Source organism: Paramisgurnus dabryanus, chromosome 9 (genome assembly GCF_030506205.2).
Source record: "Paramisgurnus dabryanus chromosome 9, PD_genome_1.1, whole genome shotgun sequence".
Lineage (NCBI taxonomy): Eukaryota > Metazoa > Chordata > Actinopteri > Cypriniformes > Cobitidae > Paramisgurnus > Paramisgurnus dabryanus.
This window is the reverse complement of record NC_133345.1, coordinates 3,349,827-3,413,577: the sequence shown is the minus strand read 5'-3', so window position 1 is coordinate 3,413,577 and position 63,751 is coordinate 3,349,827. Positions and strand designations below refer to the sequence as shown.

Below are 63,751 nucleotides of genomic sequence, written 5' to 3'. Positions count from 1 at the left end.
CTCCCGCGACCCGCGCTCACGCGTCAAGAGACGGACGCGGAGGGTCAAGCGTGCCCGCAGTTTCGGAGCCCTCGACTCACATGACGGAGCGATTACCGGTCCGCCTCCCGCTTAGAGCGACTTTAAGCTGTTAAGTAATTTCATAATGAATGTAGGCTATCACGGAGGAAGTTACATGTTTGCTAATATTATCACTAATACTTATTTGTGTTGTATGACATATTACTGAGTAAGCTATTAAACTTCATGATAAGAGTGTTGAATTCCTCTTTAAACTAATCTATGTGAAGTAAACTGATAAAATTGCCATTTCAGACTACAAAATACAACATGTCACATTTAAAACAATCACATTAACTTATAAAACATCTTACATTTTGAGATTTGAGACTACTGTAAGGTTATCCTAACTTTAAGATGTTATTTAAGACAGTTTATTTTTCGAGAATTGGAATTCTTCTTAAGTTTTTTCTTAAAAACATACTTAAGGAAAAAAATAAGAACTTTCTTAAGAAGCTTTTTTGAGAATACAAAATATTCTTAACTTTTTTCTTAAGCTTGAATTTAAGATAAAAATGGCAGTTAAGAAGATTTTTCTTCTTAAGAATGTTTTGTGAATCCGGCCCCTGGTGAGGAAGTGATTATTGATTACACAGACATGGGGGAGAGAGTGGAAGGTAAACGTTATCTTTTGGTTTTCGTGGATGCGTTTTCAGGCTGACCAGAGGCGTGGCCAACGGGGAAGGAAGATTTGGTTTCGGTGATTAAGTGTTTGATTAACCAATACATTCCGCATCACGGTTTTCCGAGAATCATTTGCTCAGACAACGGTACACATTTTAAGAATGCGGATTTGCAGAAGGTTGAGAGTGCACTGGGATTGCGTTTCCGTTTCGGTACCGTATACCATCCTCAGTCACAGGGTAAGGTCGAACGCATGAATCTCACGCTAAAAACAAAAATTGCAAAAATCTGTACACAAATGAAAGTGAACTGGGTCACGGCGTTGCCCTTGGCACTTTTGTCTGTACGGTCGTCCATTAACCGCATGAGGTCATTCACACCGTTCGAACTTTTGACAGGTCGCTCATTTCCTGGTCCGTTCAACCCAGTGCACCCTGAACCGATTGATGATCTTGATCACAGAACGTACTTTACCAAGCTGAATGTTCTTGTCTCAAGCTTTTCCAAACAGAAAACCATCTCCCCGGCCCATCCAGATGCAGAAATCACTCCATCGGCAGAGTGGGTGCTTCTCAGGGTGTTTAAGCGGAAGTGGAACGAACCTCGTTGGACTGGGCCATACAGAGTGACTGAGCGCACAACACATAGTGTCAGAGCAGCTGGTAAAGGTGACACTTGGTTCCATTGGTCTTGTTGTTCCCCTACCAACCAACCAGAAAGATTGTTGGATACGGTAAGATTGGGCCTGCAGGAACTGCAGGACCAAAAGGGGGAATCCAACACAGGGGAACAACAACAGGTTGACATTTCACAACAGCAGGTTGACATTTCCCAAAAGAACACAAAACTAACACTCAAAGAACTAAAGGGGGACTTATTCAACAGTCCAGAACATGAAGCATTAGCTCACTGCATTAGCAAAGATTGTGCATTTGGGAAAGGAATAGCATTGGAATTCAGAAAAAGATATGGAATAGACAAAGTAGTTAGACAACAGAAAGTGGTGGGACAGTGTGCGGTAACACAGGAAGGGCAAAGAACAATCTTTCACCTGATAACAAATGTAGCAAATGGCTCGGAGTCAGATCGGGGCCATTTGGCATCTGGATTTCAACAGCCCTAAAAATGTGATAATTAGATAACCCTGTCTCCTCTATCACCTATCAAGGCTGTAAAGTGGGCGACAATTAAAACACATGCCGTCGTAAAAGGAGGTTCAAAGGAGTTCCATCAGAGCCGGTCGAATGACGACCGCCAGAAACACAGCAGGGGGCACAGACTATATGTCTGTGATGAAACCACATTTAAAGATCACAATGAGCTGTTTAAATGTATATATATTTTATATCCCTTTACTGCATGATCGTGTATGTGTGATGTAACTGTGTGTTAACACTTTAGTTAGATTTTGTTCACTGTAGCATGGTTCATATCTCAGGTATGAAATTATTATTCAACGTGATCTTAAACCCATGTCTTGTCTAGTATCAAATTAATCTACTTTCTATTTCCTAATCATTGCTATGTATCATATTACCATAAGCCGCATCAATGTCATTTAATATCGATTTGAAGAGTTATGGAAACAAACTTTTATCATTATGCAATTACGCAAATGTGATGTCTGAAAGAACAAAGGCTTGTTTCCCGCGCGATCGAACACTTCGCACATTGGTCATTCACCTAAAATGGGCTGGGCGCGTGAAAGGTCAAAACGGCCTATCGTCCAAGCCATCATTGCTCAGTAGCTCAGTTCGCTCAGTCGCTCGGTTACTCAGGTAACCCGTCAGCGCAGTTTGGAAACTCGCTGAGACTCACTCAGAGTCCCTCGGATTCATCATCTTTTCTCTGAGCCCTGTCCTACTCTTCGGGACAGTAATTTCCTGGCTTGCACTTTGCACTTCGAGTTCGGACACTTTACGCGGAACAACCCGCCATACGGAACAACCAAACGGACTTACGAACACACCTGGATTCTCTCTCTCTCTCCCTGCTCGCACCCGCGCGCACCAGAAACTTCATACTACATCACTAAGAGCCAAATGCAAGTATTAACCTTGTTCTACTCGCTGATGTTTAAGCTTTACCCCTTATGAAAATTAAGGCGATCCTTAGAGATTTTCCGATGGTTTGTGCAGATGTTAAGCAATAGTGCTATTGCCAATCTTTTACTCTCTCTTTAGCTTTTCAGTCTTTTCTTTCTCATCTATGTTTTATGTTATTGTATAGGTGTATGTTTAGTTAGTCGTTGTGTGTACTTCGTTTTGTAGTCAATAAACCGGTTTTGCATTTTCACAATTGAATTGTTTCTGTGTTCAATGCTCACAAAATTAAAGTCACTATTTCTGCCTTTTGATCCAGCTACACGCTGCGAGTAGCACTGTATATCAGTAAGAAGGTTAATTTTAAAGGCCATGAAATTAACATTTCTTAGACGTTAATATACGATTATGGATATATGTCTTCGGTGGACGAACATATTAATTAATTGTTATTATTAATTCTGCTACGCCAGGTAAAACCTGATAAACTTGTATAATTAATTACAGTTAGTTATACATAATATTCCCTTTTGAGCTAAAATCTAAGATTCCCTTGGGAATCCCCGTAGTATTACAGTCGGAGGTTTATAGTGTTTCAAATAACTTTATTCCCCTCCTCCCGCTGAATCGCTACACAAAAGAGAAAGCCAAAGATTTGCCAACATACAACACATTGAGACAGGCAATAAAGGAACTCAAAAAACACTGTGAAGAACAAAGAGTAAAAAAGTTGGCTATACCCAGGATTGGGTGTGGTTTGGACAGACTAGAGTGGGAAAAAGTAAGGGATGTAATCAAAGAAGAGTTCCAAATCACAGACATAATCATTACTGTGTATGTAAGGGAATAATAAGTGGAAAAAGAGGAGATTGTGATTTTCAAATATTTTACATTTTGAAAGTTTTAAATATTTTACATTTTACCAGTTTATGATTTTCATTTCACCAGTTTATGATTTTTCAAATATTTTAAATTTTGATATTTTGATATTTTTACTTATTTTACATTTCTATATTTTGAAAGTTTTAAATATTTTACATTTTACCATTTTATGATTTTCAGATATTGTAAATTTTTATACCATTTTATGATTTTCAGATATCGTAAATTTTTATAGATGGTTTCATCGGACGCACGTGATACACGTCTGGATCCGAACCTTACATCCGGTTTCGTTTTTTTAATGGTCTGACTAGTTGCTAAACTGATCTCTTGAACAAATGCCTCGTCGAGAATAACAAATGTTTTGGTTTCCTAGGTAATCTATGTGTTGTTTTGTTTGCTTTTTATATAAATAAACTATGTTTAAAGAATTTGTTGTTATTAATTATTAGCGGAGTTTACCGGAAGTTACGTGCGGACCGCGACAGCGGCTTGTTTATGTTGTGACCACTGAAACGGTCTATACGTTGAGATTTTTCACATATTTTACATTTTACCATTTTATGATTTTTAAAATTTTTAAAATTTTCTAGTTTGAGATTTTTCAAATATTTTACATTTTTTCTATTTTTAGATTTTAAGATTTCACATTTAGATATTTTACAACTTTCAAGTATATTATAGTTTACAATTTTTTTTATGATTTTTAAAATTTTTACATTTTTGTATTTTGAGATTTTTCAAATATTTTACATTTTTCTATGATTTTTAAAGGTATTACATTTGAACATTCTTATGAGTTTCAAGTATTTTACATGTTACGATTTTTGAGAATTTCAAAGATTTCATATTATTCTACATATTGTGATTTTCAAGGGTTTTACATTTTACAATATTTTATGATTTTCAAAGGACTTACATTTAATATATATCCTTTTGTGAGCATCGTTGAAGATATTTGATGACATTTTGCAATTTTCATATATGCCTTCAGGAGTATTTTTGAAGACAATTGTTTTACATGTTATAGATTATTTTACGAGGGCATTTTGAAGATATCTTACAGTAATTTTTGAGTTCTTTTGATATAGATTGTGTTTTACAGTTTGATTTTAACGTGTGTGTTTCGAAGTTATTCTACATCCAGTTTAACTATATTTTACAGCTCTCATACATTTTTTTACATCTGTTGTATGATTCTTTATTGTTGTTGGATGTTTTCACAGTTCTGTCCCATTAGTTGACAGTTTTCAGTAGAAGGACAATTAATCGATCGTCGTAGAATATTGTGAGGCCAAAAAGGATTACATAAAAATTTATTGGCGTACTTGCGGTAGCGGCGGTTTAATAAATAAAAATAATAAATAAATAAAAAACATTGGAGAGCAAAAATGAAGAAGATAGGAATATTACTGGTAACCACCTTTATAGGGATAACCAGCGGAATGTTGTCCATAGAAATAGATCCGGAAACTAAACAAACAGTCTATTTCGATTTATGTAAAGTAATCAAGTGTGGAAACGATGAGGCAGCATGGCGAAGACATGATGTGTACGGTTGTCTGTGGCCCTCAAACGAAAAGCCAAGTGCGCCTTTCTGTCACTCGTGGAAATTTGACGTACATTGGTATACTCAACCAGGTTGGGTGCCGCAATCTCCGTTTTTCAGTAAAGCAACTAAATCAATTGAACGGTACAAATTTATAAGGAGCATGACATTTAGAAGAGGTGTAGGAGTAAACGGGGCAGGAATAAATCCGATAGTAATTGGGATACCCCCGTCGAAAAAATGGTTACCGATGTGGATAACAATAGGAGTAGACCTCACAGGGAAAGACCCAAAAGGGGTACTGGAGATAAAAGCAAAGAAAGTAAGAGTTGGGGAGAGCCTGGCTGAAAAAGTAGAGAAGCTCAAGGATGATAAAGAGGCGGTGGTAGCATTCATAGCCACAGATGAGTTAATAAATGAGGAAGAGCAATGGGCGATGGAGACAGGTTATCAGGAAGAGAATAAGTGGTTGGATTGGGCGAGGTATACGGCCAGACAGGTAGGTGTGACAGAGTGCTTTGTTTGTGCTGGAGCAAGACCTAGGTTAGCAACCTTACCAATACAAGATAGAAACTGGACATGCATGGTAAGTTTATTCAATAAAGAGATAGCAGGGTGTGAAGAGTATGAGAGAGAATTCCCGCCAACGGACAGGACAATACCACCTGGGGTACAGGTACATAAGGGGAACTATACGTGTTTTAGGAATGAGGAAAACCTAGGGGTGAATAGAGGATCGTTTGAGAAGGGATGGTGCAAAGATACAATATTGATTACAGACACAATCTGGGCAGGGCAATTGGCTAATCAAAGTAGATACAGGGCAGACATATGGTGGTTATGTGGAGACAGGAAGTTGCGGAGTAAGTTGAGAGGATCCTGGAAGGGAGAATGTACGTTGGTAAGATTAATAATGCCGTTCACAATTATAAAAACCATGGAACAGGAAAATAAACACAGACGTAAGAGAGATGCGCCTGGAGGAGCATTCGACAATAGAGTATGGATAGATGGGGTAGGGGTACCAAGAGGCGTGCCGGACGAGTTTAAGGCCCGAGACCAAATCGCGGCGGGTTTCGAGTCCATCATTTTCTGGTGGTCAACGTTGAACAAAAATGTAGATTGGATTAATTACCTATACTATAACCAACAAAGATTCGTGAACTTTACAATTGACGCGGTAGAAGGGATAAAACACCAGTTGGGTAACACTTCATTGATGACGCTGCAAAATAGGATCGTGCTCGACATGCTCCTAGCGGAACGCGGAGGTGTTTGTTCCCTTATAGGTTCCGGATGCTGCACGTGGATCCCTAATAACACCGCGCCCGACGGCTCCATCACTAGGGAGCTAAACGGGTTAAAATCGCTGCAAAAAGAATTGGCGGAAAACTCGAATCGATAACCCATTCAATAGCTGGATGACAAAATGGTTTGGGCAATACAGTGCGCTGATCACTTCATTATTAATGTCCATCGCAGTGGCCGCGGCGATACTTGTAACCTGCGGGTGTTGTTGTATTCCATGTATCAGATCTTTGTGTAACAGGTGGATCGTGAAGACGGTGGAGGGAAAGGATTCTCCACCGTATCAGATCCCACTGCTGGGAGCAGTAGGGCTAAACGATGAAGAACCAAAGGAGGAGGAGTCAGAGGTTGATCTCCTGTAAAGGAGATCAAAAGGGGGAATGAAGGAAAATTAGAACATCCCCACATCCGCATATCCTTGAAATATGAATATTAACCTTGCTTTGAATAATCATGATTTTATTATTGCATTATTAATGATTGCATTGCCTTTAATCATAAAGATTTTAAGAATAGCTTTGAGTATTAACCTTTAGCATATAGTACTAAAGTTAGAATAGTCTAGCAGGCTTAGAGATATGATTCCATTGTATATGGGTTTTGATAGTTGACTTTTAAATGTCCAGTGCAAATTTAGCAGGCTTGGAGTTTTTGCGGTATGTATGTATGTGTGTTTTTTAACTTTTGCTTTGCAGAGACACCTGGGGAGAAAAACAGGATGTCGGGGCGACAGGGTGAAATACCGGTCATAGTCATTTATAACAGGATGAACTTCTAAAACAGAAGTACAACTTTCCATCGAACGGGTCTGGTGAACCTTTAAGAATGAAGTAAAACTTTCCATCGAACAGGCCCCCACCCAACTGCACATATATATTTTTTGGGTCAGAGGGAGAGGCAGATCAGATCAACCGCTCCTCGGGGGATTTGTTTCTGCATTGGTGTTGTGTAAAGACAGGGACAGTTTTGACCCAGAGCTCTGTAATATTTCATTTGAGATACTTATTAAAAATAATTTGATTTGAGTTACGTGTCTGATCTCCTCATTAAGAACATGCAGGACGATTAAAGTCCAACAGTAGGGAAAACATCATTCAGGTTGCACCACTACGATGGCCACTCAATATAGGATGACCACTGCTTTCTTTTCTCCCACACATGAATTTACTTGTAAAAATAACAATAGCAGATATTGTCGATTGGTGTTATTTGGAAATAAATAATAACTGAATAATGTTAAAAAAAAAAAATTTTTAGCATTTCGTATTATAAAAATATATCATATGCTAGACAGCTGTCAATTTTAAATAAAATAACGAGACATACATAACTATTCGTGTCTGCTCCCGTTTATTGTAATGAGTCTGCACATTTGGAGAAATACTTAGACATTTTACTTCTTATTTCTTTAGACTGAATAATTATATCTTATTAATTCCAAAGTATGCGACCCGATGATCTAATCGTGGTGTATGTGCTATTCCTCGTTTGTTTGCCTGCATCCATTGCTTTACTGCTTGCTTGTTGCGTTTAAATGCACATTTGATTTCTTTACCAGCATTGGATTTAGACCATTCAATGAGAAGAGTTAACAGCATTTATTATGATTGATAAGCCCTCAATGAAGTCTGCATACATTAAAAGCCTTATTTTGTTTTTATCGTGTGCCTTCCAAAATGTATGCGACGAAACTTAAATCACGCAAAATATGAATGGTAACTAGACGTGCTTGTTGTGTGCAGGGAGTGCATTTATTTGTAAACTTTTGCTTAATCAAAATGGTTTATTTGTATTTGCTTTTTACCTGGGTTTTATCAGGTTCGCAGTCGGGACATTTCTAATCCATAGTGTATGCAGTTATTTAGTAGAAAATGATCTGCTGTTTTTTGGTAGAATGTTGTGTGAGCTAAAGAAAGTGATGCCAACCCAGCAAATACAAAAACGTTATAAAAACGTTTTGTGTTTGCTGGGAATTCTTTTATATATTTCACAGCTATATAATTAATCATAATAACGCACTTTTTGTTTATAAACATGTTAAAATACATTAACACAGAATAATGTGGCAACAAATCAAATGTGCATTTAAATGCAACAAGCAAAAAATAAATAAATATATAAATAAAGCAAATGCATGGAAAGGAAACGAGGAATAAAACACACACCGCGATTAAAAAAAATCAGATCGCATATTTTGTAATTGAAAATAAATAATAATTAATTCCAAAGAACTAAGAAGTAAAATGTGTAAGTATTCCTCAAAATGTGCTTTGGACTAAGTCCCCCGTCATCACAGCAAACGGGAGCAGACCCGAATAGGTATGTCTAGTTATTTTATTTAACATTTCGAGACGTCTGTAAATTCATGTTTGAAAGAAAATGTCATGATTTCTGTCTTACCGGCTGCCATGTGCTCTGCTTTTCCTGTGTTTGTTGTGCTTTGTTGACAGGTCACGTTTGCGCGTCTTCACAGGTGATTCCCTTTGCTCATTGATTTATCACTTACATCATCTCACAGCTGATCCTCGTTGATCGCCCGATCGGTTTGTTATTTAACTCCCCTCAGTTCTTTGTTCTGTGCGAGTTTGTCTTCGTACCTCGTCGCCTAGTCTTGTCTAGTTTTTGATTTATTCTAAAAGCATTTTTTGTCTGTGTAATCTGCTGCCTTCCAGCTTCCTAGTTCCTGCCTGTGATTTTTCTTCGCAAGGACTCGCCAGCATTGTGGATTATCTGAACCTTTCCTGCATTGTGACTTATCTGAACTTTCTCTGCATTTTGGATTAACCATTTAGTCACCAGCCTCCATCGATTGGACTAGGAGTTCCGGGGGTTTTCCCCACGGATTGTCCGGTTGCCTGGGCTTCCCATTAATTCCTGTTCTCTCTCTCTCTGTCGCAGCGCCAGCTGGGTTGCTACTTTGCGCTGTCCAGCGAGACTGTTTGAGGTCGACTACCGTGGTTCAGCACAGCCGGTTAAATTTCCACGGCGTTTCTACATCACAGACTATCACTCTGTCCAAGGGCTTCCGTGACGCGGCGCTCACAGAAGCGGTCTACAAGCCCCGCCCCGTATCGGGGTTCCCACACTATCTACCCGTGCGTGTGTTAAAGCCGGGGGGTTTTTCTTCTGTCTCTGCTGGCGGCTCATTCTCTTCTCTGACTCCCTCAACTCATTGTTCAATAAATTACCTCTGCATTGGAATCTATCTGTCTTTGTCATTCCTAACAGAAAAAAGGAAATTAATGTCTTACTTCTGTTTTTTGTCTTGTTTTCTAGTAAATATCTGACAATTCTTAAATGGAGATACATTTACTTGGTAAGAAAAGTGGCTTAAGATATTATGTATTGTTATAGAAAATTGTTATAAAAACGTTTTGTGTTTGCTGGGAATTCTTGTATATATTTCACAGCTATATAATTAATTATAATAACGCACTTTTTGTTTATAAACATGTTAAAAAAATACATTAACACAGAATAATGTGGCAACAAATCAAATGTGCATTTAAATGCATCAAGCAAAAAATAAATAAATAAAGCAAATGCATGGAAAAAAATGAGGAATAAAACAAACACCGCGATTAAAAAATCAGATTGCATACTTTGTAATAATTGAAATAAATTATAAAAATCAACAAGTTTATATTTAAAACAAGTAAAAAATATCTGCCAGCAGGGTAAGAAAAATAAACTTAATTCTAGTTTAAACCTCAATTTAGGTTTATTTTTCTTACCCCACTGGCAGATATTTTTCTTGTTTTAAGCCTAAACCTATTACATTTTAGAATTTATTTCAGTAAACAAGACTTAAATTCTAAGCCACTTTGCTTATTAAGTAAATGTATCTCGATTTAAGTATTCTTTTTTACTCGAAAACATGAAGAAAATACTAAGTAAACGAACAGATTGGGATGTTCAAAACAATTAAACATTTTTTTTCACTCTACCCTTATATTACAGCTGTTGAAAAACCACAGCAACGTTGACAGACCTGGAAGCCATGATATATTAGCAGTTTTTAAAATAAGTTAAATCTAGAATCCTTATTGGTTTTAGATACTTTGAAGCAATGAATGATCTTCTTTCTTTTGAATTGATTTGGTATTATGGAGTAGCTCTGTGTCTGGTTATTGAAGATGATTTGGTCTTTGCTCCTATGTTGGCTTATTTTTTTGTTATTTCCGTTACTATATATTTATATATATATATATATATATATATATTTTTTTTTCCCTTTGTTTTTCTGATTTGAGGTTATGAAAATGTTTTAATTTGTAATAAAGTTTTTTTTGAAAATTGTAAATTCTCTCTCTCTCTCTCTCTCTCTCTCTCTCTCTCTCTCTCTCTCTCTCTCTCTCTCTCTCTCATGAGCGTGGATCAGCTCCTGCATCAAGGCAAAAATGCGCATCCTGGTAAATTTCAAAAGTTAGACGACTGAGCTGCAGCGGGCAGCGTAAGATTTATGAAAACATATTTGAGAAGAAAGGCAAAGCATGTTTCACAGTTAATCCAAGACCATAATGACAATTTTGCGCTCTGTTTCTCGAAGCTCGTGGAGGCGTGGAGCAGTATACACAGTTAAGGTATGTGCGATCTACCGGCATTACCTTTACGATCGACGTATTGGATCTGCAAGCTGCAAGCAAATTAACTGAAGCTTTACTTCATGTTTCTGTTTGTTTAATCGATTGTTAGAATCTAATTCTAAGCAGGTCTAGAGGTATGAGATTTTAGTAGTCTGGAGGTCTGAGCTGAGCGGCAGAGAGTTCTGATATATATCAGGGGCTATGAAAGACACTGACACCAAATGCCGTTCAAACATAGACCAAATTTTATTAGACATCCTTCACATTATATAGGATGCAAAAAGGAAACGTTAGTCACCTGGGTAATGTCTGACACAATCTCGTGATCAACACATTGACGAATCCGTCGAGACAACAATCGTATGACTAATTAACTCTGCAAGCATGCACTTTTGGTAGACAACCTAGACAGCTTTATGTTCGACCTGCATAAGGGGAAGTGGTAATAAAAACAGGGAAGTAGGGTCTGGAACATGTCCCTAAAATACCCTCCTTGCCCCCGACCACAACCAACCTGCAGTTAACCAAAGGATATTTCGTAATATTTCCCAAACATAGCAAATGCAAGATCATTAATGACTGGGGAAAACTTTAACTGAACAGGCCAGAAAATAAACAGTGTGTTATACAATGGTCATACCAGACACAGAACATTTCTATAATATGCATTGTATATATTTAAAACCTTAAAGACAGGATGAGCTTGTCATCAAAATATATGATTAGAGAAAATGCCACCCTGAAAAGGATTATCACAGGCATGTGAACATAAATGTGAATTTAAACAGGATATATAGATATATATTGGGTTTGCTTACAAGTTAACTAGTGGGGGTGGGAAAGGTACATCTTTAGATTCTTACAATGGCCCCTTTGATACACGATAGTGGATCACATCTGATCTCACACACCCATATCAGAATAGAAATGCATTTGCTTCATGTTTGAAAATCATAATTTGCATCACAGGTCGTTTGGGTTCACCTTCTTTGGTCGAGTTATCACTAATCCATTTACTCCAGATATATTATTTATGGCATGCACAGTTAATATTACCCTCAATTTCTCACGACATATAACAGGGTTATGGGTACACATCTGGAAAGCACTGGTTTCATATACTTTAAAGAGCCACACAGATCCAAAATCGAAACTTACCTTTATTGCAGTGTGTCATGTAGCTGTCCATCAATGTAAACAACGTGTAAAGTAGTTGAACCAAAAAGTGCACGATTAATAAATTTATTGGCTTCTAAAGTAGGGAGTCGACTCTGAATTGCTGAAACGAGTCATTATAGGGAGTGAGTCTTCTTCCTGATTTTATCCATGTCACACGAACTTATCCACGTCACATGAGATACTAATCTCCGCCTACAGCCTTGCCTGGGAGAAACAAAAACTATGACCCGCCCACAGCTAGTTTGTGTGTGAGTGTAAACATCAGCTCACACTGTGTTTTCAGCTTGTGTTGTTTTCACTACCAAAGGAGACTTTTTCAAGGAGGAATACACTAAACGTGTCTGGCTGTGAAGAATCAGTGGTTAAAATAAATTTTTATCGGAGGGATTTAGACGTTTGGCAATGAAAGTGGTTCAGTACCCACTTTATTTGGAACAACATGCGTCTCCTAACCACAAACTGTAAGTATGATTATAGCTACATACTTGCTTAAAAGAGTGTTAAATGTCTATATTCGTTTTTATTGCCTGGATTAATGATGAATGATATCGCTGTTTAAACTCTAAATTATATACTGTCAGAGTCACGATAGCAAGCGGTTTTGCTATGACCCGGTTAGTTTACATAAATGCTTAAATCAGTGTAAAATTGTTAGTTTCAATCGTCGTTTGTATTGTTTGGATTAATGATGAATGATGTTGTGTGCTTAAACTGTTAATTTACTGTCAGAGAGTCACGTTAGCAAACGGCTAACGCATGCTCATTTACGGTTTTGTTATGACCCGGTTAGTTTACATAAATGCTTAAATGAGTGTAAAATGTCTATATTTGTTTTTATTGCTTGGATTAATGATGAATGATATCGTTGTTTAAACTCTAACTTATATGCTGTCAGAGTCACGATAGCAAGCGGTTTTGCTATGACCCGGTTAGTTTACATAAATGCTTAAATGAGTGTAAAATTGTTAGTTTCAATCGTCGTTTGGATTGTTTGGATTAATGATGAATGATGTTGTATGTTTAAACGGTTAATTTACTGTCAGAGAGTCACGTTAGCAAACGGCTAACGCATGCTCATTTACGGTTTTGTTATGACCTGGTTAGTTTACATAAATGCTTAAATGAGTGTAAAATGTTAGTTTCAATCGTCGTTGTTATTGCTTGGATTAATGATGAATGATGTGTATTGATGTTGATAATGTCTTCTCAGTAAATCATGTTAGCACGAGGTCAATACATGTTGCACTGTTGTTGGTCTGCCACCGATCTGTGGTCTGTGAGACTGATCTGTGATCTGTGCAAAGACACTGTGTCAGTTGACCAATCAGAGCAGAGTAGTCTACTGAAAGGTGGGGTTTAGGCAGACTGAGTCGTTGAACGGCTTTACACGAATCGTTTGGGGATCTCTGAGAAATGGGGTAATTTTAAATTTATATTTTGAGAAAATTACAGTGTTTTTTGACTTTGCATGCATTTAAACCTGTTGTCCGGGACTTATAAATAGTGATAGGATGCTTAAAATTGTCATCTTACTGGCTCTTTAAGAAAATACTTTTCCTAATTGCAGAAATCAAATTGTTACAAATAGCAATTTCCTAAATAACCCTTTTTTTTTCGAGAAACCATTTATTTATTTATTTTTCTATAAACTTTCAGATCACAATCATTCAAAATAAACATATACCACAGCATATGATCTACGAATCGCTTTTGCAGGGTCGGTTGTGTGATGTGTTTGTTGTCTTCCATTACTCTTTGCTCTGCTTTCACAATTTGCTCGCTGAAGATGATGAAAGCTTCGGTCACTGTACACGGTTCGAATCCTTCTGGCAGTTGAGCTTCCAGCAAGATCTCTCACTCATTGTTCTCCGTTGATCTCCGTGAATAGCAGTCGTTGTTTGGGTTCGTCTCCAGTGTCCTGATCCGTGGTAGAGTGGTGCTTCAACCTTGAGGCATGAATCCACTGTAGCTGGTTGTCAATCAGAACTCCCATCTTTGTCACAGCCATGACTGTGTCTGGGCCGAGGTATCATACCCTCGGGCTTCAGGCTCCTATTTAGAACAACCTGTCCTGGAGCAAATATTTAATTTGGCTTTTCTGAGGAGAGATATAAAGAAACATTAGCACAGATAGAGTTCAATTTCTCAATTATGGACACCACGTAGTCTTCTTGTATCAGCTCCAGGTCACCTGGGGAAGAAACGCCTGTGCGGCCTTTGATCCATGGGTGGGGAATGGCCTACCCATTAGTATTTCATATGAAGACAATTGTTTGGTTGAAGATGGAGTCATTCTTTTTTCGGATAAGAAAGCAGGTAGCAAATCTACCCATTTCTTTCCCGTTTCTAACGCAGCTTTGGTTATCCTCTGTTTAATTTTTTTCATCCGTTCTCTCTATGACAGCTGCTAATTGTAGGTGATACGGGATATTAAAATGCCAATCAATAGACAACGCTTTAGCTAAGAGCTATGTTACTCTGGACATAAAAGGTGTCCAGTTGTCGGATTCAATTGTTTTCGGTATGCAAAAAAGACGAAGAAAAATTTCCTTTTGTCAAAAATTTTAGCTACAGTTTGCGCATCCTCTTTATGATAAAAAAGATATTTTAGATTTCCAATCGGCGACATGCGTGTGAAATCAATCTGATCATGTTAAAAAGGTGCCTTGGGGTGTGGCAACAAATCATGTTTTGTTTGTCGATGCGGGTTCACTTTTGCACATGTTAGAATGAGTTAAAAATCAAATTTGTTGGTTTTCTTTACATCTGCAATATAATAAAACAGATTTATTGATTGAGTCAACTTTTTTACAACTGGTTTGTGATAGACCATGGTAATATCTTATTAAAATTACAAGTCCCGGTTTTGGAATCTCCCTATCTTGTCTCTCATGACTCCCTTTTCATCTGGTGCACAACCATGCTTGCTCCAATGTTTGAGGTCAGTCTGCGTCGGTTGACTCTGTAAAATTTTTATGTCAATATCATATATGTTAGTCACTTGCACAGCCATAGCAAGGTCTGTTTTGACATCATACTCAAATAGTGATTTATTTTGAGCTTGAGCTGCTGCTTTGGCAGCTTCATCTGCTTTTCTTGTTTCCCACAGCCTGGTCATCATTTCCTGATCCATGACCTTTTACTTTCACCATTGCCACTACAGACGGTAGCTGTACTGCTTTTGTGAACCGTCCTATCAAATTTAAATGAATTATAGACTTACCATCTGTTGTCTTAAAATCTCAGGCTTTCCATGTTCTTATAAAATTTAGAGTAAACATATTTAGAGTTATCAATTCTGCAGCTTGTGCTGAGTTGTAATTTAGAGCAAAGGCTTCAATAACCTCACCAGTATCCGACACCACAGCATAACCATACAGGTTGACACTGTCCGATGGCTTTGCACATGAGCCATCCATATAGATCTGACCCCCCCATCTAGGGGCGAATCCTTTAAATTGGCCCTAGTGGAACAGGAAGTGGTCAATTCAACAATACAATCATGTTCAGTATTGTGATCAGTCATGTCTACCAACCCCAAAACTCCCAGAGTTAATAGTAGATGTGGGCTGGATGGACAATTTTTTTGTTGCCAATAATGTAACTTCATACCCAATTCAATTCAATTCAATTTTATTTATATAGCGCTTTTCACAAAAGTCAATTGTTTCAAAGCAGCTTTACATAAATAGAAGCAGTGAAAAGCACAGAAAAACAACAGATAGCACAACAAAATACATGATAGCATGAGCAGTTAAATTTGCTGCGGCTATGACTCAATATTATAAGTGCATGTATTACTAAAGCAACGTCTAGAAGAGGAAGCTAATTAAAGCCCAAAAAGGCTGCCTCCCCGGGGTGAAAAACCCCCTAGGAGAACCCCCCCCCCCCCCCCGGGCTTTTATCCGAGGAAAAATAAGTCCAAGGAGGGAAAAACCCTTGGCCTCTGCACTGTCATGTGTTGTGTTTGCATGTTATGTAAAATAGCACCTATTTGATGTGATGTGTAGAGCGTCATTGGATGTGACAACACCGTTCTCACTGCCATCTGTACAACCAGAACATCAGCAGCCACTGCATAAAGACATTTCAGGCATACCGGTGACTACATTATCTAGTTTTCTAAACAGATATGCCACTGGCCTATAAGTGCAACCTTGTTGTTGCCAAAGGATACCCAGAGCCACACCCTTTGCCTCTCGCGCATGCAGGTGAAAAGTCTTTGCATAGTTCGGATGGCCCAGAGCTGGGGCCGTAGTAATGGCGTGTTTCAGTGCCATGAAATGAGTCTCTGCTTTATCAGTCCAGCATATCAGTGATGCAGGCGATGCCTTGTGATCAATCATACTCCACAAATGTCTGTCATGGGCAGCACACTCAGGTTTCCATGAGCAACAAAAGTTTATGAACCCCAGAAAACTTTGGAGCTGTTACACAGTTCATGTGAATTTCATCTTCCGGATCAGTTCAATCTGATCTGTGTTGGGTTTTTTTTTCGAAGACCTGGCATTATGACGTGACCCAGGTACGAGAACTTTTGCTTGACCCACTGGAGCTTTTCTTTTGATGCTTTGAAACCAGCGGTCCCCAGAATATTGCAGACGATAATGGAGGCTTTCTCACAGTTCTTTTCAGTCAGAGCAGAGACCATGATGTCATCGTCATACTGCAGAATGCAAACCGAAAGACAGCAAGTCAATCTTTTCTATTCAATGTCTTTTTCACCGCAGCGGAGAGGACGGATGGTGATTCAGCATACCCTTCTTAGTATTTGCGCCCCCTATCCTATAAGGCTAGCAGTGGCTGTGTGTCTGGATGCACTGGAACAGAGAGACAAAAGCAGCACACAAATCAATGACAGAAATACTTATGTGTGCATGGTATAAAATTTATGACAGTCGGCACATCTGGAACAATTGGAGATAGAGGAATTATCAGTTTATTGATTGCTCTTAATTTTTTGTGTAAGACATCATGTCTTTCCATCAGCATTCACCACCGGGTTAATCGGTGTGTTGTTTGGCGTGTAGGTATGAAGACACCCTGGTAAACAAAATTGTAAATAATAGGTTTAATGCCATCTTCCTTTTCTTTTGACAAAGGATATTGTGTAATGTACACAGGTTTTAAGTTTAACTTTGTATGGTTTCATATCAATGAAACCTGTATCTTTGTTTGACTGAGACCATAGGCATGGGTTAATCAAAGTGTCTACATCCTGTGGTATGCGGGCGGTTACTGGGTCTTGGTCGGCCTTCTCACTTCCTCCCCCCATAGGCAGAGGATCAATGTATGTCTGTAAACATGACATAAAAGAGAATACAACATGAGAATCATGAAATTTGATGTTCCATATTTAAGTTATGCATTATGTCTCGCCCGAGCAATTTAAGGCAACCATCTGGTATGATGTGAAATTTGTGAAAAAATGGCTTGACACCTGGAGCTTACCTCCAGAGGTGGTGTAATGGGACAGAACATTTCAGTTTCTGGAATACCCAAAGAGCATGCAAATTTATCAGTAGTTGGTCCCTCATATTCAGATGAAGACATTAATAATACTTCAACCCCAGTATCCAAGAGAAATATATGCATTTTACCATTAAATTTAAGTAAAGTTAACTTTCATTATCAATATCAAAGGGGAGGGTTCGCATAGATAAATGTGGACTTCTTCATTGTGTTTTGTTATCCCAGTTTGTCTGGTAATTACTGTCAGATATTTTCTGATGCACTTTGCTGTGGCTGTTGCATTGACTGTCTATGTGATGGCGCCCTTGGATTAAAATTGCGCCCCCCTTGGAACGACAGTCACATTGCATGTGGCCCCTTTGTCCACCACATACTAACACAGTATATCCCATACGGAAATGTAATATATGAACACATATGAAATGTACATTGTGGGATTTGATTTTGTTTTACTAATCGTGCTGTTTATAATCTTAATTCATGTGTATTGTTACAACAATGATTTTTGTGCTGAGTACAAGAAAGTTGTCTGTGTGTGTTTGTGTGTGTGTGTAAAAGTTGAGAGGCTGTGGTTTCGGTTGGGGGAGAAACAGACCTGCAAACTTGTCGCTTTTCGGCGACAATCGCCGTTTTCTTGGTCAATTGGGTCATTCACGTGAATCGCATAGAACCGGAGAGTTTTTTTTTTAGGTGTGTGGGGGGAGGTCGGAAGGCTGCCCTTTATCTGAATGCCATGCGGGCTAGAATTGCCAAACATTATTGGATAATTCTTATACTTGACATTTCTCTGGGCCAATCGGAATCTTAGCATGCTTTCCTCTGGGCCAATCGGAATCTTAGCACTTCCCTCAGAATCTTGAAGACAGCGCGGTCCTTTGGATGAGACACACCTGGCTACCGCGCGAGTCTGATGGACACTTTTAACGTGAAGGAACCATCTTATTTGAGGTAAGTCAACTTTTTTGGACCAAAAACGACAACTATTTGTTTGCTTGATTTAATTAGCGTTAGCTACCGCTTATATTGTATTTTTAGGAACGAGTCAACGCCGAGTAATGCACAAACGTAGACCTTGCATAAAGTTTGCCTATGCTTCGAGCAAAATGACTAATGTTAGCTAACTTAGCAGGACGATTGTTAGCTAGGCTTATCGTTACCCGGGTGTTCTGCCCGGAGTTCCGAGATATACGGCTACTACTCGAATTCTGAGCTAACGTTACCCTGAGTAACTTATTCATTATGGTGGCTGTGGTGCGCGCTTGCGCAGGCAGTCATTCGTGATGTGGGTAAATGTGACTGTTTACACAACAGCTGATGCGAGAGTAATGTTAAAGGAAAACCCACCCTTTTCCAATATTTTCCTATGTTTTTACCTCAGCTTAGACTAATTAATACATACCTATCTTTTTTCAATGCATGCACTTAATCTTTCTACATCGCGTTGTGAATGTTTTAGGATTTAGCCTAGCCCCATACATTCCTGGTGGCTGTATACCTGGTAAACAGTAATTTTTAACAACATAGGGCTGTTTAGATAAAACAATCTGGCGAGCGTGTTGTCCTAGGATAATACACCAGCAGCCAATTTCTGTATAATAAAGGGCTACATTTTGCATCAAAGTCTGTCAATGAAATCTTTACATTGTATTGTTAGTTGAATTTACATTATGAACACTAGCACTTTGAGATTGTTTATTCAATGTAAGGAGCCCTACATATAAAATGCATTATTATTATAATTATTGAACAGAAATGTATTTTGATATTCACTGCATATCAGCCATACAGTATGGAGACATGTTGTTTTATCATATTAGTCCTATGTATGATAGTTTGCAAGGTTATATTTTAATGATTTTAATTTACTTTCAGGCAATGGTTCTGGGCACTTTGGTGGAGCACTCACTGCCATTCACAATGGCCCGTCATCGTCAACCTTGCGCAGACGCCGGCTGAGGACAAAGTGGCTCTGTCGCACGAAGCTTTCACGAACATCAGCAAAATATATTTTTTTCATTTCTGTCTGTCTCTTGTTGTTTTTTATTTCAGTGTCATGCTTTCCAACACCTCCGGGCGTTTCCGTGAGTTGTAAATAAAAACATTTGTAAAATATTAAATGTGTCATTCTCTTTAAGCTTCAAGGATGTTTTAACATTGATTTTTGATTAAAGTATGCTGATTTTTGTTAAGTCACGCTCAGAATCCTATTAAAATCACAAAAATATAGAGCTGGGGTAACCCTAACACCCCCCGTGCGTGCGACACTGTCACCTTTTTTACTCTGAGGAGTTTGCAGGTCTGAGAAATCAGCAAACGCTGATAACAAAGCCCTGAAGGGAAAACACACAGAACAGATGGTTCCGATAAACAAGTTGTTTGCTTTATAACTATGTTATATTTAGAGAAAGTGAAAATAAGTATGTTTAACTAATGAATGCATTTAACCAATTCTTGAACAATGGAGTATTGTTGTGTTGTTGAATAATTATGTTTTACATATTTACTGCCTATACTTCATGCTGATTGCCAAAAGTGTTAAAGTTACAAAGATGTCCAAATAAGGACTGTGGAAATTGATTTTGTTCCATTTTATATTTCTTTAATTAATCATTTTATTCTATAAACATTGTGTGTCTCATATATGCACTGAGCTATTATGTAAAAATGAGGTGTTTGTGTTTGAGAGTGGAAAGTTACCAGCTTTTGTGTGTGTGTAAAAAGCTGCAAGGAGGATTAGCTAGGAATTTACGCCTGGCAATGGTCAAGATAAGAGCGAGGCCTGAGGGGGAAAAGCAAACAGGCAACCATGTTATTAACCAATGCTTTAATATTCACAGGATAAAATATGCAATGTATTTCTTACTTAATCAGTATTAATCATTGAATAATTGATGTAATAAATATAAGATGTTGTCTTTGATAAATGTGACCAGTCACGGAAAGTAGGGACACAAGTCGGATCTGGGCATTTTGAGTTATCTGAAAGTGCAGTTTCTAAGCTTTCCAACGATGTGTAACACATGGAAATCTGATAAGATTTGGAGAAGTTGTGGCCATTTGAATATAGGAACTCAGAAATACTCAAACCGAGAAAATCGAGACGAAAGGGACTCTTCTTTTCAGCTGGGGGAGACAATAGGGCTCATTTACATCTCATTTAGCTAAGCCATGCCCCCTGTAAAACCCTTTTTGAGATGTTCTAGCATCATATGTAGTATTTTATGACCAAATGACAACCCGCAAAAATAAACATGACTCTTTTACCTTTGTGGGGATCACAAGTCGAATCCAGTCTGTTTCAGATTATCCAATGACCATATTTGTCCACAAATGCGTATAATCCGTGAAATATAGATTGTTTACATCAGATTTCGCATGAATGTCTGGTAATACAATATAATATATAATCTGAAGACTATTTAAATCGTAACATGTAAGGGTATATGAGCTTTCACTCCGTTAAACACATGAACCCGCCTTCAAAGTTTGTATTTAAAATAGGGAAGTAGTATAATAGATCATCCAAACAGCGCCGTCGAAAACGTGACATCCTTTAGAGAGGTTACCAATGGCTCGCTCGTTCCTCCATCAGCCAATGACTTCATGGAAAATATTGATAGACAAAACATGTAGCCAATTATATGAAGAAGTTTCCGGTTTGTGACGTCACGCTGAACAGATCGTGCATCGTAGCTCCGTCGAGTTCATCATCTAAAAGCTTTTTTTTTACCATCTTATTCCTATTTATATAATATAACTTATTAGTTTTACATAGGAATACTTTACCGTGACGATTATTGAGCAGTACTACCACGTGAAACTATTTATCACTAATAAACACCCAGTGTTGTTAGCATATAGCCCGCTAGCATCCACACGGTGGAGGCTGAAGCTAGCATTTTCCGATCTAATGGCGGATTCATCTGATATATGCTTTTCTGACCTATCCTCACCTGAGCGGGAAGCTGTGGAGGAGTTGTTTCCCGGTTTTAGCAGATCCAAGGCGAGGTACAGCGCCCACTTCACCCTGCCTTCCGACGTCCACAAGCGAGCAACAAACATGCATTCCACGCGATGCAGCTTCACGGACCGTGAACGACATGAAAGCGATCGGGAAGCTGTGGAGGAACCGCTGCCCGGCCTTCGCAGATTCGGCAAGCCAAACATCACCCTGGCCCCAGACGTTCGCAGGCGACCGAGGCGTGTCTCAACCGAACACCCCACGCGATGCAGCTCCGGGGACCGTGTTCGGGTAAACGAAGACGCCATCGCCCAGCATGAAAGCGGTAAGACTCCGCTTGTTATTGTAACATGTACTACTTGCCACATGTATAGTTTAGCTTCTGCTGTTAGCATAGAGGGGTTTACATGCACTAAGTGTATTGAAGTATTAAGGTTAACTGAGAAGGTTGCTGAACTAGAATCGCGCATCCGAACGCTAGTTGAGGATAGCAAAACCGCTAATGTTACTGTCGCAAATAATCTATCGAGCGAAAAGACTAATGGCTCGGTTCCGACATCAGATGCTAATATAAATATTACAAATACTGTATCGAGCGCGCATAGTGTTTATCAAAATACACATGGCTCGGTTCCGTCATCAGAGTCAAGTCGGCGGTCAAACTGGGTGACTGTTAGGCGGCATAGTCATAAACGGCGTCCTTCTAAGACCCATAACGTAACGACAATTTCTAACAGATTCGATCCCCTAAGGAGTATACCAGCTGAAACACCTTTTAAAAGTGCCCTGGTCATTGGAGATTCTATACTCAGGAACACTAACATTGAGGCTCCAAACACCATAGTCGACTGTATACCGGGAGCCAGAACGTCTGACATTAGATCCAAACTCAAAGTGCTGGCTAATGCTAAGCGGAAGTTTTCTAAGATTGTTATTCACGCCGGCACGAATGACACAAGGCTCCGCCAGTCGGAAATCACCAAAGATAATATCAAGGAGATGTGTGAAATTGCAAAAACAATGTCAGACAATGTAATATGCTCTGGTCCCCTCCCCGCCTACCGGGGAGATGAAACACATAGTAGATTAGTGTCTCTCAATGGATGGATGTCAAAGTGGTGCCCTCAGCATAACCTAGGGTTTATAGACAATTGGAAGCATTTCTGGGGAAGACCATCTCTCCTAACCCGAGATGGCCTTCATCCGTCATCGGAAGGAAGTGCTATACTCACTAAAAATCTGATCAATAGTCTTAATTCTGATATAGTATGACTATCCAGGGCCCAGGTCAGGAAACAGACGGATCGGCTTAACCGTCCATCTGTTAGCTGCCGTGATATGTCAAGACCACTTATATCCCAGCACTTCGAGTCAATCTTACCGAAATATCAGCACATTTCAACTGTATCTGTTCCCCGAACAAATAAATACAGGGCACCGCTTGTTACATCTGGTACAAATCGGATTCAAATAAAATTAGAAAACAATACATTAACAGATGAATCTCGAATCTTAAAATTCGGCCTTCTTAACATTAGATCGCTTACCAATAAAGAACCTATTGTCAATGAAATAATTACAGACCAAAACTTAGATGTACTCTGTTTAACAGAAACCTGGCTTAAAGCAGACGACTACATTAGTTTAAATGAATCCACCCCACAAGACTATTATTATAAACACGAACCTCGATTAAAGGGGAGAGGGGGTGGTGTAGCTACAATATACAACACAATGTTTAAAGTAAACCAAAAATCTGAGCTAAAATTTAAATCATTTGAAGTAATATTGTTAAATATGGAAATAACTGATCGTAACCACAAACAGCTTTCTATTGCTTTAGCGACAATCTATAGACCACCGGGCCACCATGCAGATTTCCTTAATGAAATAGCAGATTTCCTATCTGAGCTTGTAGTCACTGTAGATAAAGCTCTTATTGTTGGTGATTTTAATGTCCATGTGGACAACCCAAAAGACGCATTAGGACGTGCGTTTATAGATCTTCTAAATTCTCTCAATATTAGACAAAACGTGACCGGGCCAACACATACTCGTAAGCACACATTAGACTTAATTCTGTCACTCGGACTCAATATTAATGACGTCGAAATATCACCTCAGAGTGATGCAGTTTCTGACCATTACCTTGTGTCATACACTGTACTTCTAGATAGGATCACTCAATCTACAACATGCTACCGACTAGCCAGAACAATAATTTCCACCACTAAAGATAGCTTTATTAGCACTCTTCCAGACCTGTCCCAAATGAAACATGTAGCAGATAACTGTGACGATCTAGATATTGAAATAGAAAACCTAAATAATGTCTGTTCCAACACATTGGATGCCGTTGCTCCCATTCGAAAAAAGAGATTCAAAGAAAAACCGCCAGCTCCATGGTATGACCATCACACAGCAGCCCTTAAAAAGGCAGCTAGAAAAATGGAAAGAAATTATAGAAGCACAAAGTTAGAAGTATGGCGCGCAGCATGGAAACAGAGTGTTAAACACTACAGACAGGCTATTAAAACCGCCAGATCTACATATCTCAGTACGCTTATTAAAGAAAATCATAATAACCCTCGTTTCCTCTTTAGCACAGTTGCGAAACTGACTAGAAACAAAGAACAAACAGAAACCAATAGTAAACTTCAACACAATAGTAACGACTTCATGAACTTCTTTTCTAACAAAATTTCGGCTATTAGGGAAAACATCGTAGCTACCCAGGCAGCCACCACTCTACCCATTAGTTCACTTAACACTAGACTACCATACGAACATCTTGATTCATTTAAACCTACTACAATAGATGAGCTCTCTAAACTAGTCACATCATCCAAATCATCGTCCTGTATATTAGACCCCGTTCCCACAAAACTACTTAAAGAAGTATTCCCTGTAGTGTCAACCCCGGTTCTAAATATCTTTAACTCATCGCTAGAAATAGGATACGTTCCAACAGCTTTCAAACTAGCAGTTATTAAACCGCTGATTAAAAAACCACAGCTTGACCATGGAGAACTTAATAACTTTAGACCAATCTCAAATCTCCCTTTTCTTTCGAAAATATTAGAAAAGGTAGTGGCAAGCCAGTTACGCACATTCTTGACAAATAATAGTACATATGAAAAGTTCCAATCAGGATTCAGGCCCCACCATAGCACAGAGACAGCGTTGCTTAGAGTTACAAATGACCTCCTATTAACATCCGATCGTGGTGAAATCTCAATTCTTATATTACTAGACCTTAGTGCAGCATTTGACACAATAGACCACAGAATCCTACTCAATAGACTAGAAAACTATGTTGGTATCAGTGGTCAGGCGCTAGCCTGGTTTAGGTCATATCTAACCAATCGCTATCACTTTGTTTATGTAAATGAGGAAAAGTCATATCACTCCCTGGTTAAATACGGTGTACCGCAGGGATCAGTTTTAGGTCCTATTCTGTTCTCGTTATACATGTTACCCCTAGGAGACATTATCAGGAAACACAACATAAGTTTTCACTGCTATGCGGATGATACCCAGCTTTACATATCCTCGCATCCCAGCGAAACACACACGTTTTCTAAGCTAAAAGACTGCATTAGCGATGTTAGTGACTGGATGGCACATAACTTTCTTAAGCTCAACTCCAATAAGACAGAGGTACTTATTATTGAACCAAATCGCTACAAACATAATATGTCAGATTACAAATTGCACATAGATGGCTGTACTGTGGTGCCATCTTCCACGGTTAGGAACTTAGGTGTGATGTTCGACAGCAACTTATCCTTTGATAGTCATATCGCCAACGTCTGCCGCACAGCATTCTTCCATCTTAGAAATATCTCAAAAATACGCCATATACTGTCAATACATATGATTGATTAGATTCCGGCCATAGGGTTTTTCAATACATATGAACGGCCGCTACGCTAATACGATTTTGTTTTTCTCTCCCTGTCTCGTCCTCGACCCGACAAACAGACCCAGTCCCGGCAGATGTGAAAGTCGGCACACCTCTGATCTACTGGCTGTCCTTCAACGTTATGCCCAGCTGATACCTGACCAACGATCACCGGCAGAACCGCTTAATCTCCGCTAAATCTCCATTTCCGTTCTCCCAAGGGTTTTTCCCTCCTAGGACTTATTTTTCCTCGGATAAAAGCCCGGGGTTTTTTTTTCTCCTAGGGGGTTTTTCACCCCGGGGAGGCAGCCTTTTTGGGCTTTACCTAGCTTCCTCTTCTATACGTTGCTTTAGTAATACGTGCAATTATAATATTGAGTCATAGCCGCAGCAAATTTAACTGCTCATGCTATCATGTATTCTGTTGTGCTATCTGTCGTTTTCTGTGCTTTTCACTGCTTCTATTTATGTAAAGCTGCTTTGAAACAATTGACTTTTGTGAAAAGCGCTATATAAATAAAATTGAATTGAATTGAATTGAAAAGAATACAACTATATCTGTGTAACTTCCGTGTGTTTTGACTCATGCTGCGCTGCAAGAACTGACATACAGATGACGGCAAAGTACCGCGAGAGCGAGTCGAAATTAAACTACTCCGTAAGATTTCTTGAAGAGCTCTCGCGGTACTTTGACGTCATCCGACTGCGGCGCCGCATAAAGTCAGTGACGCGGCTGATGTACGATGCGGCTGACTGTTATTTGTTCCGCCCCAGCTTCTTTTATTTTTCTTTTGTTTTGTGCGCCCGAGCTTTACAGTCTGGGGAGACGCAGGCTATAAGTTTGAAAAAAAAAAAACTTAGCAAACATGTCTGAGGAACAGGGCAGCGCGTCACTACAGTCACGTGACTTCACGCTCGAGCCGGAAGAGAAGACAATGCTGAATAAAGTCGTAATTCTGCTATTTTTGGACCAAACTGTATTTTCGATGCATCAACACAATCTTACTGACCCACTGATGTCACATGGACTACTTTGATGATGTTTTTATTAACTTTCTGGACATGGAAACCATACATAGATTTTCGATGAAGGGGAAAGCTCTTGGACTAAATCTAACGATAAAACATCTTAAACTGTGTTCCGAAGATACGCTTTTAAATATACAAAAACTGCTATCTCAAACATGGAGAGGCTTCTTCGTGATCTCAACTAGCAGATTCTGCAATAAAACGAAAATCACAAATTTCGAAAAAAAAACTTTGTTTCTCATTTTCTCGAAACTTGTGCAGCCGACTTGAGTCCCTGGTTTCCGTGACGGGTCACAAATGTGTATTAACCAATGAAATGAAGGTTGCATACAGAATAACTTAATGGGGGCATGGCAGCTCAACCTTGAAGAACAGAATCTCCTGTGCTTGTTCTTTGTGTGTGTGTGTGTGTGTGTGTGTGTGTGTGTGTGTGTGTGTGTGTGTGTGTGTGTGTGTGTGTGTGTGTGTGTGTGTGTGTGTGTGTGTGTGTGTGTTTTCTTCCCTAACAGATGGTTTTTAATAATGATTAAAGTGTTTGCTTAGAAGTAGTATTGCAGTAAAAGATTTAATATGTGTTTATCTATCTAAAGAAGTTAATGTGTGCCTTATTCATATAACCAATTTTACGAATAATGAAATGATGTCATGATATTGAAATGTGTTTTACATAATAATCACTTTCATCTTACAGCTTATGTTTTTTATGAATAAATGAATGTTTTATTAATGATTTGTTTTTAAGAAAGCATTATAATATGCTATGTGAAGTCAACCATAAGTGGAGGAGTACTAGGGAGGAAGTGACGGACTGCATGGCTCTCAGGGATGAGCGGAGAACAGTTTGTTTTTTCTTTGTCTGTGTGTGTCTATCTTCGCCTGCAGGCTGAAACTGGGTGTGGTAAGGGAGTCAGATTCACGAGGAAGAGCAGCCTTTGTGGGTGGAGATTCTAAGAAGAAGATCGACGTCACATACTCTATAAATAATTGTTTCCCCAAATGCTGGGGGTTAGTCGCTTGCCGATTGTGGCCTTGAGACTACCCAGCGCGCTATAAAACTTTTTCATATCTGATCAATAAATAGTTTAATTTTAATACTGTGCCTTTCCTCTAATTATGAACATGCAATGGACGCCTTAAAGTCCAACAACATATATTAAATATATCCACATAGAAAGTAAAAACATGTATGTACATATATGCCTGCACATATATGAAACCTATTAGAAAATGGAACAATTTCATATATTGACATATACATTTTGTCCATATAAATATATATGTCGATGTATGTAAAACATACATTTGACATATATGTCACATATATAATTAATAATACATATGACATATTTGATTGTATGAATATACAATATATATATATAAATTACACATATAGGCATAGCATATTGTCGATATACATGAGACATATATGTATTGCATATATGTTTTTATATAGCCTTATTATGTATTTTACATATTAAAATGAAATGTATGCAAAATATATTTTTAATTTATATATTTTAAATATATAAATGGCATTTATAAAAAACATGGTTCCAACATATATGTTATGCATATATGAGAAATGCATGTTTTCAAAATAGCTGTCTCATATGTTCTTATATTAGGTATATGAACTACAACCCCAAAACAGAAAAAGTTGGGACACAGTAGAAATTGTGCATAAAAAAGGAATGGAATAATTTACAAATCTCATAAACTTATATTTTATTCACAGTAGTATATAGATAACATATCAAATGTTGAAAGTGAGATATTTTGAAATGTCATGCCAAATATTGGCTCATTTATGATTTGATGAGAGCTACACATTCCAAAAAAAGTTGGGACAGGTAGCAATAAGAAGCCATAAAAGTTAAATGTACATACAAGGAACAGCTGGAGGAGGACCAATGTTTAGGAATAGGAATGTTGTCCTATTCTTGTCTAAAACAGACTTCTAGTTGCTCAACTGTCTTAGGTCTTCTTTGTCGCATCTTCCTCTTGATGATGTGCCGAATGTTTTCTGTGGGTGAAAGATCTGGACTGCAGGCTGGCCATTTCAGTACTCAGATCCTTCTTCTATGCAGCCATGATGTTGTAATTGATGCAGTATGTGGTCTGGCATTGTAATGTTGGAAAATGCAAGGTCTTTCCTGAAAGAGACGACGTCTGAATGGGATCATATGTATCTAGAACTTGGATAAACCTTTCAGCATTGATGGTGCCTTTCCAGATGTGTAAGCTGCCCATGCCACACGCACTCATGCAACCCCAAACCATCAGAGATGCAGGTTTCTGAAAGGAGCGCTAATAACAACTTGGGTTGTCATTGTCCTCTTTAGTCCGGATGAAATGGCATCCCAGTTTTTCAAAAAGAACTTCAAATTTTGATTAGTTGGACCACAGAACAGTTTTCCACTTTGCCACAGTCCATTTTAAATGAGCCTTGCCCAGGGAAAACGCCTGTGCTTCTGGATCATGTTTAGATATGGCTTCTTTTTTGACCTACAGAGTTTTAGCTGGCAACAGCGAATGACACGGTGGATTGTGTTCACTGACAATGTTTTCTGGAAGTATTCCTGAGTCCATGTTGTGATTTCCATTACAGTAGCATTCTTGTATGTGATGCAGTGCTGTCAAAGAGCCCGAAGATCACGGGCATCCGGTATGGTTTTCCGGTCTTGACCCTTACGCACAGAGATTGTTCCAGATTCTCTGAATCTTTGGATGATATTATGCACTGTAGATGATGATAACTTCAATCTCATTGCAATTTTTCTCTGAGAAACTCAGAAAACTATTTTTCGCTGCAGCATTGGGGGAATTGGTGATTCTCTGCCCATCTTGACTTCTGAGAGACACTGCCACTCTGAGAGGCTCTTTTTATACCCAATCATGTTGCCAATTGACCTAATAAGTTGCAAATTGTTCTTTCAACTGTTCCTTATATGTACATTTAAATTTTCTGGCCTCTTATTGCTACCTGTCCCAACTTTTTTTGGAATCTGTAGCTCTCATGAAATCCAAAATGAGCCAATATTTGGCATGACATTTCAAAATATCTTACTTTCAACATTTGATATGTTATCTATATTCTACTGTGAATAAAATATAAGTTTATGATATTTGTAAATTAGTCCATTCCTTTTTTACTCACAATTTGTACTGTGTCCCAACTTTTTCTGTTTTGGGGTTGTACAAAACATACATTTTTTATAGGTTATATGCATTTACCTATATAACTTGAAGTCCAATGCACATAGTATGCTTTAAGCCTTAAAAGTTAAATTGTGCAATGAGCATAAAGGAAGTACAGTTAAAAAATTTAGACTTTATTAAAACCATTTTTATTTAAATAAAAAACACAACATGAAACAAGCCTTAACAGGCAATTTGCAAAAGATAATAATAAAACAGTTAGAACAGCAAAACATAAAACAAGCCTAAGCCTAAAAAAAACTGCAATTCGCAAAAGTTAATAAAACAGTTAGAACAGCAAAACATAAAACAAGCCTAAGCCTAAAAAAACCTGCAATTCGCAAAAGTTAATAAGAGTTACAACAAAAATTGAAACAAACAAACGTTTAGCTATAAAAATAAACTGTTTAAAACTGTTAAAACAACAAAACAAGAAACAAGCCTACTTTAAGCTATATTTTTTATTAAAACAGTTAAAACAACTAAATTAAACCCATCACAAGGTGATCCTTTTGCTAGCAGGTAATGCTAAAATCTTTTACATTTTTTTTTATGTTTCTAGAGTCTTTTTGGATGCCCGCAGCTCAGTGACCTTTTGATTAATAGCCACCCCGATTTGGCCTCTGGTGGTTCCAGGAAATTTCTGGATTACTGCATCTGTAAAAAATATAAATAATTGGATTTAACATTAAACTATGACAAATAAATTAGTCAAATTAAAAATTAATATACACACTCATCATTGCATCAATTTTGATTCTGTCCAGTGCCTCCTTTGTTTCCCCAGCGCTGCCTTTTTTGGAAGTGCCACCTAAAAAATAGCAACATAATAGAGATTAGAACGAAATCAAAACTCTGATACCATTTAATTACGCAATAAATTTCAGTACACATTCTATGAAGCCCATGCTTATAATGAATTATAGCCCCCTTTATAATTTTATAGGTAAAGTGAAAGCATACAATACAAATGTTAGGAAATCATGAAGATGTGATTCATTAACTTTAAAAGGTTTACTTGCTAATTTAACTACAGAGCAATAATGTCTATAATAAAGTAATGAATCAATCTCAATCATGAATAAAATACAAAAATTCTATTATTAATAAGAACAATTGCAATTTAAATACTAGCACAAACATTAATTTCGACCCATCCCTGCCTGCTCCTGCAAGGTTTTGTTTTTGGACAACCTGTGGAGTGTAACCAGTGCATCTCAATTTATTTATAAAGCATGTTAAGATGCAGAGGCGTAAAGCACTTGAGTAAATGTACTTCGTTACTGTACTTAAGTACTTTTTGGCCTACTTTGTACTTGTACTGAGTATCAAAAATATAAGCAACTTTTACTCTCTACTCAACTACATTTTTGATTGGGTATTTGTACTCTTTACTCCACTTCATTTGAACTGACACTTACAGTTACTCGCTACATTGTTTATTCGTCAACAAATATAAACAAGACAAAAGTGTCAGAGGGGGATGATGGATAGAATCTGTGGTCGCAAGGTTAGATGCACACACACAACTGAGGGACTTCATGTGGCGCTACCAGGGCAATCGTTTGAAATCAAAGTACTGCGAGAGCGAATCAAATGCATATGGAGAAGTCTGGTCTCGCGATACTTTGATGTCAAACGCTGAACGGCTTGCATTGAGCCACCATAGTGCAAAGGCAGAGGTAAAAATCTACTTTGCGGTACATCAGCTACATAAACTGTAGAGAAAAGTTTGCGTGTAGTCTCAGAGAAAAGATAAAGAGCAGACATATGGATGCATATCACTTTTGATTCTGTCAAGGGACCCTTTGTTAAACTTGTGATGCTGCAATAAAAACAAACGTGAAGCGCTATTGCAGGAGGGTCATCCCGCAACTCAAAGGCAAGCACAAATGTTTTATATACTGATGTTTATTAGCTAACCTGAGCTGTTACATAACTTGATATGACTTAATATATAAGCCAAAATAAGCCAGCGATGTCCTGTACTGATTGCCTGAGTAACTTAAGTACATTATAAGCTGGATAAGAAGTGTACAAGGTCACTGTCCTCACATTTACCATATCATGAAGAGGAAAAAACCATATATAAGTTGCACTGGACTATAAGTCGCATTTATTTAGAAAATTATTATTCTTTTGGGGGACATTTGGTTTGTTAAGTCTTTCTCCATTGTCTTTAAGTCAATGTTTCAGTTAACAGTTTTTTTCAGGGGTAGGCTACACTGAAAAAAAAAATGATTCATTGAATTTAATAAATTTTTTTAAGGTAAGTGGTTGCAATCAATTTATTTAAGCTACATTTAAACAAAAGTTTTATATTTTATTTTAATTTGCTAATCTTTTTTGCTTAAATGTAGCTTAAATAAATTGATTGCAACCACTTACCTTAAAAAAAAAAATGATTAAATTCAATGAATCTTTCAAATGAACAATCTTTTTAAATATAACTTTTTTAGGATAGCCCTATATAATATCACAACAGTAAGGCTATATATGTGTCAGCATGGCACATTCAAGTACACAATAACACTAGACTAACATTAAATGGGTATAAAGTTGACTAAAGCTAGACCAAAACTAAATCAATTTAGATTACTAAAACTAAATTAAATTTTAGTCAAAAGACTATGATTATGTTTAACCTGTGTTTTTTTCTGCCATGTCGAAATATTGAGGTGTTTGATTTCTTTTGTATATTAGGAAGTAAAACCTCATAAATAAACGTTCTTGTTTTTCACTGACCTACAATGTCTCTGTGTGTTGAGGACTAGTGCATCTTTGAGCCAACATTCAGTACGAGTAAAAATACTTAAGTACTTGGGTTACTTTAAGACTTTTACTCAAGTCGTATTTAATTGGTGACTTGTAACTTGTAGTTGAGTAATTTTTTAAGAAAGGTATATGTACTTTTACTCAAGTATGGCTTTCAGCTACTCTTTACACCTCTGTTAAAATGTGAATGTAAATGAAGGTGTATATATACAAATTACTATAAAAGGGCAGGTTTATTTTTTATTTTGACCCCTTACCCAAAGAGATCAGATATGAAGTTCGATCTACATAATTACCAAAAACAATAACTATACAGACACATGCACACACTATGACCGATGACATACCTCTGAGATTGCTTTTTAGAAGTGTATCTATATCAAACACTCCAATTAGAAGCATCCGTGCCATGGTCGTTGGGGTGTTTGCATGGTTAGCTGACCACAACACATTTTTCGGCACACAGACTCCTGAGTCTGGGTAAATTTCAAGCTGTGGGGGAGGACAAACATACATTAATATTTAAAGTTATATTAATAAATAAAACAATTTTCTAACAAAAAGTTTTTAATGGTGCCTGATACAATTTAGCTTTGCACAACATACACAACTTCTAGTCTACTAGTACTATTAATTATAATAAGGTTTTAATTATTTAACATTTTTCAAGAACCGAAGAACAAGACACCACAGATAATACAGAAACACAATAAAGTCTGACTAACATATGGCAAATAATGACCAAGTAACAAACTAAGGTAGATGGGGAAAGGTGTGTTTTAAGTTGTGTCTCTGAGGCAGCTTATGTCAAAGCTCAGGGGCCATGACGCTACGGCTCTAACACCAACAATAGAAACTATCCTGAACTTAAAACTCCAATTCATAACTTAGTTTGGTTAAAACACAAATTATTGACCATGTACAAAAAAACTGCATACTCACAGATTCCTGTATGGTAGAAGGTGATGCCAGTTGTTGGAATGGGCTCTGCTCCTTCACTTCAAGCCATTTTTAAAACTTGCACATTGTGCTGAGAAGTTTTGGCATTTCTATAGAACAAAACAGTTAAAAGAATTAGAGTGAACCTTTAAATTAGTTAAATATTTAGATTTTTTTAAATAACTTATGACTGATAACACTTGTTTTCAAGTTGTCTAACTAAATTTTGAGGGCTTCATTTTCTGCCTTTAATTCTGCTATCATGTCAGGAGAAGGTGAGGTAAGTGATGTAGGTGACGATGATGTAGATGACGATGAGGCAGGTGAAGATGGAGCTGACATTGGTGCACGTGTAGATTTAGGTGAGGTATTTGAAGGTGGAGCAGACAACGATGAGGCAGGTGAAGGTGGAGCTGACAGTGGTGCATGTTGAGCTTTAGCTGAGGTATTTGAAAGTGGAGCAGACAACGATGAGGCAGGTGAAGGTGGAGCTGACAGTCGTGCATGAGATTAAGGTGAGGCACGTGAAGGTGGAGCAGACAACCATGACACAGGTGAAGGTGGAGCTGACAGTGTTGCACGTGGAACTTTAGGTGAGGTAAGTGATGTAGATGACGATGAGGCAGGTGAAGGTGGAGCTGACAGTGTTGCACATGGAGCTTTAGGTGAGGTAAATGAAGGTGGACCAGACAACCATGAGGCAGGTGAAGGTGGAGCTGACAGTTGTGCACGTGGAGCTTTAGATGAGGTATGTGATGGTGGAGCAGACAATGAAGAGGAAGGTGTAGGTGAAGCTGACAGTGGTGCACGTGGAGCTTTAGGAAGTGGTGGTATGGAAGAAGGTGAGGTATGCGAAGGTGGAGCAGACAACGATGAGGGAGGTGGACATGAGGTAGGTGAAGGTGGAGTAACTGAAGTAGCAGAACTAAATCCATGGTGTAATTTTATTTTCTCCAAAAGCTCCCTGTCCATATTTTCCCCATTACTTTGCATCTTTATAAAACATGACAAAAGATGAAATAAGACAAAACATTACTATCAAATGAAATGATGATGAAAAAAAATGAAATGATATTATGCTTTCCATGAAATTATCTGCCTCTGTTTCTTGATTTGATCAGCTCACAACCAGGAACTGCCTGCATGTAAAAATCACCCAAGATGTTTCTACACAACAGAAATGAGTTACATCACTTCTTCGGCCTCTTTTTCAAATTACCAGTGGCAGTTAGAGTATTTCTTATTTGGCAATTTCAAGCTGTTTAATAATCACCTTTATTTGGGGAACTACAGAGTGAACCAGACAGCATACTGTATAGAGAATCAGATCACAACAGTTTTGATTAACAGTTTGAGCCATGTTTGTTAAACGATAAGACAAACATGAAGAAAATACAAACAGTAAACCAACACAGTAAGCACAGAAATAATACCAGGGTGGGTATTGTTGGACTTTAAGGCGTCCATTGCATGTTCATAATTTAGAGGAAAGGCACAAGATACAAATATCTAAGTTCAAATATTTATTGATCAGATATGAAAAAGTTTTACAGCGCGCTGGATTGTTTCAAGGCCACAAGCGGCAAGCAACGAATGCACAGCATTTGGGAAAACATTTATTTAAAGAGTGTATGACGTCGTGTTTCTTCTTAGAATCTCCACCCACAAAGGTTGCTTTTCCTCGTGAATCTGACTCCCTCACCACACCCAATTTCAGCCTGCCGGGGAAGACAGACACACACAGACAAAGAAAAAACAAACTGTTCTCCGCTCATCCCTGGGAGCCCTGCAGTTCCTCCCTAGTACTCCTCCACTTCACATATGGTTGACTTCACATGGCATGTTATAATGCTTTCTTAAAAACAAATCATTAATAAAACATTCATTTATTCATAAAAAACATAAGATGTAAGATAAAAGTGATTATTATGTAAAACACATTTCAATATCATGACATCATTTCATTATTCGTAAAATTGGTTCTCTTTCATCATCTCGTGTTCGAGATCCACCTATGGGAAGGGCATCCGTACCTGACCTCTACAGAAGCATCCAATTGCACCAAGTCTGGCTAGACAGACAGAAGCGCGCAACCAATGCCAGGTAAGGCCACACCCTTTTACCTGCTGGCATATAAGGCCAATGCGCGCTGCTCATCCTCAGTTGACATTCGCTTCTAGTGATGCAAAGTCCGATTCATTTTCGCCGGTTCCTGACGTCATCAAGAAATTACATTACTACGCATTTATTGTATCAATGAAACATTCAAATACAGTCGTTTGTGTCAACACATTAAAACATTTAAATAAAAAGTTGTTTTTGTGAAGGCATAGCTGATTTATTGCCTTGCATTCACAAGTTAGTAATGTTTGTGGTCACAGTTTAAATCGCGGATCATAAATAATAAATAAATAGTAAATGCCAGATATAATTGACCAGTTTTGACAAGCCTGATGCACAATTGCGGATTTGTGTAATAATAAATAAACTTGTGTGTTAAACTCATTGGTCTCAACTACAATGATTTGCATGCAAAATAAATCGTATCAAAACTAAAGCTTTCTAATAAAAGAAAAATATCAAGAAACTAATAAAACAAAAAACTTCGCGTATCAGGCTCGTTCAAATCCTCGGTGATTCACACGCAGTGTCAGCAACTCATCCGTCAGAATCGTCGGCAATCCTCGCCTCGGCAATCATCGACAAACTTCGTCCGGGTCTTTACGAGTCCGACGTGCTATTTCGGCTGTGCGTCCTGCGTCATCAACCCGGAACCTATGCCCAAAACTAAAGTTCGATTCAGTTCGATTTGCGAACCGGCTCGACCGGTTACTTCCTGAGAACCGGCTCAAAAGAACGATTCGTTCAAGAACCTAACATCACTATTCGCTTCTCGCGATCTCTACATGGATACAGTTCGGCTGGTTTTTCACTGTTCACTGTGTGTCTTCAGGAGGAATTATCGCCAGATCAGCCTCCGCCTGACGTGTCAGTTGTTATTCCAGCCAGGTTACCCATACAGAAATGTAATATATGTCAATATATGTAAATTACATATATAATATCAGTGCCCATGTATGTCTGCTGCATATATGAAAGTATATGCAAAATTCATATATGTAAAATATATAGACATATATGAAAAATATATTTCAAAATATAGCAAAAATGGCCGTTTTCATGTAAGTGCCATATATTTTCCCATATATGGACATACATGTGAAATATACGTAAGACACATATATGTATACATGCATATATGTACTTATTTCCATTGTACATACTTTCACTTATATTAGGGATACAAATATGCTTCTTATATGATGCCACCATGTACTTTCACTTATATTAGGGATACAAATATGCTTCTTATATGATGCCACCATGTACTTTCACTTATATTAGGGATACAAATATGCTTCTAATATGATGACACCATGTACTTTCACTTATATTAGTGGCACAACTATGTTTTTTTGCACATATATTTGTACTCATTCTACAGAACACACAATTCCAAGTCTTTTCAAATACAACCTTTACTGCATTTTTTTCAGCACAGACTTGACAAGTACAAACAAGTACAAACTTTTCAAGTAAAAACTTTAACTTCATTTAACATTTTTTTTCTTTTTAAAGCCTTTTCAAAGCGCTCACTTTTTTACCTCAGTATTACATTTTCAAACTTCTAGACACATTTAAAACATTCCCAAACTCACTCGCTGGGGAAAAACACACTCATTTTTAGTAAACATTTTTCCTGGAAATTGCCAGTCTTAGCTCTGCCATCTTCCCATTCAGGTTCTGTTCCAATCTTGCCAGCCGAAACGAGTGCTTTGACATAACTGCATCTGAGAAGGTAAATTTTAAAGAAAAAGTTTTAGGTATAAAGCAGACAAAACACTGGTGGATAAACTTATCACAAAGATAAAAAAAACTTTATTGCAGTTTCTTCTAGTGCAAGTCCGTAAAATTAAGTGACAAAGTACGTGAATAGGCAAGTAAGGCCACACTTAGTGCAAGCATGGCGGCCAGTTTTGCACCTATTTAATTTGCAGGCGAGATAGGGTCATAGTGCCAAACACCACCCTCCACCACCTCTCATCGAAACTATATTTTTTTACGCAGATTGTGAATTTGAACACATACATTGAAAATTCTGTAGCCCCATGAATGATTGTCCATTTGTTGGCAGATATCTCCACGGGTGTGGTTCGAAAGCAGGCACTAAGCCGAAAGGGGTGGTGGTAGCACAGCAGTTAAGGAACCTGGGTAATTTTTTGGATAGTTCTGCGGAATGATTTTAAATTTTTTTTAAAATATATAAGAGAATTTAAGCCGTAAATATTACAAAATTGCATCTAAAATAGTTACTTTTTAAAGGCTTACAATGAAAATGAAAACACCAAATCAATCAAGTGCTCTGAATTAAATTGGACCAACACGAACCAGATAGATAGAATTATAGTTTGTATATAAAATTACATATATTATTGTTTATAGTGTTATAGCAGAATAAAAAGCTTGTGTTAAAGGGACATTCCACTTTTTTTGAAAATATGCTAATTTTTCAGCTCCCCTGAGTTAAACATTTGATTCTTACCGAGAAAATATACTCTCAAACAGGCATAATAATCAGTGACTTTGCTGATGTAACATGGCTGCAGCAGGCGTAGTGATATTACACACTGCCCGAAAATAGTCCCCTTGGTTACTTTCAATGGCAGGGGACTATTTTCGGGCAGTGCGTAATATCACTACGCCTGCTGCACCCATGTTACATCAGCAAAGTCACTGATTATTACGCCAGAATGAGAGTATAGGTCTAACCATATCTGCCTAGAAAATAGCATCTTTTAATTTCCGTCGGTCTTAGTACACAATGTAATTACAGAAGAGTCTTAAGTTTTAAATAGGAAAAATATTGAAACTCTTTGGTTATTTTTAAGCACGATGATAATGGTCTGATCAGATTCAATGGATTGGATTGAATCAAATATTTAACTCTAGGGGAGCTGGAAAATGAGCATATTTTCATAAAAGGTGGAATGTCCCTTTAATACATTTTCGTTATGAAATTAGCATGTATGAAGAATTTCATAATCTTTTTTACAACGCAATGTAAACAAAGGCTTTGAACAGGTTCAAGGAAAGAAAACCAGAAACTTTTGATGTTTTGCAAAGAACAGAAACAAAACCAGAAACTTTCCAAAAATATATGTTCTGGAACAAAACCATTAATTGAAAATAATGGTAACCGGTCAATAACGTTATTTTTTTCAGTTCTTTGACAAGATTTCTGTGCAATTGGACTCTGTGAAGTTCACTTCCGGTCGTCGTTGACTCAGAGAAATGAGAAGCTTGCCACCAGCAGGTAGCCTACTCAAGCCCAAGTCTCTAATGCTCAATCATAAGAGGTTAATATTGTAGGCTACCAAGTATCTCAAGATGTTTGTTTGTTTTTTTTAATACTAATTAGTGGTGTAACGGATCGCAGTTGGTCAGTGATCTGTACAGATCACGACCCACAGTTCGGCTCGCATGCGATTTGCGGATTAATATGCAAATTTAAATAGGGTGAAAGTTGATCATTTGCACGTGTTTCAAAGGCTTGCAAATGTTAACACTTAAGTGATTTTAAACAATTTAACCACAAAAGGCGCTAAAATAAACAATTTTCTGTACACACAGACGCACATGGATTTGAATGTGTCCAGTCCAACTCCAATTAGGGCTGTCACTTTTTATTCGATATTCGAATATGCATTCGAACAAGATGTGAAATATCCGTATTCGAACTATAAATAAACCATCCGGTTTTTAAAATACCATGTGTAGCGCATTTTTTTACGTAACACCTTGTAATAGGAAGGAGGCTGAGAGTGAGACCAACGACGGCAACTGTGCGCAAGAAAGGGAATCAAATTGGACCAACATGAACCTAATGTGCATGTTAAGATAGAATTATAGTTTGTATATAAAATGACATATTATTGTTTATATTAAATATTATAGCAGAATAAAAAGCTTGTGCTAATACGTTCACATTATGAAATTAGCATGTATGAAGATACTTTCATCATTTTTACAATGCAATGTAAACTTTATATTAAACAACAACAGCATTTGTCTTGTAAACGGATTTGAAATGATCATGTGCTGACTGTCACGCGTCACATAGACAACAGAGTCAAGTGAGATCTGCTTAACTTAGCGGTAAGTTTAATTTTTTTCTCAAATATCAAAGGGTTTGTGCACTCTATCATTAAAACCGGTCAAGCAAACAGCACGCGCAGGGTTAATGTACTTGTCAATGACGGCTCACAAACGCGTGGGATAGGCTATGTATGTGTGCTTGTTGTCAAAGATCTTACTTCTCACAAACACGCTCAAGCGCGGGATATGTTTGCTTGTCAATGACGCGCATTAAATCCGCTGAGTTTTCCGCCGAAATCTGCGGGCGCGAATTCCGTTTGGGCTTCCTGCTGCTGTTTAAGTTATTGTCTGTACCTGTTCTGAATAGTTTTTTCATATAAGTTGTTATTTATAAGTTGATTACCTGCCGTTTCAAAAGTAAAAAAAGTAATTCAGACAGTCCTGTTTAGGACTGTCACTGTTAATAAATTTGTGATTGAATCTCCATTATGGTGTTTTTTTTTTGATGAGCGCGGGGGGCACCTAGATATTTGCATATATTCGGATCCATTGCATGACATTCGATATCCGTTCGAATTTGATTTTACTCAAAAGTTACAGCCCTAACTCCAATCAAACATGATTATCCCTATGCCCTTCAAAGATCAGAACTCTTGATGTATAAAATACATTTGGCGAATAAAGCACTGAAAAACATCGTAATTTTCACTTTATGTGGAGCGACTGTTTATGCAGCATCTTCTTCCTGAAGCGCCGTTTGGAATTCGTCCTCCGTCTGTGTGTGTGTGCGTGTGTTTAAGTGCACTCATTCAACAAATGTAGGCATGTCAGTTATGCCGCTTACATAATTTAGCCTTTTTAATGTTCGATGACACGATAGAGCCTTAACTTATTAGTCTACATCATTTTTCTTAAGTTTAATATCCTAATGATCAGCCTACTTATTTTTATGTCCCACAGTTGACATGGACGTTATTAACCGGTTCGGGAACTTTATTTTTTGTTCTAACCGGTTCAGGAACGTCAACTTTAGGGTTGAACCAAAAACCGGAAACGTTAAAATACTGTTTCTGTTTGGAACGAACCAATTGGGGAAAAAAATTCAGGTTCAAAGCCCTGATGTAAACTTTTTATATTAAACAACAACAGCATTTGTCTTGTAAACTGATTTAAAATGATCACGTGCTTACTGTCGCATGTCACATAGACGACAGAGTGAAGTAAGATCTGCTTAACTCAGCGTTAAGTTTTATTTCTCAAATATCAATGGTTTGTGCTCTCTATCATTTAAAACAGTCAAGCAAACAACACGAGCAGGGTTAATGTATATGCACACGCGCATACATAGGCTATGTATGTGTGCTTGTTGTCAGTGACGATTACTTTTCAGAAACACGCTCAAGCGCGGGATATGTGTGCTTGATTTTTCTCAAAAGTGACAGCCCTAATAAGATCCTTTATAAAGATAATACATTACTCGTATACAGACAGGAGCCATCTTAGAAAACAGTCTCGATTAGTCGAGCAACGAATGTCGTGCTATATACATTTGACACCCCTATAATCCCTCCCTCAATGGAAAAGCTAACCAAGCCAAAGTAAAGTGAGCTGACTTGACCTTACCTGTAGGGTACTATGCAATGGAAAAGCGCCATTAGGGTGCAAAACCCCTTTAACCATAAAACAGGGTTAAAATGACGTGCTGTCTCTGATATATTATATATAACTACAATATAAAAACGTAAGATTTACATTACCATAACATCTTCACTCTGAAGAGTCGCTCAGCTTCTTCTAACTCAGTCAAGTCTTTTAGAGAGTGATAGAGGTAATGTGAGATTAGTAGCTACTGAATACACTACAGTTTATACATTTAGTACATTACTTAATTACTTGCCATTTACCTTTTATTATGTACCGCGACTGGATAATCCATCCATTCGCTGACCTTTAATAAAAAAATACAAAGATAAACTTAATAATTTACACCTGTCACCGGTATCAACTGGCAGAAATTCACTCTTACCATACAGCATATGTGAAAGAACTCAGAAAATCACTCTGATGGGCCTACAAAAAGAGAAATAATAAAAGGGAAAAACACTGCGATTAGGCAAGGTTTAAGCCAAACATTAGTTGTAATTTTGGTGAGGTAGTATTGACTTCAGCCATGTCAAGCTATAAGTGCTTGCCTGCTTGCAATGTCTGCTTAAACACAAACATAACCCTCTCACTAAAATAAAAGTATAACTCTTACATAAAGATAAATATAAGGAATGTCAAAATGCATTAGATATGAACCTTTTAAATATATTATCTAAAACACACCACCTGTTGCCAGAAAGCTGTATTTATGTAACAGTTACATTAACAATGTCTGTGAAAATGTCTGTACACGTTATTTTTCTAGAATTATTTCTCAAGTGACTGTTTTAAACAAATTGTATTTTGTAAATTATGAGTTAACTGCATAAATAAGTGCCTTATTAATCACTGTTCCTTTAAGAACATGCTTCATAAGGTTAACCAGAATAATATAAACTGAAAGATTCTGAACAGTTTTGTGCATTGTGCAATAACATTAAATTAAGACATATTTACAAAAACACCCAAGAAAAATTAAGGATCAAACCATAGTAAACCGCAAGCTACAAGATTACTACGACAAAAACTTGCAAACCTCCCCTAACAGTAATGATTAATTAGGCTGTAACAAACTAGACAGCAAGAAACTTATGCAAAATATATTAAATATTTTAAACTTACTTCTAAAACCCCGCTGTGCTGTTGTCATCTTCTCAGTCCTGTCAGATTTTCCCGGTCATTTTTGTTCTTCTGCTCTTCTGCGCTTTTGGCCTGAGTGGCGATTGGCAACTGAAGGGTCATTAGCGCCTCCTACTGGACTGGGTGTAGCGCATTCAATAGGCAGTGGAGGAAGTTTTTATTATGTTCTTTTGACTATTTATTATTAATTAAGCAATACATTTAACACGATTTAATAATAATAATAATAATATGTAAATTTGCTTAACAAACACTATACTAAAAGATATAAAAGCAACCAAAAAATAACATTTGGTTATTTATTTATTTATTAACTTTACCAATCCCTGCACAAATAAAATAAAAAACTAAAATAAAATAAAATAATAAAATAAAAATAATAATGTAATTGATTTGTGATTATTAATAATAATCAGTATCAACTTATCACTGTTTGTTAATATACACAGACTTAGCTGGCAGTTTTCTGAACTAATGCAGTCATTTTTGTTCAAAGTAATTAAAATAGCTGTTGATTCCCCATAATGATCATACATTTCAAATCTTCTTGAACACTCACTTACATATTTAAAGATGATCTGACCAGATAATTTTTACTTGCTGTATAAAAGCAAAAACCTGTCTGATGGTGATCCTGGGGGGGTCTTTAGGTCACAAAACTAACAGGACTTCATAATATAGTATTTTTAATACAATAATGCAGTGCTTTCTTTGTCATTTTTGACAAATACATCCACAAAGTACCATAACCATATGCCACAGCTTTAAAAATGCATCAGTATCACATGCATGTATGTTTACATAAATTTATTAAATATGTGGAAAACAAATATGTATGTCACATATTTATAATTAATGTTGTCCATATATGCAAGAAACCAATATTATACTGTAATATATGCAGATATATGGTATCATATATTGATGACACCAAATATGTTTTTCACATGTTTGGACATATAAATGTTCATATATGTTGCATGCATATATTGTGTTCTCAGATAAGTCAAATATATGTATAGATATGTGGAAAACAAATATGTATGTCACATATTTATAATTAATATTGTCCATATATGCGAGAAACCAATACTATACTGTAATATATGCAGATATATGGTATCATATATTGATGAAACCAAATATTTTTTTCACATGTTTGGACATATAAATGTTCATATATGTTGCAGGCATATATTGTGTTCTCAGATAAGTCAAATATATGTATAGATATATGTCATACTATGTAAAATATAAGTACATATATGGCCATATATTACATTTTTGTATGGGTAGCTGTGTCTTTTTCTTCATGCATCTTCGAGCCGCCCACGCTCGTGCTTCCTTTTCTTCCCCTCATCCACGGCTGCCCGCCACGGATTTCTCCGTATTTTTCGCTGGGATGTCGCTTTCGAAAGCTTCCGCCACTCTCGGGAAGTCTTCATCACGGGCATGCCCGGCCGCGTGTGGAGCTTTAATCACCGCAAAAGATTCTCACGAGTTCTGCGTGGTTTGCTTGGGCCTCAAGCATGCAGAGGAAGCTCTGCTTAACCCGGAGAATTGCAGCCATTGCCTTTCGCTGCCGAAAAAGCTGCTGCGGCGCCGTCTTAAAGTTGCTGCGACCCAGTGTGGAGACGATGGCCTTTCTGGTTCGGATGAGGGGCTTGGTGAAGCGGACGCGCCACCGGAAACATCCAAAGGCACGTCCTCCCTCAGCTGGGCCGACATGCCCAATCCTGCTTTCCCAGAAGAGGACATCGTCCGGGAAATTGCTGCGTTAGCAGGCGAACCGGCCGGTTCCTGCGACGCTGACGACGTGGACCTTCTTGGGACCTCAGAGGACGAGGAGGCCATCCCGCCCTCTTGTGCTTCCCAGGTTAATCCCACCGCGGCTTTACCCCAGTCCATTCTCCTCGAGGTGTGTGAGCGCGCGGCTGCGCGGCTCAAAATCGAGTGGCCGGTTCCACAGAGCGCCACCGACCAAGAGAGGGACATTTATGATGGGAAAGTGCTGGGACCCCCTCCTGGCCCAAGGAAACAACTTTTTCCCGTTCTTCCTGCGTGCGCAAAACACATGAAGCACTATTGGAACGACCCGCTGGACCTGAAACACGGTCTCGCAGGCCTCGAGGTTAAGGATATGGCGGCTCACGGCCTGGGCGACCCGCCCACTGTCGAGCCTTCGATCGCCAGACACCTCAACCCCGTCCAGGGTGGGCTGCTCGCTCCCCCGAAGCCGGTCCTACCGAATAAAATGGACCGTTTTTTTGCGTCGGTTCTGCAGGCCTCTTACAAGTCCTCAGCCCTGGCGGTAAGGGCCCTCAACGTTTCCTCGCTCCTTTCCGCCTACCAGGCGGAGAATCTGGATGACTTGGGGGCCCAGCTAGACAAGGGGATTCCCTCGCCGACCTTATGGAAGGAGATCCTCACGGTTAACGACCTTGTTCTCCGTAACGCTCGACAGGCTGTCCAGGCTTGCGGGCGTTCTATGGCGCTCTCCGTGGCAGGGGAATGTGCGCTTTGGCTCAACCTGTCGGGCCTTCCCGACAGTGAGAAGAGGCGGATCGCTGGTGCGCCGGTTGAGCCTGGCCAGGCTCTTTTCGGCCCCGCCGTGGCTTTGATGCAGCAACGGTGTGATGACAAAAAGAAGGAGGACGAAGCTTTCAAGCTCTGCCTTCCCAGGAAGGCAAACACACGTCAGGTTCCCCCTGCTCGTTTCTCTAACCCCCCTGCTACGGGTCGGAACCCGCATCACAGTAAGGAAAGACCTTGCAACAAACCCCCCCCACGGCAAGGTAACCCACCACCTGCTAAACCCTGGGGAAACCCCCCCCCCTGCTGCGGCTGCGGCAGGGAAACCCCCCAACCCGACCCCTAACATCCCGAAACGCAAGCGGCCGGCCTGATGTTCATCCGTGTGGGGTACGGGGTCCTTGTTCACGGGCCACGAGCCCATCGGACTCTCCTTTAACCCCAGAGCTTCCGTCTAAGAGACGGAGGTTTTCTCACGATGGGGTCGACCACCCCCCTCAAGAGGCTGCCCAGCCCGTTTTTTCGGTGGACGTGTGTTCTCCCCCCTCGTTCAGGGGGTCAGTTGTGAGGAAATGTACAATAAGCACAAACATTGTTCCCCTCACCCAACAAATAAAGGCTTCGGCCCAAGTGTTCCCCAACACAAAACACACAAAAAATACCATAAACACAATAAAACAAACGAATTGAATGAATTCGTTTCAGAGAGAGGACATCTCTCTACAGAGAGAAAATCTCTCTCTGAACCCACGCATGTCGCCCCCTGTTTGTCCGCTAGATGGCGCCATTGCATCACAAATGAGTCAACCGGCCGCTCACCAGTTGAGCTGCGCATCCCGGCGCTGATAGAGACTCTCGCGAGTCACGAGCCAGCCTGGCGGACGGTAGCAGCGCCCGATTGGGTCATGAGAACAATCACGCAGGGCTACAGACTACAGTTTGTCAGAAAACCCCCGCTTTTCAACGGTATTCTCTTCTCTCACACAGTGGAGAATTCCGCTCACATTCTGACAGAGGAAATCTCCTCTCTCCTAATAAAAGGAGCGATTCAGGTGGTGCCCCCCGATCTGATAAATCAGGGGTTTTATTCTCGTTATTTCCTGGTTCCAAAGAAGGACGGTTCTCTCCGCCCTATCTTAGACCTCCGAGTGTTGAACAAACATTTAAGGAAATACAATTTCAGAATGTTAAACCACGGTTCTCTGGCCCGAGCAATAAAACAGAACGACTGGTTCACCTCGGTCGATCTGAAGGATGCTTTTTTCCACATAAGCATTTATCCGCCTCACAGGAAGTTTCTGCGTTTCGCATATCAGAACATATGTTACGAATTCACAGTTCTTCCTTTCGGTCTCTCTCTCAGCCCTCGGACGTTCTGTCTGTGCACGGAGGCGGCTCTCGCCCCTCTAAGAATGTCAGGTCTATGGATTTTGACATACATAGACGATTGGCTCATCATAGCCGAGTCGAAAGAGAAAGTGCAGCGGGAAACCCACCGTGTGCTCTCTCATATCACGTCCCTGGGTTTCAGAGTGAATGTGAACAAAAGCAATTTCACACCCAGTCAGAGTGTGATTTTTCTGGGGTTGGAACTGAACTCGGTCTCCATGCGAGCGCATCTTTCTCAGGAGCGCGTCCGCGCTTTAATGAATTGTGTGTCACAGTTCAGAGAGGGGGAGAGAGTGCAGTATCGTTCATGCCTCAGATTACAGGGTCTTATGGCCTCGGTTATTCAGGTTTTGCCTCTGGGTCTCCTGAGAATGAGACCATTCATGAAATGGGTTTTGTCACTACATTTCAGCCCGTTACGCGATCTCTGTCGCGGTGTCACAGTGACGCGCACCTGTTCGGCAGCTCTGCGCTGCTGGAGGAACGCAGACTTTTACGCACAGGGGACACCCTTGGGAACAGTTATGCTGCGAAAAGTCGTGACGACAGATGCGTCCCTAACGGGGTGGGGTGCAACCCAGGAGGGCAGAACGGTGAACGGGCTGTGGCCGGGCGGTCTCCGTTCAGCGCACATAAATTATTTGGAGCTCCTTACCATATGGAAAGCTCTGAATCATTTTCTGCTGCGTCTGCAGGGGCATCACGTGCTCGTTCGCTGCGACAATACTACAGCTGTGGCATACATCAATCGCCAGGGCGGTATGCGCTCATCGAAACTCCACAATCTAGCTCACAAGCTGTTAGTGTGGAGCAAGGGGGTTTTTCTGTTGTTACGCGCGACTCATGTTCCGGGAATTCTGAACAGGGGCGCGGATCTTCTGTCAAGGGGAAACCCTCTTTACGGGGACTGGCGTCTCCACTCGCAAGTGGTGTGTGCGATATGGAGGCGATTCGGACAGGCAACCGTAGATCTGTTTGCCTCGCGCGAAAATGCCCATTGTCCTATGTTCTTCTCGCTAAAGGACTCGGACGCACCCCTCGGGGTGGATGCACTGGCCCACCCATGGCCCGAAGTGTTGCTGTACGCTTCCCCCCTCTGTGCCTTATAATTCCCACACTGTCCAGAGTGAGAGAGAGAGGCTTGTCTCTCCTTCTGGTGGCACCCAGATGGCCCAAATCTCAGTGGTTGGCAGAAATAATCCCTCTGCTATATGCCCGGCCGTGGCCCCTCCCCCTCCGCACAGACCTGTTGTCTCAAGCGAACAGGGAAATTTATCACCCACACCCGGACAGGGTGGCTCTCTGGGTTTGGCCCGTGAGAGGACAAACTTAAACGCGCTGGGATTACACCCGCGCGTAATTGCTACTATTCAAAATGCCAGAGCCGTTTCTACACGGTCCTTATATGGTTGTAAGTGGCAAGTGTTTGAAGGGTGGTGTAATGAGCATGATCTCATATCTTATCAGTGCTCAGTCCCTGAGATTTTACGTTTCTTACAAAACCTTATGGATAAAGGCAGGTCTTTTTCCACAATTAAGGTTTACTTGGCGGCTATTTCTGCTTGTCACGTAGGGTTTGATGGCTCTACTGTCGGGCAGCACCCTTTAATCTGCAGATTTTTGAAGGGTGCCCGTCGTTCTTTGCCAGTCATCAGGAAGTCTGTCCCTGAATGGGACCTCTCCATGGTGCTGGACGCCCTGTCTCAATACCCCTTTGAGCCCCTGGGTGTAATTTCCTTTAAGCTGCTGTCTTTTAAAGTAGCTCTACTCTTGGCTCTAACGTTAGTAAAACGTGTTGGCGAATTGCATGCACTTTCTGTACACCCTTCATGCACTAAATTCTCTCTGAGTGGAGATAAGGTTTTTCTTAAACCTAACCCGGCATTTATGCCTAAGTGCTTCCCTGCGTTCCAATCGGAGGTGCTGGAGCTGTCCGCTTTTCACCCTCCTCCTTTTTCCTCTGCGGAGGATCAGAGGCTTAATGCTTTATGTCCTGTTCGTGCATTACAGACGTATATCGACGGGACTAGGGTTTTCCGGAAAAGTGACCAGCTCTTCATTTCATGGGCGCCCCCTCACAGAGGGAATCCCGTATCTAAGCAACGCCTTTCACATTGGCTTGTGGACGCGATTGCCTTGGCATACGAATCGAAGGGAGTGCAACCACCTGGGAATATCAGAGCTCATTCTACGAGGGGCGTGGCCACCTCTTGGGCTTTGTTTAGGGGAGTGTCACTGCAGGACATCTGCTCTGCTGCGAGCTGGGCTTCTCCCCACACATTCGTGCGTTATTATCGGTTGGATGTTACTAAAACCTCAGTAGCACATTCCGTTTTGGGTGTAGGGTCATCATAGCCCTTCACTGCTGCACACCTTTTCCTACTGTTGTCTTAGTAGGAACAAAGCGCATACGGGTTTTGAGCTCGTTCATGTTACCAAGCATGCATTCACATCTCTGCTCTAGTTAGTTTTTTGCATTTTTGGGTTTCCCTATGGTGTGTTTTTTACATAATTTCTGCCTTGCATGCGCACCACAGCCACTTGTGCGTGGGGCACATTATTATGGGACGTGTCGGGCACCGCCCCCCCGGGGCTGACCGTTCCATTTTTTATACTGGCTGTCATGCCTCACTGCGAGTGTGTTGGGCAATCGGGGAGCTGTCCATGTCTCTCCCATAGGTGGATCTCGAACACGAGATGATGAAAGAGAACAATAGGTTACTTTCGTAACCCCGGTTCTCTGAAACATCGAGTGGAGAGATCCACCAGCTTTGCCCCGCTTGCCGCACGAGAAGCGAATACACTTACTGAGGAGGAGCAGCGCGCATTGGCCTTATATGCCAGCAGGTAAGAGGGTGTGGCCTTACCTGGCGTTGGTTGCACGCTTCTGTCTGTCTAGCCAGACTTGGTGCAATTGGATGCTTCTGTAGAGGTCAGGTACGGATGCCCTTCCCATAGGTGGATCTCTCCACTCGATGTTTCAGAGAACCGGGGTTACGAAAGTAACCTATTGTTATATGAATAAGGCACACATTAACTTCTTTAGATAGATAAACACATATTAAATCTTTTACTGCAATACTACTTCTAAGCAAACACTTTAATCATTATTAAAAACCATCTGTTAGGGAAGAAAACACACACACACACACACACACACACACACACAAAGAACAAGCACAGGAGATTCTGTTCTTCAAGGTTGAGCTGCCATGCCCCCATTAAGTTATTCTGTATGCAACCTTCATTTCATTGGTTAATACAAATTTATCAAAGACAACATCTTATATTTATTACATCAATTATTCAATGATTAATACTGATTAAGTAAGAAATACATTGCATATTTTATCCTGTGAATATTAAAGCATTGGTTAATAACATGGTTGCCTGTTTACTTTTCCCCCTCAGGCCTCTCTCTTATCTTAACAATTTCCAGACGTACATTCCTCAGCATATGCTGTTTCTCCCCCAACCGAAACCACACAGACAACTTTCTTGTACTCAGCACAGAAATCTTTGTTGTAACAATACACATTAATTAAGATTATAAACAGCACGATTAGTAAAACAAAATCAAATCCCACAATTCCCTCTCTTGACCTCTGAAAGAGGTCACACATTTTCTTCTCCATCCTCCTCGAGGTTCTGTACAACTTCATTCTTGTGGACTCAAATCCACACAGGAAAAGTAAACTATAATATTATACGAAACTTTAAGAAAATCAACAGTAATGTAAAATGTAATAATTATAGAAAACTCAAAACTCTTAAGCATTAAAATGTTAATCAGGTTATAATGAATATATGGCAATTGTGATATTCAGGTCTCTAAACCCTTCTGTCAGGATTTCCAGCACTTTGTGGAAACCAATTTATCCAGGCCACACCCCAGCCGGGGAGTGGATACACTTGTTATGTTTTCTTTCTCACACCACTCTCTCATACATCTGAGGCTGTAGGTAAAATTCTCATATGTTGGTAAATCAGTACAATTTTGTTTTATTATTAAATGAAAAATCAATCTGCCGTCGTCCTCATGGGTAACTGCACATTCACCTGTGTGTTTGTTCTGTCTTACAACCTTTTGTGTACCGTACTTCGCTTTGAACTGTACGGCTATACCTGCTCCGTAGGCACAATCTGTGCTCACACAGTGTGCTAGGGGTTCTGTTACTGGGCTGGAAAAAATGTCACCTTTTTTATGCACAATTTTACAGTGTGTTTGTTGACTTTGTTGTTGGTGTTGTGTGAGTGTTACCACTGATGTTTCACTTCCTGTTTGTCCTCTCTGTATTCCAGCTGATTCACTTTCACTTTCAACACTCTCCCTCTCTTGGACCTGAGTCCTCAGGTCCACACCTGTGTCTGTTAGAAACCCAATCATCATTTTTAACAGCTGGGTCGTTCTCACAATTTCGTTGTTTGGTAGCCTGTTTAATCAGAGCAGTTAGTTTGACAAAGTAAGCGGCATGGGTTAGAGGCAGGATGGGATCCTGCACCAGGGCATTCCTTGGACCTGGAAACTGACGACCTGTAAGCAATTCAAATGGGGTGAAACCAGTAATCCTGTTAACAGAAGAGCGAATAGACATTAATGCAATTGGTAATGCCTCAAGCCATGTTATTTTTGTCTGTGCACAGAGTTTGTCAAGTCAAGTTTTAATGTCAAAGTCAGGTTCATTATTTCAGCTTTGCTCTAACATTGGGGTGATAAGCAGCCCCGAAACTATATTTCAATTCCAGTGCGTGTTTGTCAATTTTGTCAGATCTAACTTTGTCTTGGGAAACCATGGTTGGGGATATAAGTGGTTTATTAGGCAGTTGACAACAGCCACTTCATTAGGTACCTTCACAGCCTGTAGTATGTGTCAGGCTTTGCTAGCATTTACTATTCACCTTATTCCGCCACGCCCCTTTTTAATTCTTCGCTCTTCCGCATTTTGTCAACCGACTTCCGCTGCTAATATGGCACAGTGCATTCGGTGGTTAGTTTGGTGGTTAGAAGATTGTTTGTAGTTCACTATAACTTTAGTGAAATGACAAATATCGCTACTGCTGTAAATGGTTTAAATTAGGAGCACGGTTAAAACTTCATACGACGATTGGATAGTCTTATATTGTCCCATCAATCGTCTCGTGGTTAGACGATATGAAGCGGCCGCGGCAAGTAACCTGGCATATTTAATTACCTCGTCCTGTCAGGAGTTGATGGAGCAGCATTGAAAATTATTAAAAGTATGTCTACCAATATTTACACAGTGATTTCGTCTTTTTTATAGCAAATGTGCACCTTAGCCAGTCCAATAACTATTTCGTTTTTATGTGGTACCATGATAGAATTCATTTGCAAACTTGCCAACACTTATTCCTTCAAATCAGGAGACTTAAATCCTTTTAAGTGGAATCTACAAAGCTCACATATGATTTAAGAAATTCCTTACAGATAATATCTGATCACACTGTAAAGGTTTATATAAATGCATGACAGGTAATATCTGATCACATTGTAAAGGTTTAATATAAATGTATGACAGGTAACATCTGATCACATTGTAAATGTTTAATATAACTGCACAACATCTGATCACATTGTAAAGGTTTAATAACTGCATGGCAGGTAATATCTGATCACATTGTAAAGGTTTAATATAAATGCACAACAGATCACAATGTTAATGTTTAATATAACTGCATGACATCTGATCACATATAAAGGTTTAATGTAACTTTACAACAGGTAAAGCAAGACCACCCTGCAATAAATTAAGACACAGCTTTATCTGAGTCATCAGGAGCTGATCCCAAGCGTATATCTGGAAGCTGTTGGTGTATGTACTGGTAAAGTGCTTGGCGACTGTGTAATGGATGCAATATCAACCCTGTGTAAAGCTGAACCAAAGATGGTTGTTTCTCAGTAGAGATATGTACATTTGTGCCAGCTCAACACATTGAAGCAGTTTCTCGGACAGGGTTTACAGGACTAGGCCTTAATTATATTAGGACATTTTAGTTTTTACAAACAAACCCTACAAAAAAACAAGACTGGTGCGCATCTTGTGACAAAACAATGGCACTCATATATGTTGAGGTATGTCAGTAAAAGGTGTTTTTAAATTATTGTAGCTCAAATATGCATTTTAGCCTGGGACCAGGATAAGCCCTGTCTGGGAAACCGCACCATTGTTTTCCCATATCAGATGTAGGTTGCTTCAGGTTGAGTTGTGATTTTAAAGTGTAGTTGTGGTCAGAGACGGATAGATGCACCCATTGTGTTTCTGCATCACAGTTTAGGAACATGTTGATTGTATCATCCTCACAGTTGTCCACTGCATCACTAAACATCAATGCATCTGTGAAAATAATATAACCATAAACAGTTTTATGTTAGTATTTAAAATAAACTTGCATCATGAGAATTAATATATAAATGGCACCCATACTTAAACAGAACAGTGTGTAAGAGAGAGAGATGCATTAAAAAGAGACAGAAACATTATACACACAACCTTTAACTTCAGTGTTAAATAATACGTTGTTTAATAGGTCATTATCAATATCTGAATGAGAAATGAACTGACATTCTAGCATCTGAAATCTCAGTAACTTGTAGGAATCACGTGGGCTACTGTAAGAATGCAATGTACTATAATATCTCGTTGTACCATCGTAAATATAAAAATATAGGTGGACAATTAAAACCATTCAAATAGTTGCATTTTATAAACTAACGTTACTGATCTTAAGTGTATTTGTAGAACGGACTTCACAAATCTAACTTTAGGCGAACGAGCACAAAGTTAGCTAAGATAGCTTACCTGAAACTGGCCACCTTTTCAACACCCGGCGTGGTTTAAAGTTACCGGAACATCGTAGTCGAACCATTACTTGGGATAAGGGTGTTCCTCAGTTGGCTTAAAATTGGTAAGAAAGAAACATAAAGGCGCTCGAGTGAGCTTTTTAAGCTTAACACGTCGCCTTCAGTCACTGCCTCAGCTGCTCATCGTCTATGCGGCCGGAAGAACGTTGCCAAAATGAGCGAAATGGCGCCGCCCTTGTTGTCGTGAAAAATAAGGTGAATAGGCCGGCCTTTCCTGGTTTCAAACCCACCTATCTGCCATATGGCAGTCCCATATATACTGCACCAATCACATATGCAGAGTCACTATAAACAATCACCCTCTCTTCACCAGTGTAGTGCAAGGCTTTGATAACAGCTACCATTTCAGCTCTCTGTGCTGACTGCTTACCCTCCAATCTACCACTCAGTCTTGTTACAAAATCACCCTCAACTTGCTCAACCACAGCAAAGCCTGCCTTTAGCGAACCATCTGATGCTCTAAAACAACAACCATCTGTAAACAGTATGATTACCGGTTGGGGAGTTGTCAGTGGTACCGCGAACAAACCATCTCTCAATTTATTTGCTTTTTCAGTCAATGGTATGCAATCATGTGGCTCACCCTCAGTGATAAGATCTGCCATGTGAACACCTCCATGCACATATATGATGTCTGGGCTGGCAATTTCCTTAAAGGTAGGGTAACACATCTTGAAAAATGCTAACGGTAGCCGCCTAGCAATGAAATCCCGATCCCACCCTCAAGTCAAATCGCCATCCAAAGTCACGCCTCTTTCCAAACACATGAACACGCACAGATCAGACGGTCACGTCTCATGTCTCATTCACCAGTGAGAAAACTTTGCAGTACAAAGTGAATAACACTTCCAAAATAACCAACATAAACAACTGGTTTACATCAGAATTAGTTTAAGCACACGTTCGATTGTGTAGACGTAGTAACTATATCGTTATGCTAATCCGGAAAACAAACACAAATTTCATAAGCAACACAACGTTTCATCAAAGTAGAATATCTGAATCCATCTCAGTACAAACATATCGCGTACCTACCTTACCAAAATAAACAGTGCAACGACCCTTTCAGACCCTTTGCCTCCTGTAGCTGTTTGCATCTCACGGTAAAGCAGTAAAGTTTCCGATGTTCATTTGAGTTTTTGCCTTTGCTGATCCAGGCAGTTTTTGCTGTTGTTGTTATAAAAGATGTCTTTAGTTTTGTTGCTCCTGTGTAGGTTGTCAATTCAGCAGAAAAGTTTGCTGTTCTCGCTGTTTACAGACAGAGCGCACGTGAACGCGCCGATGACGTATGGTATCTGCGTGGACTCGCTGGGCGGTGGGAATTCAAATTACGCTTACGTATGAGGGACATAAAAGGAAACGTCCGTTCGGACCGAAATCTATGATTTGCTGAACATTTTTTGGTCCTACGCCTTTCACAGATGACATAAATTTCTACAAATACATTTAAACAACTTAACACAGTGATTGCTATCAGAATGTGAGGAGACTTTTAACCAGCATAACTAAAAATGTTTCAGGATCAAATCTGTTACCCTACCTTTAAATACAAAGTTTGTTACAATAATCAGTTATTTTTCTATTCTCACAGCTTTTCCTGTTTACCTTTTATAGTGTTCTATGGTGTTCTTTTTTGCTTTCAATTTATTTCTTATATCTATTTCAATTTCCTTTCTGCCATAGCTGTTCTATGCCATTTATATTTGCTTTTTAGCTCAGTACCATCAGTGGAGTTCTGACTTCCTCTGTAGATACCGAATCCAATTATGCATTTCTTCCTGTCAGATTAATAAGAGTCTGATTTGATTTCAGAACAGGTAGTCACACCTAACAACAAAGTTCTTGATCAGCCTTTAAATGTGTCTAGCTGATTTTCTCATAAAGATTGTCTGTGTCCCTATAGTAACAAGGTCTTTACTAAACATTGAACGGCTGTTTACTCTTTCCCCTTTTTCACTCAAAGGCTCGTATGAAGATGAAAAAGTTCAGTGTCCAGTGAAGTATTGTCCAGTTTCTCTTGCCTCCAAGAACATTATTGTCTTTGTGAGTCTTTCTGGACTCCACTCAGTCTTTTTTTCTGAACATTGTGCAGTGCCCCCTTCACTGCTCCATATAGTCCCATTCATATAGGATGTGTCCACAGTCCAGTTTATGAGTTACTTCTCTCTTTGCAACTCCAACACTTTGATGTCACACACAGTTTATGCCATTGTCTTTTCATCGCCAGCTTTTATTCACTTTCTTGAATGTCAAAGGATGGGAATGATCAGCCCACAAGGTTTCAGCTTGACCCATGCAAAATATTGCCTTTTGATTTAAAATAAAATTTATTTTGTGACCACCTTCCATCATCAGATGAAGACTCCTCTTCATTTTGTAATAATTTATCTTTGTATAATTTATCTATGTCATTCACCTTTTAATAATTTTTCTGTCCTTTTTTATTTTTCATCTGTATTTCCACCTTTAATAACTTGGTTTCTACTCTTTTTCTCTAATTTGTTGTTTTTTCTTTCAAAGCTCGCTTCTGTCTTTCTGCTAGATTTTGCTTAATCCCATTTATGGTTTTAACAGACTCATTATATCACAGACACACTACATTTTCACACAAATAAAATCTACATCTACATTGAATTCACCGCTATTGATTTGAAAAACAGGCTGTTTCATTGGGGCTTTGGCTTTCTCATAAGGAGGAGGTGTGTGCAAGGAGGGGTAGATCGATTTCACTGGGGGTGGAGCTGGAGGAGGAGCCGTAGGTGTCACACTTGAGTCTGGCTGACTGTTTCCTTGTTCAACTTCCTTTTGCTTTGCAGCCGCACCACTGTCAACTTCACCTAACTAATGCAACCTCTTTTTGTCTTTTCTTAACATCTTTAGGATCAGTTTGGGCCATCATTAATTTAATTATTTTTTGCCATTGCACATACACCGGTGAACACACATATTCATCACACTCTTTCTGAAATTCAGCCATGATTTATCTCAATTCCAACCCGCAATACAAACACAATAGAACTTTCACAGAAATGTCACAAAAATAACAGCAATATATCAACAATTCAATTCACATTAAGACGTCACTTCTCTTTTCCAGTATTCGTGGACCTTGCATCCACGGGCTGCTGTACACCCCCTACGGCTACAACCGAGTCGGTATTTTATAATACCTAATGTATTAAAGGAATCCTCAACCTTTTTTAATTAAAGGGATACTTCACCGATTTAGCATTCAGCTTTGTATCTGTAGAAACCCGGCAGTATTACTGAATGACCATGTTTCCCTCCCTCATTTCCCTCTGAGAGGAGAGATATCTGCATTTTGGTTCTGCAAAAAAGTCCTCCGATGATGTAATATGACGATTTTTGCATCATCGGAGGACTTTTTTGCAGAACCAAAATGCAGATATCTCTCCTCTCAGGGGGAAATGATGGAGGGAAACATGGTCATTCAGTAATACTGCCGGGTTTCTACAGATACAAAGCTGAATGCTAAATCGGTGAAGTATCCCTTTAAGTCTGTTAACTTACACCGCCATTAACAGTATTTATGGACCTTTCATCCAAGAGCCTTTCACTCCTTACGGCTACAACCGAGTCGGTATTTTATAATACCTAATGTATTAAAGGACTCCTCAACCTAATGTATTACTTTTTATGGGCCCTTCACCCAAGGGTTCGCACCCCTTACGGCTACAACCGAGTCGGTATTTTATAACGCCTAATGCGTTAAAGGACTCCTCAACCTTTTATTTAATAACAAAATTCAAAGATTTCAAAAAGTTTTTCACTCTGATCAATTTACAAAAATGTAAATTTGTAATTCAGTTCGGATCTCCTTATCAACACAAGTAATTTGGTATATCCAAATAGCAGAATTCGATAAAACAGGTTTCTGCTTACCTTGTTTTAGTAGAGCGCTCTTTTTGTGTTGAAATGGAGCCCTCCCTTACTCTGGTTTCTTCAATGTGAAACCCTCCTTCCTCTCACTCTCTCCTTTCCCTCCACAAAACGTCGGCGGTCACCAATTGTTGGACTTTAAGGCGTCCATTGCATGTTCATAATTTAGAGGAAAGGCACAAGATACAAATATCTAAGTTCAAATGTTTATTGATCAGATATGAAAAAGTTTTACAGCGCGCTGGATCGTTTCAAGGCCACAAGCGGCAAGCAACGAATGCACAGCATATGAGAAAACATTTATTTAAAGAGTATATGACGTTGTCGTTCTTCTTAGAATCTCCACCCACAAAGGCTGCTTTTCCTCGTGAATCTGACTCCCTCACCACACCCAATTTCAGCCTGCCAGGGAAGACAGACACACACAGACAAAGAAAAAACAAACTGTTCTCCGCTCATCCCTGGGAGCCCTGCAGTTCCTCCCTAGTACTCCTCCACTTCACATATGGTTGACTTCACATGGCATGTTATAATGCTTTCTTAAAAACAAATCATTAATAAAACATTCATTTATTCATAAAAAACATAAGCTGTAAGATAAAAGTGATTATTATGTAAAACACATTTCAATATCATGACATCATTTCATTATTCGTAAAATTGGTTATATGAATAAGGCACACATTAACTTCTTTAGATAGATAAACACATATTAAATCTTTTACTGCAATACTACTTCTAAGCAAACACTTTAATCATTATTAAAAACCATCTGTTAGGGAAGAAAAAACACACACACACACACACACACACACACACACAAAGAACAAGCACAGGAGATTCTGTTCTTCAAGGTTGAGCTGCCATGCCCCCATTAAGTTATTCTGTATGCAACCTTCATTTCATTGGTTAATACAAATTTATCAAAGACAACATCTTATATTTATTACATCAATTATTCAATGATTAATACTGATTAAGTAAGAAATACATTGCATATTTTATCCTGTGAATATTAAAGCATTGGTTAATAACATGGTTGCCTGTTTACTTTTCCCCCTCAGGCCTCTCTCTTATCTTAACAATTTCCAGACGTACATTCCTCAGCATATGCTGTTTCTCCCCCAACCGAAACCACACAGACAACTTTCTTGTACTCAGCACAGAAATCTTTGTTGTAACAATACACATTAATTAAGATTATAAACAGCACGATTAGTAAAACAAAATCAAATCCCACAGTATTTAAAGACTTTTACATGAGTAGTTACACGTACAGATGTGGCCTTTAAAAATGCGCGTCTCTGAGACCAGAATGCCGCGGAGACTTCCGAAATTCTGCGAGATCCCGCAAAAGGGGGGTTCGGTGGGGGACGCAGGAAATATAAAAACCTGTAGAGGGCAGGCGTGTTTCTTGTAGGCCATACTGACGACAATGTGTGTGCTCGACTTCATGCTGAGCGTATACTGTATGATATTGAAGTAACATGACACGGATTATCGATGTATAGGCGATAGACTTTGATGTCATACAAATGCATGCTTTTTGGCAAACATTTTGTTGGCGAAGTTTTCTTTTGCCAGTCACATATTCTTCATAAAAATCCGACTCAAACGCGCATCATTTGTCTTATTTTTTCCGTGTACTTACAGTAGAAGAGACGTGATGTATGATAATCGAGTTTTATAACAAAATAATTCGCGAAGACCTTTGAAGAGACCGAGCGCATTTACGCAATATCATTAACTAGTTTATCTAATTTTACATTTAGTTCATTTTTGCATCTGAACGTTTTAATAGCTTTAACATGGTTGTGGTGCGCTTTTCTGCATTACTGAACAGTAGGCTACTTTTTATATTATTATGTTTCCCTTTACATGGTATGAAACACGATAAAAGTATGCATTGGTGTTTAATACATTTCACTGAGAATTTGTATAATATGTTATACTTTTGTACTAAGGAAATAAAATCATTTTGTGAGTGTAAATATTCATAAATTCGAGGAGTTTCTGATGTGTTTGTCATCGGCAAAATGCGCAGTTTCTTTGTTGCTGATTAAAAACCGTTGGCTATGTGATTGTTTAAAATTGACATTTTTTCTACTTATTATTAATTAATTTTTTGCCTACATTTACTCAATTAATATCAATGTGAAAATATAAGTAAATCATACTTCAAGTTAGGCGTAAAACTTACACATTTTTGATGTCAAATATAAATAATAATAATTTGAAATATGCAATTATTACAGTTTTAAAAACTTAAATATATTACTGACCTTTTTAAATATATTGACTAAAATAATCTGTAAATGTAATACTTATATTATTAAGGCGTATACATCAAATATATATGTACATTTTGCACAAAATATCTGTTCTATTTTTAGTAATTTATTTTCCAACTAAAAAAATCGCATAACTGCATTAAGAGATTTTATTAAGTTACTTTAATCATTTATTTTAGAGATATTTACAAAGCCACTGAATCATTTTTAACAGTGTGTACATTATGACCTTACGGTAGACTATTATTAAATGCATATAAATAAAAATATGTAAAACTAAATAAAAAAGATATCATACACGGACTGTATGTAAGCATACGTTTTCTTGTTCGGTGCACGTGGGTTTTAAATGCCGTTTTTCTAAAGAAGAATTTTAAAACTTTATTGGTGGTAGTTGAGAAGAATTCCTTTTTCCATTTCTAAATCATTTTGAGCGCAATATAAATATATCATATTGTTATTCTTATTATATAAGAATAAGCAATTTTTACAACATTTTTAACATATAGAAAATACACGTTAAGCATGTTGTGTGTATTTCCTAATTACAAGCTTTTGATGAAATTGCACCAAAACTAAACGTGCATAAAAACATAAAAAAGTCATTTAAATAAGCGAAAAAATATTTTTTATGAGCTCAAAAATTTGAATACAATGTGCTATTGCTGAAAATTGCCCATCTCTAAAGGAGAATATTCATCTTTAAAGTTTAAGAAACAAAAAAGTACTGATAAGCATTCTCAAACATATATATTCTGCAAGCACTCATTTATCCATAATGATGTAATTTATTTTTAATAACATATTGTCGCTGTCGGGCAAAGATACTCTCTGGACACTAAGACCATGTCTATGGGTTCAAGAATAACAGAATATTGGCCATTTGAAACTCGAAAGTCATCACTTTATTTTGTCCCATTGTTTTCCATTTTGCATGTGGTAAAACTCCTGTGCGCGTCGTTCAAATTCATTGAAATTTCGTTCACTTGTAGTTTAGCAAGTATGTATAATACAATTTCAATAATGTTTTTACACTGCACATCGTCTGAGGAAATCCGAAGTTGCGTCGAGGGGAACCAAGCTGACAGCCGCGACAGCAGAGATTGTCACGTACCTACAGAAGGGTATTGGAAAAAGCTTGCATCTGACCTGCAGCGATATCATTCTGGCTTGTTGGGATGTCAGCCAGCGAGAGTCCTCTGATTCTGACCTTGTTCTTTTACTCCTCAGAGTCTAAAACCAGGAGGGCATATTAAGTATTCATTGTATTTTCATTTTAACAGAGCAGCTATGGTTGCGCGTTTCACACACCTCTCCAAACCACGTTGTTAACACTATGCTTGTTCGACTTCATGCGGCGCCGCAAGAACCGACAGCCGGATGACGTCAGAGTACCGCGAGAATGATTCAAGAAATCATATTTCGCCTCGCTCTCGCGATACTGTGACGTCTTCTGGCTGTCGATTCTCGGGGCGCCGCATGAAGTCGAACAAGCCTATTGACAGCAGCAAAAGCTACGCATGCGCTTTTAAATTGTAAAACTCAAAGGTGAATGGGTAATGTAGTCTCTGCTCTCGATGGGACGAATTAGGTAGCTTGCATTGTGAAGGGCGCTTTGAAAAGCGGCAGCGCAGCCAAATAATTAAATTAAGCCTCTGATTTAAACAGATGTGCAAATGAGCGTTCTGGTACGTTAGAAGTAGGTTCTGGGCGCAGGGAGAGGCGGTGGTACGCTCAAGAGCTTATTTGGAAGTGGCGGTACTGAGTACTGGCGCCTACCGGCCCACATTAAAGCACTGGCGGTAGCAAAGGTAGACGGCCCTTTGAAAAGCAAAAGAAAGCTGATAAAAATGAGAAACCTACACTGAAATAAATTGGAGTAGGATTTAGGCTACTTAACAAAATCTAAACATTTTTCACTCAGAAAATGCTAGTAAATATAAACAAAATTATCAGCAGCTTTAACTTTATTACTTTTTTAATTTTAATTCACTCTTTGTTTCAGCGATGTTTATAAATATACTATATTTTTGCATTTTGATTACAAACTGTTCTACACTGAAAAGAAACTAATGTAATCTTCCTGATTTAATCACGTAAAACACGAGTCTAAACACAAGCACCACTTTTCTGAATGATGATAATCACAAACATCCCAGAGTTTGTAAACCAATTGTTTGTAAAACATATTTAATGCTAACTTTACTTAAAAATTCAGAAAATATTTTTTACAGTGTATAAATAAAAAGACATGAAGGAAGTTAATTCCAAAATGTAATTAATTGTACATGGTTTAGCTGCTTGTTTTAGCAGCTACCAGTGAAAGAGAGTCAAAAAATTAAAAACCACCCACCCCTAGGTCTGCCAATTCTTTGCCAACCCCCAATGCTAATCGATCACCTCATGAAAGAAAACCGGTTTATCCAGTTTTCACCAGCGTGTTGGGTTTTAATATCAACCCTTGCAGTTTCTTTGTTAAAATGTAATTTAAGCAAATAGGCCTAATACATACGCTGTATGTTATTTTAAATGAATGTTTATAACTTATAAAATTAAGTGGATATCAGGTAACTTAATTTGACATATGTTGATATAACCTAGGCTCTTAAGTCCCACGCAATCACCATGCGACACACGCATTTCTGTCAGTTCACACGCTCACACACCAAACCTTGTAAGCTATTTATCACGCTGAGAAGTAAAATAGAACTTTTCCTGCAATACAATTAATTAAGGAGGTGCTGGTATACAGAGCATTTCTGTCGAGTTTAGCAGTACATTTTTTAGGTGTGGTCAACTTTACGCAGCGCCACAAGAACCGACAAGCAGATGACATCAGAGTACCGTGAGAAATAAAGCAGAGGAGGTTGGTTTTAAATCGCTCTCGCGGTACTCTGATGTCATCCACTCATGTTTGAGTCTGTATCAGATGAAAATACAGATTTTGAGGAACAACTTATTGTTTGGAGATTGTCAATGGACGTTTCTGAGTGGTATGTTTGTTTTTTCAGTGTAGACCTGCAAAACGCCAAATGCATAAAAATTAATTAATATGGTAATGTCTTAGCATGATATGTTTTCTAAAATGTTTAAAAATGAACAAATCAGTTGTGCGAAACTACACAGATTTTTTTTTTTTTATGAAACATATTCAATGGTTACAGTGCCTCATGGTGGGGTTGAACTTTGCCCCACAGCCACCGTTCTGGGAAACTGCCTAGCTTAGTAATTCAGGCTAATCTTTAGCTAAATCATTCACATGGTTTTATACATTAGCCTATCACAAATATTTATGGTATGAATATTTAGACCTGGATAAATCTACTTTAACATAACAGCCTTTATACCTGGTATGTATACATTTTACTTTGATAGGATAAAAACTGTTTTTTTTTTGTTAAAAAAAATCATACTTTAATCATAACTCTTTAATTTGTCCTTCTCTTTAACATATAAATTATGGTTGCTACCTGTATTTGTGGTCACACGGCTACAAATCTGTATGGTTGCCTAGATAAAGGGGGTGGGTCAACTTACCCACTGGCTCACTTTGCCTCACTCTCCCCTACTTGGTATTGAGAAACGGGCATTGTTTATCGAAGCCGGAGCGCGAGCTACAAACTACAGAGCGAGTGCGCGGGTGCACAATGGTGAAAGAGCAACACACGATGTAAATAATTATACCAGTGCTCGCAGTACAGACGCTTTATATTTTAGCGTACTGCGTACCTTCACTTTCTTTTGCGTGCCACCACTTCTCATGTTGCTGGTACTTTGCCTTAAAGAGTCAAAGGGCGTTTCTATGTGGCGCTGCGCAGAGAGTTCGGCAACGAAGACATCAAAGTACCGCGAGAGCAAGTCGAAATGTTACAAATGGTCCGACTTTACCTTTGCTCTCGCGGTACTCTGATGTCATACGCCGACCAGTCAGCGCCGCACCATTTAAAGTCGAACACACAAAGCGTCAAGGCAGGGCCGCTGGAAGTCATTTTGAACAGGGGGTGCTGTGAATTTTTTAACCAAAAAAACCTATGAGCCTATAGGCCTATTTAAAATACATTTTAAAAATAAATACATTGAGATTTACTACTTTATTGTCATATACACTTCAGGGCACACAGCCAGGGTCTGAAACACACAGACATCATCAGTTCTCAGATGAATATGCGCTATTAATCAGAAGCAAAAATACTTATCCCAGGGGGAATTACTTTCGTTACAATTTACATACAACATATAATATTATAACAACATATAATATTAATTAAACTTCACAATTTTCAATGTCCATGCGGACGAACATATTTTACT

At 38.8% G+C, this 63,751-nt stretch overlaps 1 protein-coding gene, 2 long non-coding RNA genes and 1 pseudogene across 3 annotated transcripts; 2 read left to right on the top strand and 2 right to left on the bottom strand.

The window, feature by feature from the left end:
* The first annotated feature begins 21,359 nt into the window (after positions 1 to 21,359).
* Positions 21,360 to 25,506, top strand: LOC141282527 (uncharacterized). The gene has a single exon (XM_073815669.1). It carries the CDS (start codon positions 21,613 to 21,615, stop codon positions 22,933 to 22,935), a length of 1,323 nt encoding a protein of 440 aa, XP_073671770.1. The 5' UTR covers positions 21,360 to 21,612; the 3' UTR covers positions 22,936 to 25,506.
* Positions 25,507 to 30,554: 5,048 nt separating this feature from the next.
* Positions 30,555 to 33,618, bottom strand: LOC135752857 (uncharacterized). The gene is made up of 3 exons (XR_010533350.1): positions 33,512 to 33,618; positions 32,917 to 33,061; positions 30,555 to 30,605 (listed from the first exon to the last, which is right to left on the bottom strand). It is a non-coding gene; the product is annotated as an uncharacterized lncRNA (long non-coding RNA).
* A 3,561-nt stretch (positions 33,619 to 37,179) lies between these two features.
* On the bottom strand, positions 37,180 to 42,501 carry LOC135752860 (uncharacterized). Its single transcript, XR_010533352.2, has 5 exons — positions 42,431 to 42,501; positions 41,691 to 41,734; positions 41,569 to 41,612; positions 41,422 to 41,473; positions 37,180 to 37,359 (listed from the first exon to the last, which is right to left on the bottom strand). It is a non-coding gene; the product is annotated as an uncharacterized lncRNA (long non-coding RNA).
* A 1,349-nt stretch (positions 42,502 to 43,850) lies between these two features.
* LOC135752864 (uncharacterized) lies at positions 43,851 to 47,808 on the top strand (annotated as a pseudogene).
* Positions 47,809 to 63,751: the final 15,943 nt, after the last annotated feature.

What these genes read in the sequence shown, in the direction of transcription:
- LOC141282527 (XM_073815669.1), top strand. Translation starts at nt 21,613, where the DNA reads ATGGCGGATTCATCTGATATATGCTTTTCTGACCTATCCTCACCTGAG.